Source organism: Lycorma delicatula, chromosome 7 (assembly GCF_047948215.1).
Source record: "Lycorma delicatula isolate Av1 chromosome 7, ASM4794821v1, whole genome shotgun sequence".
NCBI lineage: Eukaryota > Metazoa > Arthropoda > Insecta > Hemiptera > Fulgoridae > Lycorma > Lycorma delicatula.
Window position 1 is genome coordinate 47,347,405 of NC_134461.1, and position 52,332 is coordinate 47,399,736.

Genomic DNA, 52,332 nt, shown 5'->3' on the forward strand with positions numbered 1-52,332 from the left:
AACTTTTACTGTGTATTATGTCAAAGTTTGCAATTAACAAAATACTACCCAGCACAAAATGATTGTGCTACATATATCTGCTAAATACTTGATTATTTTCTAAAATATTGACTAACTGTGGGAAAACAATGAACAAAGTTCAATAACATTAATTTGCAGAACTTTTTTCTACAAATGTTTGAGAGATTTAATAAAACAATTCAATCCATCATCTACTGGTAACTCTAAGGATATTAAAATTCAATCTAGTTAAAGTAACTTTATCATCATGCTTTCCCTCTAAACACTTTGTATGGGAAATGCATAAAATTGTGATTATTATAAAGGGATTCAAATTTTAATATAGTTAAGTTTATCAAATTTATTATAAAAATAAATTATTGTAAATTTATTTAGAACAGCAAATTTTTTCTGTACCTTTTAAATAACAAAAACATGAATTCAACAGTAGCAGCAGATTTCAGTAAGACCTACTTAATGAAAAATACAGCAATTTTAATACTGATAGACATAAGCTACTGCCATCTTAACAATAAACACTTATGTAGTTTTTGTTGGATCATCCAAACTTGTCTACAAAAACATTGGGAGCAACTGTCTAGGGAAGAACAAGCTGGCTTTCGCCAAAATAGAGGCGGCTGCTGCGATCACATTTTCATTCTCAAACAAATGTTGGAAAACAGAATACACAGCAGGAAGCAAACAGTCATTGTACTCATAGATTTAATGGTGACATTTAACAGCATCTAGTCAGTCCCGACTTCATTTCCTCTTTGTTTGTAATATCAAAATGTTTCTTTCTATAAATGTAAACAAACTTGTTATTTTGTTACTGCCATGGTTACCAGTTGTTTGTAATTAATATGTTAATAAGCATTATTAAAATTAGTATTTCTTTATTTATCAAACAACACACATCACGACACAGTAACACTTATACAAACAAAGGTTAATAAAGAATTTCCTCAAAATATGGCTACTTGTATATTCAGTGGATACCCATGAATTAGTGATATGGTGAAAAATAATGTAAAGAAATTCTGTTATGTGAATCTACGTCCATTGGCCAGCACTCAAGTCTGAACTTATGCCTGCCAAAACCATCCACCTACTCACAGAAACGTACAATGGCTCTAGCAGCCACATACGCATCTGTAATAAACTGTCTGTTGAATTTCCAATACAAACCAGTATAAGGCAAAGCTGTGTCATCCCAACCTTACTATTCAATACTGTTTGTTATTGATGCAATTATAGGGCTTCATTGGCTGGCGCAGTATCCAATATGGCAAAACAGCTATGTAATAGTCTTAATGTTTGCTGATGATAGCGCTATATTTGGCGGATACTGATGATAAGGCAACAAACAACCTGTACAATATTGAGAGTGCAACACAGCCATATGGTCTCTAAATTAATGCTGATAAAACCAAGGTTTTAACGACTGATGGCTCCCATCTGCTGTTTCCCAAGCCAGAATGCAAATTGGGCAGGTTGACAATTTCCAATACCTTGGGTCATTAATCCAAGAAAAGAAAATTTCATCATCCGCAAAAGGATTGGCAACTGCTGCCTTTGAACCATTGGACTGGTGCATATGGAGTAAACAAAATGTAGCATTTAAAACAGAGATCTGATATCCCACACTCTTCAGCAAGCTCTCTGATGGTCAGACATCGATTTGCCCAAACCAGGGTGTTGATTTTGTCTATGTGTGAGTCGTCAGTTGACATGGAAGGATGTCCAGGACACTCAATGTCTTCAATCGACTGACGACTATCTTTAAAACGTCCATGCCACTTAAAACATGTTGCACGCTTCATAGCAACGTTGCTGTAAGCCATCTTGAGCATATTAAAAGTTTCACTCGCAGATTTTCAGAGTTTAACACAAAATTTCACAGCAACTCTTTGCTCGTTCAAGTCACTCATTTCGAAATCAGCGGAACGAAAAAACACACTTCACAAACAACCACATAGCTAAGCAACCAATAATGATATTTGCAATCAAAAAACTGCATTGTAATCAGCTGATCTGTACGAACATGGCGATGCCAAGCAGATTTGATTGGACTCGAGCAATTCAAACAGTTTATGTATTTCTTGAACAGACCTCATATTCAAATTTCCATCAATCTATCCTCAGTAGTTTTTGCTGGGTGTTGAATATGAGTCAGTCACAACATGTTTTATATATATATATATATATATATAATTTTATACAAATAAAATACATATTTGTATATGTATGTGTGTGTGTGTGTGCAGACACAGCCACATTGTTTCATAAAATGTAATTAAGATTTTGGCAATTTTAAATCAACACTTGAAATATAATGTATTAACAAATTTACTGTTAAATGAAAATTAAATTTCATACCAACTGGATATTAAGCTTCTGTAATGAAATGATACAAAATAAACCAAGTAGGTAGATGATATTAAAATTATTGTTATAGCTATAAAATAAAAGTAAATATATATTCATACATTGAGCTGTATAATTATTTACAAAAAATAAAATTGCCGTATGCAATAAAATAATAAAAAATAGGAAATAGGTCTGTAAAAGAAGTTAGTAATATTCCATGGATGATTAGACAAAGATATCACTGAGTTGTTAAATCAAATTTTTTAATATATACTAAATGCATTTTTAACATAACTGTTTCCTCTTAAATTATACAGCTCAAGAATTGTAATCAAAATAAAGAAGGGCTTACAATTCCTGGTTTCCCTAAAGAAGAGGTACAGAGAGATTTGATATGCATTAAATAATCCCTAAAGAAGAAATTTGATATATTTAAAGTCATCTGATAATCAAATTGTGCAGGCAAATTTTAATACTTGAATTCAGCATTAATATCTTACAATATAGAATTTTCACATAAACAGGAAAACATGCTACTACTAAATATTCAGAAATAATTTTTCATTATAGCAGAAATTCCCTCATTCAAGAAAATAGAAATTATACACTAAATTACATTCCTACTATGAATATATATTAGTTAAAAAAAAAAAAAACAGAATTTGCCAATTACCCACAATACAGTTTATTCTGGTCTGCTTAACAGAATGCAGATATTCATCATTTAGATGATCTCCCACATCAGAATTTTTAAACCTATTTTAATATTAACAATAGTGTTTTTAAGGCATTATCTGCAGAGGATCCAAGACAATGACAACGACTGTTTAAACAGGCAGTGGAACATTTATATTACTAGAAAGTTTTTTACAATATGAGTTGCACAAAAATACCTGTACAGTGTAATCAGAATTAGAGTTAAAATATAAGTACACTTTTTTCTGTTTGTGATAAAACCGCATGACCTTTCAAGGTAAACAGCACTCATATGTATTAAAAATGTGAAAACTTTTGTTAAAAAAGAGAATTTTATTTTATCTTAACAACAACAATATTATAAACTAAACAGAGAAAAATTCCAACATTATAAATACTGTATAAATAGTACGAAATGATGACAAGGTATTTTTTTCTAATTATTGACCTAAATTATCAATGCTTTTTAAATTTCATGACCAGAATTTTATTGTTGGTACTATAAATAAAATTCTGTGAATAGAACAATTGAAATCATAACATTTAAAAATAAACAGAGCAAAAACCATTACATATATGAAACTGAAAACAGGAATCTCTTGCCCTCTTTTCTACTACGGATCTCAATCAATCTGCAATTAAAATTATGATTTTACAGATTCACCGATATGTATAATTGTAGACTACTTTTTCACAATAGCAGTGTGAGTACAGAGAGAATCTCAGGTACTAATCTTAATTATATAACAAGTAGGGACAGTTCATCAAATTAAAAAATTAAAAGCGAAGAAACTAAAATAAAGAAAATGAGAGCAAAAATAATATTTATTGTTTAAAATTATATTAACTAATTGAAATAATTCTCCTAAAATATGCCATATTTCTATGGAAATTACCTGAGAATGATAGTTAACCAAGTAACTAAAAATGGCAGTTACCTGATTAACTACAATTTTCAGATGATTACATTCAACTAGTTTTAGTTCATCACTGAGTTTGAGCACATCTCTGTATCAACTATAATAAAATTGTACAATATGTAAAAAATGATCAACATCCAGTTAACTTTTTTTTTATAAACCAATATTTATAACATAATCTTTTGTAAGGATATAACATATCTTAAAAGATTCCTTTTTGTATAATAGCTATGAATGGTAATTTTAAAGAATTAATTAGCTGTAACAAGGAAAAGAGTCTGGTACTTAGTGAAAAAAAATTCTGGAAAAAAGTAATTTAGAAACTTACAAAACACCATAACTACCATTTGTGGTATTATAATTAGTTAAAGAATCAGGTTTAACGATAAATTATTATAATCTATTTCTTCACTTCTGAAGGTACCAATTTAACTGAAACTTAAATATAAAAATTAATTTTAATCTCAATGAATTGAAAATTCATTAAATCTTTATTTTACTGATACTATTTAGAGATTCAGCAAAATGGAGACATTTACTTTGCTTCTGCAACTCAACTGAAAAATTAATAATGAAAAAAAATTCTTAATTCGATAAATAATAATATAAAAATAAAATTACTTGAAGCAATATAATAAATCTAATAATTAGACTAGGCAATAATTAAGTACAGAACACATCACATTTTACTATGAAGATAAAACCTAACTTCTTTAAAAGAAAACTTCTTTAGAAGAAGAGTGACTTAGCCTAACTTCTTGTAATAAACTATATATAAAGTGTTCAAATCAAGAACTAGCAGAAAAAAAAATTACTAAAAATGTTTTGCTATCGACAAAACATCTCGTTTTATAAGGATATTACATTACTTTCAGCTCAAAACATGGATTGACTACAAATTTCCAATGGATATCTTTTATTTTATTTTATTAATAAAAAATATGAACAAGAGAATCTGAATTCGTAATTATTTACAAATTCATAAATGCTAGTACCATAATTATTACGGGATGGAAGAAATTTATCTCATTTTTTAAGTGGCCACAATCCCAAGGGTTTTTTTTAATGGTCTAGTAGAAATAAGAGATCAGAAGTGTGATCTACCAATGGATGTGTTAATTCTCTTTTTGATCTTAAATAATAAAACTTTAACTGTCATCATTTTAATAACTACTTTACACTTTGAATTGCACTGGTTCTTCATATTTTTTTCTTTTTTTTTTTTAAATTAAAAAAGTTACACCAGTAAATATAAATTCAATGTATAAATAATTTTCCTTCTTCATCAATGGAAAATATAATTCATTATAATTAATTAGGACAACAATAATTAAATCTATCGTTAATACAATAATTTAAAAAAATCTAAAAAAACAAAAATAAATGTTAAACTAAATCATTATCCATCATTAAAATAAACTAAACTACATTGACAAAAATAATTCATAATGTAAAAATTAAATTAATATGAAACGCTTCTCTAATAAAAAAAATATAAGGTAACAACTTTCGAAGCTCAATAAATAAAATTTATCATCTTTTATCTAAAAAAAAAATCCCCTTGTTTTATTACTTTAATAATTTGAAAAAATCAACTATTTTTTTATACCTAAAAAAAATAATAAAATAAAATTAAATCAGTCTTTGAAATTTAATGAACACAACAAATTTTTTATTACAATTTTATGATAGTTTTTCCTATATAAACTTATAATAAATTGAATAGTAAAGACGTTGTGTGTGTGTATATACATATATATTTATATATATATATATACATTTACGATACCAGTGAAGTATACAAAACAATTTTGTACTCTGTAAAAATACACAATACCTTTCATCTATGAATTTTTTAAAGAGCTAATTAATGTTATTAATTAATATGGAGGGTTAAGATTTCTAATAACATGGATGGATATTGTGATTGTATTTAAATTCTAATACTTAACAGTGATACAAAATGTCCACCTGTATCTACTATCACAGATAATTTTAATTGAATAATTTTAATTATGCTTCTGGTTGGACTTGGGCAGGAGGAATTTGTTCAGATGTTCTGCCTACATCACCTTCTTCACCTTCATCATCACCACCACCATCTTCTTCTTCTTCTTCTTCTTCTTCATCCTGGTCAACAGGTTCATATACTGCTAGTCTCTGTTTTAATCTTGCTTTTTGTTCTTCTAATGCTTGTACTTTTAATTGTAAAGCTTCAACATTGCTTCGAAGATTTTCTAATTCAGCCATCTCAGGCCTATCAGCACATAAATTTTTAATTACAAATCTATATTATTAACTGTTAAGGATAAAACTAAAAAGTTATACTAAAACAAGACTTTCTGGAGAATAGTTTGGAAACATAACCATTAATTTAAAATAATGGTTATGCTCACAAAAAGAAGTATATGTACATAAATTATGGATTAGGTTTAAATTTGAGAAGTACAACATCTGACTTAACAAGATAGGAACTAAGCTATTAATTAGACAATACATGCAAACCTGGCTTGGAAACACACAAACTCCGAACGACCCTCCCCACACATCATACCATCTGATAAGACCAGAGTATTAGATATAATCACAGAGTTCCTACCCTGAGAATAGATAAACGTTATAGAAGATTGGGAAGATAAAAATGGGAATGATCAACCCAAAGAGAGAATGACTTGGAAGATCAGATAACCATTTGCCCAGAACAAACTAATATAAAAGTCAATCATGAAATATAAAGTTTGTCTTTAAAGAATAATATATTACGAATCAATAGAAGGAAGATTTTATTTATACCGAAAATAAAAGTGCATTTTACACCATATTAAGCCCAGTTCTTTTCTGTGTTATTCTAGAATTTCAATTTCTTTGAAAAAAGGCTGTAGGAATTGTGTTAAATTATGTGTGGAAAATTTTGATGTTTTGTAACTTTACTAATAGATTACATAAACAAATTAGTGTTCAAGAATATTTAAAAAGAGAGTCAATCATTTAAGAATTAACAAATTTTCCCCAATGGCTGGTTTCAGAATAGCATAAAAAAATCTGATGTGAACACCACATGACTTCCTTGTATGCCTATTAAATTACATATACATTTTTTTGCCGTACTTCATTTACTTTCATTTGAAAGTGAGATATAATCCTCCAATTCTTTAATAAAGTGGAGAGTTACACAATTGCATTGTGGTGGAACCACATTGTATCACATTTTTTCACAGTGTCATTATCAGCATTTTATATTAGTTTATATATTAATTTTGTTTCATGTCGCTCAAGTAGTTATGTGGTGTAAGTGAGAACTGGTGATGTGGTGTAAAACAGAAATGTTCGGACCATGGACACATTGGTTCAATTCCGATTTCATATACGTATATTTTTTTAATTTAAATAATTTGAATTATTAATAATTAATTAAATTTTTTTCTTATTGTTTTATTGAATTATTATTTATTGTAAAACTTTTATTACAAACAGAGGTTAATAAATAATTATTAATATCAATATATGTAAATTAAAAAAAAAAAGTTAAAAAAATATATGTATATGAAGTCTGATTTGAACCGAAGTGCCTTCCCCTTGTAAGATCAAAATATTTCATTAATTAAAATTTCATTTGTCTATAACTCCGGAACCAATGAAAATAAATACCACCTATCATATATCGTTGAAAAGCTCTCAATGAGGGCTTATTACTGCAGTTAAGAAAAAATCAAAAATCCAAATTTGTTTGGATGTTGGGCTACACTGACTTCAGCCAGAGTTAAACACAGAATGTACTCCAGTAACAAACCTGTTTAAGAATTAACAACCTGAACTTGACTGTAAAATTATTCACACTTCCTATAGCCATATTACCTGTATAAACTTCATAATAGTGGAGGAATGGAATTTTCCAGAGTCCAGAAATAGTCAGTACAAAACTGTACACAGTTCACTACTTGCATCTGAGTAGTTTCTTATTACCCACTTTCACTTATTGTAAAGAGGCCTTCCTAGTCTAATTGAACATCATTATAACATTCAATATTACAAACATACAATACTTATGACTTCAAAATTTAATTTCTGTACTTGTATTTTAAAATCATTCATGTTTTCAGTTACTCAGAGAACAAATTTATTAATCAAAAGAAATAAACTTGCTTGTTATAACCAAATACTAACTTCACTATTAGCTGGTTAAAACAAACTTTACATTAACAATATAGGAAACCAATCAATTTTTTTATTTTTGCTTGTTACAACCGGATTCTTGTTACAAATGACCTTGTTTTAAGCGACTTCTGCAGTACTTATTCAGTGTAGCAATTCTTGCTTTTCTTTTCTACCTAATGATAACAGAAATTCACAATTTATTCAGCTACTCATAGACAACTTCTTAACCTCATTATCACTTTTAAAATGAGTTGCCAGAAAGTTAATTTATTTTATAAAAAAAAAGAAAAAATGTAAACCACTGGGGACCAAATCACATCTCTATGGTAGGTGTTTAAAATACTTCCCAAGCCAAATTTTTTATGCACTATGGAGTAGTCAAAGCCATCATCATGATGCATTGTTTTGTTGCTGAAGGGCATATTAACAGTGAAGTTAATGTTGTGTTTCACAAATCTAAGAATTTATGGTTCCAACTGGCATTTGACAATGAGAAAGAAATCTTTCAGGTTCCAGAAAATGTTAACCTCATTATGCTTAGGTTGCTTGACCTTTCTACAATCTTTAAAGTATTCCTGAATGATGCCAACTACTGACAGGCTACTTTCAGCAATGTATACAGATCTGTGTTTTATCAATGCAACAATGATATCCACTGGCTTCTTGTTTATTTTGATTGAAAAATATCAAGGCTGCTCCCATTAGCTTTTTCTTGTCTTCTTCAGAAAATCGTCGAAGAAACCATCCAATAAATGTTTCTTAAATCCAAGGTGTTAACAGAGTTTCATTTATAAGAGACTATCTTCTAAATCTGAAGAAATTTGTTTCCATTAAGAGAGCTATCTTTTTACTACCTTTACAAATTTATTTGTTGATTTTTTGCTTCAACAATAAGAGAAGCTTATTCAAAATAATTTTTATTGTGAAAATATGATTATAGAACATGATCATTTTTTCATGCTTGTTATTCACAACCTCAACATTACACACTTTTGTTATTTACTGTCAAATTTCCACTGGCTAAACTTTTCTTCATTTAAAAATTTTGAATTTAATATTTATGAGATTTTCTATTTTATCTAACATTTTAAAAGTTTAGGGAAACAGTAATAATATTTAGTCATGAAAACTGAGTCAGACTGCATTAATAAAACATAAAACTGACAGTGGTTTGTATTATTTTTGGGAGGTCATATACGTGAGCATAGTGTACAATTGTTATTTTCCTATAATGCAATTTTAAAAATAGTATTTTTTAAAGTAACTTTCACACCTGTCATTGTGATTAGTATACCATATAAAACATAAACCTTATTGCATTTAATAATAAATTCAGTGCTCAAAGTAAATAAAATCATATATGCTTACATATAATAATTCTTATTACATTCTACAAATCTCAATTGACTATTTTACATTGAACTTGAAGAAACTTAGGTGAGCCATTCAGATAAAATGGCATAGTATACTATCATCCGGTGTTGTTTTCTTGCATGCAACATTCTCCCTCACAGTGCTCGAAGAACTCAAGAACTTCTGAATCAATTCCAATGGGACATCTTTAATCATTCCTCTTACAGCCTGGACTTGGCATCAAGTGATTTTCATTTCTTCACTCATATGAAGAAATATGCCATGGAAGGTTGGCTAGGTACCCAGGTGGCTGAATTATATGAAGATATTTGTAAATTGGTGAAACGCTATGAAAAATGCTCAATTTTTTTGTATGTTTACAGTTAAGTAGGCCTAAATATATACTGGATGGAAAATATTGTACATCTTATGCTCTTTAACATAGTTTTTGTTTGAACTGAATATCTTTAAAATCCAAGAAGCTACAGCGTTTAACACAAACCTCTGTAAAATAAAAAATAGGCTAATGCACCAATACATAACGGTCGCACAAAAAAATCTAAAAAAATTAATGAATACCTGTCTCTCAGTAGATTACAAACTTAGGTAAAGAGTAAATAAATTTTGTCAGCAACCATCAACTATGTTGATTTGATATGGATTGACCCGGGGCCTACTTTTTTTTTTCAATTTTTTCAAGGCAAATTTCATATAAATCACTAAATTTACCCCTTAATTTGGGTCCAAGAATTGTAGTTTGGCATAATTCTAACAAAGGTGCAGAAACCTGGGCAAAATCTTTAACTAGTTGACAATTACTAAGAAGTGTTATCTACATAAACTTTCTTCTTTATATTTTTACCAGCAGAATATGTCCTAAATGTTTCTTACATTCTTTGTGAATAACTTTTTATAAGAGGTGAACCAAATTAATTCCTGAAACGCACTTGAAAAACATGCGTTTGAAACCTGTGTAATAATTAATGGCTATTATCATCTTCTAACTACTCCCATTGTACATCTGTACATTGGTATACCCAATTCTGGCAGCCTCAAACTTTTTTACTGGAACAATCTTGAGTTCCTTTATTAAATTATGCAACTGTGCTGGAAATCAGTAATGTCAGAAATTCTTTTCATTCATCTTTATTTTTATGAATAACTATCAACAACAAGGGTCTAAGTTAGTTAAATAAGCAGGATGACTTATTTTGGTAATTGATTTTTAGATCAGAAACTATGAGTGCACTATAGTTTGATACACTGTCAGGCTACAATTCAGGTCTTTTCCTCTGAAAAAAATATAATCTTTTCAGCACTATTAATCTTTTGTTAACAACTGACTGCACACTTTAATCATTAGTAATACCATTTTTTGTCCCAAACCTTGAACTCTTTTCACATCTACAGCCACCATTTTTGTTTTCGGCTGCCCATTTTTTTTCACATTTGTGAATCTCTTATGACACTCAATTTTTTCAGAGCGTCTCTGGCATATGCCACTTTCATAGTTCAACACTTTAGCAGCAGTTTTACTGGTTTTCTCCCAAAATTTGATAATATACTCTACTCTTAATTTTGATCACTCATTCTAACAATGTTTACATAGAACTACATTGTTCACAGTACAGCTTGAGATTTTTACAAGCATTATTTAAAACATGAATAATCACAATTACTAATATGATTCCAACCAAATTACCATGTAAGTGAAACTATGTGGCTGTTTCAGGAATTAAATTGCCACACTTTTTAAAGCACTTATAGAATTAAGAGAAAAATGAATTCTAAATAAGAAATATCAAATAAAGTATGATATAACCAAAGGATACTCCATCGCATCTTGAGGTTTATCTGCTTCTTCATAAAGCATAACAAGAACTTTAGTCAGGGCATCCATTACCCCAGCTCTTTCTAAATATTTCCTAAATTCTTCTCTTTTTGAATCAATAGGCTGAAAAAGAAAATCAACTCTATAAAAAACTTTAAAAAAGAGTTATGAATATCTTAATGAGAAACAAAATATATTCTCAAGTAGAAATGAACTTGAAAGTGAACCTTAATAATAAAATAATAGAATATTTTTACCATTAATAATTTTTACAATTAAAAATTCTGAAAGCAGGAATAGGCTACTTCTCTTGAATGTTAATAATTTTCCTTTCAAATGACAAGCAACGGGATTTAATGTAAGATGAAATATACTTAAAAAAAAAAGAAGATTTTCAACATTCAATTCAAATGTATTTCAAAATATTAACTATCTCAATTAGGATAAGTCTGTTTTAAGAAATGTTTTTTATTTTTATTTTAAAAAATTAATGACATGTAAAATCGCTTGTCAAAAGGTAGGAATAATGTGTATGCATCAAAGTTTATCCTTTTACAATCACAGACCCACAGCACTTCCTCTTCAATCCCTTGCATACTGAATTTCCACATATGTTTCTGTATATATAATGTACTACTTTTTTAACTCCAACGAACAGTAATCAAAAATTGATTATGAGTTGAATCAACTTATTTGGTGAAAAAAACTATTTTAAAATGATTGCAATTTACAAATACTACCAAAAAAAAGTTATCATACAAAACATAGGTACAAAAAAATGAGTAAAAAAAACTACCCTACATGAAAACATTTTTTAAACAAAATTACTAAAAAAATTGACATTCCTTTTTTTCTCATATTACTTGAGAGAAAACTTGGGGTAGCAAGAGTTTAAAAATGGTACAGTAATGGTACAATATAGTTACAAAATGGTACAAAACTATCAGTAACAGTATTTTTGAAAGTTTTATGATGTGAGCTTTTAAAAACTATTAATCAATATGATTTGGTGTGTTTTTCAAAAAGTTGATTGCTTTAAACAATTATTTTGTACGGGTATGTCAATTTTTAAGGATCTGTTATCTCCTTTACAGATGCAGGTGTACTTTACATTTGAGGCTTTGAGGTATAATAGAATTGATGAGATGATAAAATTCTTTCGATTTCAATGTTCATTCCAGCAATATACAACCAATAAGATGGAATACAGGTTAAAAATTGTTTGCTCTTTTAGTATTTTTGATTTTATCAACCGAAATGTCAAGAATTGTATATATTAATTAAAAACGGTATCTGTCAATGTGAGTTTCAGAATAAATAGATTATTAAGAATCAATAATCTTAATGAAGAATCACCAAAGAATGCTCTATCTTCAAAATAAAAACGACAATTTAATATGAAAAGTTTTTGTAAAGAGAATGTACAGTTCCATTTTATATCTCATTCCTGTATCTCCTTTCACCAAAGTCAGAGTACATGACACAGTTTTTTAAATCATAATTATTGTTTTTCTTACTTTTGAGTTATTATTTTGACAAATGTATTTGTTTTACTTCTATATATTACTTGAATTATTTTTTTACAAAATAAATTTTGTTCCATAATGAAAAAACCATCAAAAAGGAAAACATTTTCCTAATTGCTAAAAAATGTTTTTACAAACTTAAACATCATGATCTTTTTTATTCAATCTAATCTCTCACCACAAATTTCAAATGAGACTTCTCCTGGGTCAAAAAATACAGAGAGAACATAAATTATTCACTGCCTTTTAGGGGGTTAATAAAAAATGAACAAAGCAATGTAGCATGGATGATCTTTTTTCAAATATTAATGTAGGTACAAGAGTTACTGATAACCTTGAATAAACATGCTGGCACATGTAACAAAAGAGGGATCATTAGTTAAGCAACAGCTACCATACAGAAGTAAGCAGTGCATTCTATGGTTTCCTAAAACAGATCTGTTATTATTGTTTGTAGATGTCTCTGTTTAGAGTATGGCCATAATCTTCCTAATAAAGACTACATAAATGAGCATAGATCTGCTTTAATTATAAAAGTAATGACTAGCCTACTACAGTTCAGTACAACACGATGTAATAAAAAGTTAAATGATTCCCTGCCATACCTCACCTTGAACATTAATTGGCAACATAATCTACACATGTATTGAAGTACAGGGAGAGTCACATTCTTCTCCAAACAGTGCACATACAGATGGGATTTTTTTTTTATATAATATGCAACAGACTAATCAGCCTCAATAACATTTGCAAATAAACAGAAAAATTAATCTTGAAGAACGCTTTCAATGTTAACTTGCTGTAATTGTTTATATACATGGATAGTAAATCAGTAATCAACAAACTGCACCAAAATTTAATATTCTCTATTATTAATCTCTACGAAACTGTACTATTTAGCTAATCAAAGGTTTAAAAGTATATATATTTCTGCTTCACACTGGATACATACCTCAAGGTCGAAGGTGCGTGCAGTCGGTATCAGGTAAACATGTAATCGGTTATTACTTTTACCAAATATTTATAACCAGGAATAGATTGAAACAGGATTGCAGGAAAATTAACTGATAGAACGTGTGAAATTTCATTACATTTGACTAAAAGTAATTTTACACAAAATAAATACCGCATTATTAGTTTACGATTCCAAAATGTTATCAGTAACCTATTAAAACTATTGACATAAGACAATAACCTTAAAATTATCAAAAAAGAATAATAACATACCCTGTAACTTCCCTGAGTATTGCTACTCATATTTATCAGTAATGTAAAAATAAAAATAAATAAAATGTATAAATCATGAAAACGTATCTAACGATCGCACTTTAATGCAATCTTTAAAATGTCGGAAATTTTGTATCTAGTATGTATGTTGTGTACGTTGTCGCCGTTTTCATGCAATTTCTTGTCGGATCAAACCTAACTGTCAATTATGAGTGATAATAATTATTGGTCACATACACCAGTATTTAATTCGAAATACATAATTAATTAATAAAAAAATATCAAAACTAATATTACGAACAGTTTTGAGAAAATTAAAGTATATCATTTTTTAGATTACGATTACAATAATACTGAAGTAAATCAAATATAATTTTAGGTTTAATAAAAAAATTTCAAACAGGTTCAATGGAATTAGATATACAATGAGAAAAAACTTTTATTATCATTATTATCTTCCAATTGAAGAGATCTTACTACCACTGCTATTTCCCGCCAAGGCATCAATGTGAAGTATAATATTGTGTACTCTGTTCTAGGTTATGCCCGTAACGCATGACTTGTTGTTATATATGCTTATTTTAGAAATATATTTTTTTATGTTAAACGCATTGTTTTCTTCTGGGTTGTAGTGACTTTTATCATTTTTTTATTTTACTCAGAATGAAGATAGGTTGTACCGTTCTTATTGTGTACCGCATACAAACGCCGGGTACAAGCCCCCGATCTCGCCCTCAGAATTCAAGTCTCAGCCTGGTAAAAAATCCTAAAGACGAAAATGAAGTGTTCCTCATTCATCACACAGCACAAAACAATGGGACCAAGTATAAGGTGGGTTTCTTTCCACTTTTTTGTGCAAATACTATACTTCTCTCAATGTTAGTCGTGGTTAACAACTGCCAGCTGATTAAAATGACAGATTAAAATTTTCAAAATATTTGTATTGCAATTACGAATTGCCCTCGTATTCATTGTGATTTTAAAAATAATAATGAATTAAAAAAGATGTATGAAAAAATTTAATATACAAATTTTATTCACCAAATTGAATTTTTTTGTCTTATAATTGTTAGGAATGAATTTTACGTTTTTTTCTTCAGTTTGTTAATGAAACTAGTTTTTTTTTCGGTGAACTGTGCTCCTAATTGAGCAAATAATTTTGAAGTCGAGTTAGTAATTAAAAAATTGATTTAACCTTAACCACATTCAGATATTGCAACAGTTATCGGTTATCATTCTAACCACAACTCCAGCCATAATAATTATTAAGAACAATTTTTGCTGTTATAGAATATGAGTTTACATATTTATTTATTATACTTTTAACTATTTTTTGAGATTGGGATGACAATTTTTGTATCATGTGAAAAATGTCATGCCTGACCGGGACTCGAACCCGGGGCCTACAGATCAAAGGCCGAGACGCTATCACTCGCGTCACGGAGGCCAGCCTGTCGCAGACTTAGTTATTAAAACTTGGGTAATTTCCATGGAAATTTATTCTTCTTGATTATAATTATGATTTTTATTGAAATTCAAAATTCTTAGAAATTGTGGCTTTTTTTAGTATTTATATATATAACATACACTTCTGAAGAGATTAAAAAAAGTTCACTATGGATCCTTTAGGCTTATTTCATGAAAAATGACCTGAGTGGAGGAGCTATTTAAAAGGATTTAAATCTACCAAGTTATCTGAAAAGTCAATACAATTTCAAAAACATTGAATTCGTTTTTAAAATACATTCACTTTCTAAATAGATGGAATTCTGAATGTTAAACAAATTACCTGAAACTTATTTAACATTTCCATTAATAACAAGGCAAGTGAACACTATTGAGAAAGAAATTATCAATAATTCCAAAATTGTATTTTAGGAAGTTTAGTTTTTGAAAAGTCCAAAGTCCAAAAATCCAGTTTAGCCTAAATATTACATCACTAATCGTTTATTTGTTCCTTTATATTTAACTATGGGCTGAAAATCTGCTTTTCTTTTTAAAAATATTACTGAATTTAATAAAATTGTATTATTAAATATTTTTATTTTCTGAAAGTAATAATTTATTTTACTTTTAAGTAATTGCTATTTTGATTTGTTCTTCAAGAAAATTTTTAAATGGATAGGAGATTTTATGAAAAATTAGATGTTTACATTTTTTTAAATTTTGAATGTAATAATATTTCAATTCAGATCATAGCACAGCTGATTACCCTAATGAACTCCCAGAGCTGATCATACTCTTCTACTACCCTTCTCCTTTCCATACCCTTCATCCCTTCTTTCTTGGATAACTTAATGTGAATTATGTCACTGCAGTAATAGCTCCTTCTGTGGTTGTAAATAGTCGAATTCAATTAGTTGTAAGGCAGCCATTTCTTTATCAGAACTAATCAGAAGAGTTTCCTGTCAGCAAGTTGCCCATAAACCAAATTAATTACTTTATAGTACTTTGAATTTGGATGTAATGAGGAAAATATGTAACATTCGAAAATATATTCGTATAAGTAGATATGCACTTTTTATATGATTTGGGTAATTAATTTTACATTTTTGAAAAGAAGGTTAATTTAATATTCATTAGTCATTTGTGAAGTGTACTTGCACAAAATCTTTTTAAAATATCTTTACAGCTTCTCCAGTGGTCCATGAGATCTATAGACATATAAATTTTATTTTAAAAGAATCTAAGTACATGTCACTTATCTGGATACTACACTGTTTGTTGTATATTATACTTTTATCAACATATTTATTGATAATGTTATCAATAAATTTATTAACTAGGTTATATATTAGGTTAATATTAAAAGTTAGTCAGGTTAAGGTTAGATTAGGTAATGTAATTAATGTTTCCATATACTGAACTTCGTATGATATCAACATAACTTAACAATTACTTCGCTCACTAACCTCATCTAATTAAATATAAATATACAAATTAAATAAATATAGGTTAGGTAGTGTAACTAACGATTCCGTATACTGAACTTTATACAATATCAACATAACTTGACATTTTTTCATGAAAAATAAGTAATGTCCAGATAAGTGACAAGTACCAAATCTCTTAAATGAAATAACATAAATTGTTATTGTAAACTCAAAACGTGTTATCTAAAACAACGCTACAATACAGAATATCCTTATAATATGTGTAATTTTAGGACAGTGATGATGAAAAATAAGGTTGAAAACATCTTTAGGTGTGTTTCATAAATTAAGAAAGTGTGAATTATTTTTATCTAATTTTGTATTTATCACAAAATCCATTTTTCCAAGTCTCTTGCCTAGGTGGGAGATATCTGGTTGATTTTTGTGACTGTGTGCTTCTGACATCATATTATCAAAGATAGCCACAAAATATGATGGTAAAAATAGTATAGTGAGAAGCATAGTGTAATAAAAGCATAACATGAGAAGATTACTGGATGAATACCTCCATTAGTAGAGCTAATTTTATTGTTATTATAGTTGTATACATAAAGTTAATGTTTATCTGACCATTACTTATTAAATTGAAGAAAATGATTCTTTTAGAATTTAATTGGCTTTAAAATTTTTCCTTTAATATAGAGTATTTATGTTACAACATAGAGATTTGATAGTTATGAAGCTTTGTTTTTTATTTTAATTTTGAGTATTTTTCCATTGTTAGTACAACTCTTAAACTAAATCTGATTTAATTTTTGTTTCAGATTAATGATAATATTGTTGCTGTTTTTACTAAGTTTCTGTTATCAGGAAAAGCTACAATTCGATTAAAAGAACCAGCTATTGACCTGTGTATTGAGTGTGATACTATTCAATTGAAGTGTTTTTTAAATAAATTAAGATTAGTTCTTCAAGGAAAGAACAGCAGTTTGAAGCTAATGACTATTGCTGCTTCAACTAATGCTCCTCAGAAACCCAAAACAAAACTTGTGATTAAAAAAAAAGAAAACTATAATGTTTGTGTTCAGCTTCCAAGAACACTTGAGACAGTTGAGGTTGGAAATTTGTTATTATTATTATTAGTTTTTACTTTCATTTTTCTATATGTGTTTCTTAGACTACATCTCTGACTGATTAATTCATCTATTTCCCCTGGTACAGTTGATGTATCTTCATCATTCATTAATTTGTCTTAGGAAACTTGATGAAAGTTTAAAACAGGATAGTAACCTCACACATAAATTATGTCAAAATTGAATAAAATTCTTAATCGTGATAAAATATAAGGCAGGGCAGAGGAGCAGACAAACATTCTTTCTTGAATTTTACAGTACTCAATACAAATAATTTTTGTGTACTGAGAAAGTGAATGTAGGACAGCAAATGTGTCCATTCATGAGAATGTTTATAATTCCTGAATGGATTCGTTCATCTTCATTAGTTTTTTTTTTTTTTACCTTATTAACATTAAATGAATAATTATAAGTGACTTGGTTCAATTAATTATGAAGCTTTTACAATATTTCACGGCACCCATGTGAAGAGGCCACGATTCCTCAGGGTGCTGTGGCACACAGTTTTGTAATCACTGGCTTAGCTAATTGTTAAGGAATTTTCTATACTGCATGAATTAACCTAGCAGTATATATATTATTTGTGTTGGCAAACATAGTTTTTGCTCATGAAAAGTTTATTATGTTTCTAACATAATCTTTTATGATGATATAAAAAATTCTATAAGCATTTTTTTATCAGCATATTCATTGTGTGAAAGGTGAGTATGAATAAGGTATTGATATATTTTCATGTAATTGTTATTAGAATAATTAATAAGTTTTCTGAGTGTTTAGGATTATCTTTTGCCCAATTGTTTTTATATACAAATGAATAACAAAGACATGTATATTCCAAGAATTTGTTTTAGTACTTTGAAAATTTAAAAGCTAAGTTTTTACCCTATATTAATGGTATCTTACATGTGTGGAACATTATTGTTGCATCATGGAACATAATAGTACTGAAAAATCTTGGTTTGAGAAGTTGTTACTTGTATCTAAGTTAACATGCTTTGCTTGATCATATAGTGAAATTTAAGAAATAACATTTCTCCATTAATCTTTTCACATGGCACTCACTTTACTATTGTTTGTAATTTTTGTAATATCTACAACTTTTAATTAGTTTAAGAATTACACTTCACACAAAACTAAATTGTTTAACTTAATTGTTAAAAATATTACACTCACCAACTAGGATATACATAAAAACATTAAATAAAAAACAAAATTTAATTTTAATAATTGTAATATCTTTGGAAAAAACATTAAACATGATCCTCTCCAAATGTTTAATTTGTGTATTTGTAGTAGTGATTTAGGCTTGCTACTATTACTGCATTCTGAACTAGCATTTATCACTGTATATTTTGTAATAATTATACTCTTATTTGGCAGATCTTTTAAAATGATTCACCATCAAAATGAAGTTTAACACATACCATAGGATTTACTGTGATCGGTTATTTTATTTGAATTTTTTATCTTCTGATTAAAAAGTGGAGACTTACTCTTTAAGATTTTGGAGGTTAGCATCCCCATGGCCCTAGACTTTGCAGTTTTATTTCCTTCTACACATTGAGCTGCTGCCTATTTTACATTATACACATACACCACATCACAAGCACTACACAAATTACAGCACATAACCTTACACAACAATTTTTTACACTCTGGTGTTGCGACACCTTATGAAATGTAACTGTAACCCAAGTTGGAAACAATCATGCTGATGGGTGGATGGTTTGTACACAGTGAGTTTCAATTGATGTCCTCTAGGCATTTGGGTGAACTCAGTCATAAGAAGCCCTAACTTCACTAAGCATGCGCTCTGCTGGAGTGGTCTGTTATATTACCAGTATTCATGGAAACTATATGTCAATACCAAAAAAATATTCCTTCATTTGTTGTTTTCTCTGATTACCAATTGAAAAACCAACAAACCAGGAGTTATAAGAGACTTCGACCGACTTTGTCAGCCAAAGATTTAGCTTAGCTAGAGTAGAGGAAACAAAAAAGTACGGAAGGGCAAACATAGTTTTCGGCACATGAAAAGTTTTGTTATGTTTCTTACATAATCTTTTATGCTGATATAAAAAATTATATCAGTATTTATTTTATCAACATGTGAAAGATAAGAGTATGAATAAGGTATTGATACACAGGTGAAGTTTACCTGTGTAAGGTTTCTTGTAGTGAGATACAACAAGGAAAGTAAATAGTTTGGTAAGGTTTCTCCCTTCCTGATATATAAGTGCATTGTAACAGCTTGTAATTCTCCAAAATCTGTTAAAAAGGAGTGGCATCCTGCTTATTGAAGTAAACACATGAAGAACAGTGCCGAAAACTGCTAACCCTGAAGTATGTAAGGAAAGATGGAATAGTAGTGGAACCCCAAATTTCAGCAAGGTGATATTTTCCTGTGACTTGGCTGATGTGGAGTTACCTGAAATAACAGAAGAGTTGTCACTGCAGTCAGTCATGAAAATGCAGAGATTTATGAGAAAGGAGAATGGTGTTGATGTACCGACATAGTTTTAACTTTTTCAAGTCCGACTGTTCCTGAGAGAATAAAAGTAGGTTACCTGTCTAGTCATGTGCAACCATATATAACTAACCCTAGATGCTGCTTTGAGTGTCAGGGTTTTGGTCACAACAAAAGTGGTTGCAGATGGATAAGAACAAGTTTGTTTGTGTTGTGGCTGTATGGAACATGATATTACATGCGCTGATGTAGAAAAATGTGCAAATTATAAAGCTCCACACTCAGCAAGGTCTCAAGAATGCTTGATTTACAAGAAAAAAAACTATTTTGAAGATCTGTATTGAAAAGAAAGTTCCCTTTCTTTAGACCCTCTCATAATACAGAAAATCTCTCAGCGTGAGGAATCCTGTACAGTCTGGTCTATGTTTTTTCAGGCTCTCTTATAACAATATACAAAAAGAGAATGAATGCGGATCTTCCAAAAAACTGACCAAATTGGTAAAAGTTATATCACACTAAGTAAAGTCCCTCACGGCTGCTCTTACAGCATTGAGTACTGGCAAGAAGGTAACTTTGCTAGAAAAACCGATGGTGCTTTATCGAAATCCACTTCAGTCATTACACCATCACATAAAGTTCCTGCTGCACCAATTACACAGCAAACAACCAAGCTCCTTATGAAGGGATCTACTAAAACATCACCTCCTGGTATAGTTTCTCTGTCCTCCCAGGCTTCAAACTCCCCTCCATCAAAGTTTCTATGAGGATATGGTGGCGGTTGAAGTGCCCAAAGAGCAGTGAACTTTTGAAAGGTCGTAAAATCAAAAAAAGAAAAACCAGATAGTATTTGATTAGTAACACAGAGGTTTTTATATATTAAAAAAAAGTATTTCTTGTGACTATAAATATTATTTTGTGGAATGTTTGCGGTGTCTGTTCTTGTCATGAGGATATTGAAATCCTACTAAAGGAAGAAAAATCCTTTAATACTGTGTCTGCTGGAGACTCACTCGATGGAATGATGTATCCTTTAGCAGAAGATACGACCATCAAACTGAGGGCAGAGGATGTAAAGGTGTCCTGTTTTCCTGAAGGAAATCATATTAGCCGTACATATTCCAGTAGTGACAAACATCCCTGCAGTCTCAGTGAGGATATTGGCACCATTTAAAATGAATATCTTCCTACATAAACTTACATCTTCTGCCAAATTGTAATATCAGTGAGGATGGTCCGTCCAGTCTGTTTTCACAGATTTCTTTACCCTACCTAATAATTAGCAATCTCAATGCCCATCTTTATTCATGTGGCTCATCAACATGTTCTTTCTGAGGCACTGTAGTGGATCGACTGAAGCAGAACTTACATCTCCACTTACTGAACGATGGTTCATATATGTTTGTATCATCTTCAGGTACAATTTTCTGAGTCGATCTGCCCTTGTGTTCAGCAACCCTACTCCCACATCTTACCTGGTGCATTTCCAGACTCTTCTTTGGAAACAATCACAGACCGGTTTTTATCTCAGTCTGTAATAGTAACTTCCCTCAGTCAGGCATACAGATTGGTTGTTCGGAAAACAGATTGGATCAGATACAAGGATTCCTTTGGCCATGTCAGTTAACTATTTTAAAACTGTAAAGAGTTGGAAAAGAGAAGATGGCAATTTTCTTTGCATAGAAAATTTTTCATAGTTTCTAACTGACTAGACATGCTTTAGCTGTTTACTTTCAGTAAATTTATGATAAATGTAAAGATTGTCTTCAAACAGGACTGAGAATTGCTACATTCTATTTTGGTGATTAGAAGTGTACCAAGAATTCCTGCTTGATGGTTCTTTTTTAGAAGAGGCCTTATTTTGTGGCCACCATTACCTATACTGTTAGATTTTTTCTGGAGTCATAAATTACATTTATTTTTCAGGCAGTCACCCATGTTGCCAATTTTGAATGGCGCACTGTAACTTATGTAGAGTTTTGCAGTAGGCTTCTGCATTTATAGTCATTCCACGTGGCATGAAATCAATCAGCAGTGTGCCAAACTGATTCCAAAAGACTGTGGCCATCAGTTTCTATCTAAATGGCTGTGACTTGACCTTCATTGGTCTTGTTGGTGATTGAGAATGCCATTCACTTGACTGCTATTTTCTCTCTAGCGTGTAACACAAAATCCATATTTCTTTGCTAGTAACAATTGAATTTAGGAACTCGTCATCTTTTTCTGTGTAGTGTATCAAAAATTCCAAAGCAGATCCTATTCGGATTTTTTTGAGACATTCCATTAAAACGTGTAGCACCCATCATGCACAAACAATTCTGAAGCCTAAATGGTCATGAACAATGCAACTGATAAAGGCTCAGTTGAGTCGGAGATTGTTGAACTATGATCTTTTCTGATTTCATCATCAACATGCTTCAACAAGTGACTATCGAGGGCCTCCCAGAACGTTCATCATGCACATTAATTCTGTTGTTTCTAAATTTTTCAGACATTTCTTTCATTCATTACATTATCACCGTACACAGCAACCAACTGCATATGAATTTCAGCTGGCTAAACGTTTTAATGGTTTAAAAAACATATGACCCCCACATATCTCACAGTCGGTGGCAACATCGATTTCCTATTCATTTTATAATGTAATAATTCACACGTAATCAAAGATACTACAGCACGACAAGTTACAGACAATGCAGTATGTACATTACTAGCATAGCCATGAACGACATAAGTTCGCCAACCTTAAGGAGAGAAATTTCCCAGCAGTCTTTACTTTAGAGATACCCCTCATAATAATTTTGAAAGACAAAGAAATTGAATGAAATCACTAATATAGAGTGGGTTTGTGTGATACTCAATTGAAAATAATCTTAGAAGAATTTGGCACATACATGTGTTTGTTATATACAGAATTAGGTTGTGATGAAATATGGATTTACTCTTAAAGAACATTTTAATAATGAATATTTTTTATCCTTTTAATTGGATTTGAAAGGAAAATTTAAAAACAAAATACATTTTTTCAAGTAATGAACCTTATGTTCACTTTTTTATAGTGGTGAATCTGGTAAGTGATCTAATTTACAGCTGTTAACTGTATTATATATTTTTATTAAAGGTGGGTGGTCATTTTATTACATTCTTTCCCCATTTAATTTACATCTTTCATAATTTAATTAAATTTTATACAATTTTAATGAAATTCAATGACATTTTTTTAAATTGGTGTTTTACATAATTGTTACTTTCTTCACTTAGTCTATCGTGTGTATGTATGTCATTATGAACTACTTACTTTGTGTTCAATTTGAAAATATAATACATAGAATAACACATTAAGATCACTTAAACAATGCTTTAACAGACTATGTTTTACTATAATGTGTCTAATGAATTTATTGTTAATTTAAGTGATTGATCAATTAGATTTTGTTAAAATGTTTATTAAATTTTATTTTAAAGTTTTATTTTTAAGTAAAATTTTACTGGGCCTATTATCATATTATTTATGATGTTATAAATGTTTTTTTTTTTTGTTCTTAGGCATTCCAATTATGTTTACGTAACTCCATGATCTTAATTAGAAATATGCAATCTTTTTACTTTCTTATTAATTCGCTTAACAAATGGTTAATTACAGTTACCATATAATATTAATACCTAGATTAATATAGAAGTTTGATAATCATTAATATCTTAGTATAATTAATTAATCAATTCTTAGGTTATATAATCAGTAACATTTATTTTTTAATTTTATTTTTTTAGATAAGTAATGTGAATATGTCACGTGTGGATTTAAGAATATTTAAGCTTAGGCATTTGAAAATCTTAAATTTAGAAGGAAATATGATACAATGTATTCCAGAAGAAATGGGAAATTTACAGATTCAAGAATTGTGCCTTGGTTCCAATAGACTTGGTCTTAGTCCATATCAGTCTAGCTGGAAATGGCTGTCTAGTTATATTATTCAACGTAGTCTTCTGTTGCTGAAGTTGGATAATAATAAGGTAATGATTTATAGTTAATTTTTGGCCAGATATTCTTACTATTTTATATTTATGATTAATTAAATGTTAAAATCACTAAAATCAAACAATTTAACAATGTATAATGTTTAATAGTTTTACTTTTAAGACATAAATGTTACTTTTTAACCATAATATACACACAGTTTGGTAAATTCCAAAATTTTTTCATTCAACTTAAAAACTATTTGGCCTAGCTGCTTTCAAACTCGTCCCTTCCACTTTATATACACTGCTGTAGCAATTTTTGCATTCTTCTAACATTCCTGGAATTACCACTACCAAACTTTTTTTTACATGTACATTGTCCCAAAGAATTGGCTTTTTTTTAATATTTTCAATTTGGAGAATAAAGAAAAAATTTTTTATAGCTTTTTAAATGTTTCATTACTTCAATATAGCATTCCTTATTTATTGTTCTGTTTTGTAAAAACATTCATGGTAAACAATGTGCTCAGAGTTTAAAAAAATTGTCAAAATACCTGATCATACTTTACAAGCAAATTCATTTTTAATGATGCCCTTGGTACACTTCATGATAATTTGGCCTTTTGTTTTAAAGCTTGAAGTCTTGCTTTTTATTAAATACAATAAAAATCACTAGGGAAATCTATAATTAATAAACAAATTTTATTTTAATAATATATTGCATCGTGTTTTGGCTAAACTGTTTTCTAATTTGTATGCAGTTTATTATCTTATTCAATCCCTTCTGATATAAATGAACTGTGGTCAGTTTGAGATAATGTGTATGAAAAATTATCTACTGATGTGTGAAAAGGTTTAAACTTAGTAGTTATTATAACAGTTTTTTTAATATGTGTATATTTTTTATTGCTTGTGATAAAGAAAAGTAATAAGAGTTAAAAAGATAAAAAAAAACTTATGACTTTATTTGAGTCTTTTGTAATGCTAATTTGGTATTTGGGCATTGTTGGTACTGGTGAGCAAGTATAGTGGGAATATATATACTCACATATGGTGAGAAAAAAGAAACCGGCTTTATCTGCCTCTAGAAAGGCACATGCATGAACACACTAAGATGAGTATATGTTTGTGTTTTGCGTCACTTGTTGCTGCAAATAGTATCGCCCCTATTTAAAATACCTCTTCTAATGTATGTGAAAACTACACTTATAAAACTTACTTATTATATGTTGCTATAACTTTTATTTATTTATTTTTTTTTTAATAAATGCATATCAAGTAGTCGGCTATTGTTATTGTGTTTTACATTGCAGTACTTGGGAATATTTTCATAAGTGTTGCGGCCCATTATGTGTGTCATTTTAGTTTGCTTAGTTTTATCTTACACCTACATCTCCATTCTCCTCTTTTCTTTATTGTTACAGCTTGCACTTTCTACAGTTCATATATTATAACATATTTTTTGTGTTTATTAGCTATTATACTGCAAAAAAAAAAATTATAGACAATGTAACAATCAAATTAAAACTACCCAACTTTTTATTTATTTATAACATTAAAGTTTCACATATCAATTTATTTGCCTGTTTTTAGATACCATTATAATAAAAAAGTTAATTTTTGAATATATTTGTGCAAGACCCAGATTTTAGTAATTACAAATTGGTAAAAAAAGAAAAAAAATGTTATTAATGTTTATCAGATTTGTGGCATAAATTGTCAAATTGTTAACAAATCCAGTTTAATGTTTTAGGATCATGAAAAAAATGGTATTACATTAAAAAAAAAATATTTTTAAAGAGTTCTCACTTTGCTTTCCTGACTTTAATAAAATGTATGTCTAAAAGAGATGATTAATGAGAAATTCTAGCTGTATTTTACTGTAGAAGTAGATAGTATTCTCAAAATGTACTTTGGCTTAAAACATTGATAAACAGAGCTTGATAATAGAGAGCCGTTGGTGACAAAAATAGTGGTAAAACCTTAATGAGATGAGGGTTATTATATATATATTTATAAATTTTAAATAAATACATATAAAAATAGTTAATTTTTTAAAAGTACTTATTTAAAATGCCCTAAAAAGCAAAATAAATTTTCTCCAGCTGTCAAGTACTGTTGATCTTACATAACTAAAAATAATTCATGGTAGACTCATCATTACTAATTGTAAGAAGGGAATAAATATATTTTTTATCAAATCTAATGTTTATTCAAATATTTTACTTTCCTCACAGTTATACTATGGTATGATGTAACGTATCATAGGAAAGATCGTTATTTTTTTTTTGCACAATTGTCATTAATTATGCCATAAAAAAAATCTTTTTACTTTTTTGGTGTTGTGTTATGGAGTCATGAAATGTTGAAGCACATAAATTATATTTATCATGTATAGCATCTTTTGGGGTTAATAATGGGATTGGCTAAACTAAAAGTTGCCAGATTTGACATGGTTACTTCTATATATATATGGGATCTGGTGCTATTAAGATTTGAAAGTGGTGCTTCAAAGAGTTTAGAGATAGAGGGGGTCGGGGTTCATATCTTGGCTAGGGGCTGAACTTTAAGAACATTTTATTCATACCAATTTTTGATGGTATGAGTATAATATCTTTATCTTTTTTAAAAAGATGAAAGTTATTTTTATTTTTTCCTATATTCAGAAATTGTATTTCCTCCAGTTTGGCTGTTTTTGCCCAGCTTTGCTTTACATTTGCTAGTATGTTAATTGGCAGACTCTGTAGCCAATTCTTTGTGATAATGTTTGTTGCATTATGAAGGTCATTTGTAATAATGCACATTTTCTATATGTAGTCATATTAGACCAGCATTGGTAGCTGTATGTCTTGACAAAATTCTTAAATTAAAATAAATAATATTTGGAATACCTAGTCTAGAGATGAGGAATTTTATGGACTTGCTCTATTTATCAGCCTAACATTGTCACCATAAGAAAATTCAGTTGTTAACACCTGATAAACTGTGAGGGTAAATCAAATATAAACAGGATTTTTTAAAATTTATTTATTGAAAAAAATAAAGCAAATATAATTTATTTTTCTACAGTTTCCTGCTTTAGAAATACATTTTTCCCAGTGAGAAAATAGGGTTTTTATCGCAGCATCATAGAATGAAGCTGGTTGCATCAGGAGCCAATTGCACACGAATCCCTCCACGCCTCTTGTTATCTTCAAAGAGAGCTTCTTTAAGCGGCTCAAACAAATGAAAATCACAGGATGATAGATGGCTGTAGGGAGGATGATCAAGTGAGTCCACTGCTTTTTTTCTAGTTTTTGAGATCCTTAGAGCTGCAGTATGAGGCCTGGCATTGTTGTGGAGGAGGATGGCCTCTCAAATTGGTTGATCTTGTCTTTTGCGGTGATTTCCAGCCCTCACCCCGTTCAACAGCTCGCAGTAGGAAGTAGCATTAATTGTACATCACTCATGCAAAAAATCAATGAGCAAAATGCCTTGCCGGTTGAAAAAACTGGGGCTGCTTCCCCTTTCCTCTGCCTCACCATACCGGCTTGTTTTGACCAGGTGGTGTAGTGGTGGACCCATGTTTTGTTGCAGGTGATGATCTGACTCAAAAATGCATCACTTTCTTTCACAAACCTTGCTGTAAGCCTTTGACAGACCTCCAAACAACTTTTGATCTCTAGTCAAAAGGCAAGGGACCCTCTGGCACACACTTTATGGAACTGTAGGTAGTTTGTGTTGATCACTTGACAGGTCCCATAACTTATTCCGACCTGTTCTGCAATTTCGGATACTCTCACCCATCGATCATCTTCAAGAATGTCTCAAACCACATAAATGTTTTTGTCTGTAATGCTGGTCTGAGGACAGCGATTGTGTTCCTGATTTTCCACTCGTTCTCGTCTTTCCTTAAACTCTTTATTTCAGGCAAATACACAAGTTTTTGATAATGTTTAGTCTCCAAATTGTGCAGTCAATCTCCGGAAAATTTCATCGCTTGAATTCTTTCACGAGCAAGAAATTTTATAATTATGTGTTGCGTAGTGGAGCGGTGCACCTGTTTTCTGACATTGTGAGCGTTACTGACGAATTGGTTGGGAGTGTGGAATGGCCAGTTCCCCTAATTCTAATGACCAAACCCAAGCATATTAGAAGAGCAGGTCCAGTCCTACCAACCGTAGAAGCTCAGGAACAAAAATCCCATTTATATTTGATTTACCCTTGTGTATTGAAAATAGAAACGAAGATAACTGTTGAAATAAACTATAAATTTTATTATGATATTTTACCAATAATTTTTGTAATTAAGAGAAACATCTGTTTTATTCATTTCAGTTGAAGCATATTCCGAACACGATTGTAAAATTGAGAGAATTAGTAACATTAAAATTAGACAATAACTCTTTGGAAGAGTTACCAGTTGGTATTGGAAAACTGAAAAAACTAAAGTAAGATAATTTATTTTTATTATCATTAGTTATGATAAATTTTGTGTCTTGTTAAAGCAGAAAACTAGCCCCAATCACAAGTAATCTCTCTGTATAGTTTTCCTCTACCCTCTTCCTTTTTTAGCCTTTATTCCTTTCTCCTTAAATATCTCCTTTATTCCATGTGTAAATACCATGGCAGTTGTATCAATCACCCTCTTACAGCAACTACTATACCATGCTGGGCACCTTTTTGTAGCCAGCTTTTTTATTAAGGCTTAAATTGGCTTGCATAAACCCCAACAGTTGAGGTATCTACAAAAAATTATCTAAGAAGTTAATCTATGAGCTGAATTCAATGAAAATATTTTAATACAAGGTTTGATAAAAAATAAACTGAATTTTTAAATTTCCCAGGCTGTGTAAGTCCAATTGTTACAATTTCTTTTTGTTGTGTTGGTACTCTGTCCCTAACATATATTTACATTGGTAGTCATATTAGATGCTTAGTTTATTGTTGGCTGTTGAAAAGGTTACATATATTTTGATGATATGTTCAGCGATTTTTAGTATGTGAAACAATGGAACAAAGAATTTCCATTAAATTTTGTTTTTAGAACGGAATAAAGTGCAGCACCTCATTGGAAATGTTGAATGTTGCTTTTGAGGATTTTTCCATAATAAAACAAGTGTTTACAAGTAGTAAAAACATTTCCAAAAGGGCCTTGAAAACACTGAATATGATGAGCTGTCTGGATGTCCAAGCACATCAACAAAAACTGAAGACAACATCGAGAAAGTGAGGAAAGTGATTATGGACAGTCATCGAATCACTATCAGTGAGTCATTAAGGATTACTACCTTGCTACACCATTTGCATTAAGCAATATGAAGAAAATGCCTGAATTTGTGACAAAACAATTCATGGCAATTGCACCATGCAGATTGAGCAGGTACATACCTGCTCACACTTCGCTGCTTGTTTGTCAATTTTTGACCAAAAACATCTTTATGATGCCTCAGCCTCCATATTTGTTGGACTTGGCCCCTTGTGACTTTTTCCTGCTTCCCAAGTTGAAAATAACCATGAAAGATTACGTTTTGACAACATTGAAGAATAATAGAATCGCTGAAGGGGCTAAAGACCATATCAGGAATTTCATTCCAGAGGGGCTTCAAAGATTGAAAAAAGTGCTGATATAAATGTGTAATTTCTGTAAAGAAGTACTTTGAAGATGACAAAATAAGCATTGATGAATAAATAAAGATTTTTTAAGAAAAAATAAAGTTCCACATGTTTTGTTCAGACCTCATATATATTATAAAATATAAAAAACCTATATTATCTCTTTTTACACATATTACACATTGGTACCTCTCCATTTATTTGTATATTATTATATTTTAATTTGTATTTTATTTGTATGTTTTAAATGTTTTATTTTTTATGTACTATTAACTAATAGTGAACTCTAGGGTTTGGAAGGACTCAGTTGAAATATAATTTAGTTGTATAGTTTATCTGAACAAATGAACAGCATCTAGAGAGAGAAATAAGTTTCAAACATATTTTTATTCAGTCATTAACTATGCACAGTACTACTGTCAAACTGTATGCATCAATATGGTGATGCTGTGTATGACGATTAAATTAATGAAGCTAATTCAAGTTTTAGAACTTTCTTTTTTATTAATTTTACATAAATTTAAGGAATCTTTTTTTAATGATCAGATTTTTTAAGTATTTTGATTTCATGATTATGATGAAGTGGATGTAGAGAAACTTAAATGAAATGTATAACTTATTCTGAACCAGAGATCTATAAATCGCATAAAAAAAGCTTTGCTAAAAAAGTACTTCTTTCCAATTATGGGCTTATGCTGTATAAAGAACAAAACCAAAGCTTACATTAGTATTTTTAAAAGCATATTATCTAATTTGTTTATAAATTTAAAATAATATTTCTTTATTTTGAATAATAACATAAACCTCAAATAACAATTAAACTTTTGATTACTGTCTCTGTAGATGGGGAGAGATATGAAACAATGTGACCATTTTATGATGCCTGATAATGTGTTTGTTATAATAAATTTTTCAGCTGTTTTGAAATTAATATTTTTTAGAATGGACATAACCTTTGTCTTTTGTGTCTACTCAGCTCACATTGCTACGCATTATATGTTTTTATTATGTGTAAAATAATTTTTTATTCATCTGTTCACTATATTCTGTTAGTTTTACCTATTAGAATAAAATAGTTACATAATTATTTCAATTAGGCAGTTGGTGAAATACTTCATATTTCATTGAAAAAGAAGATGCATTGATTGAATTTATAAGTGGAAGAAAAAAGTAAAGCAAATAGTTGTAAAACCCTGATTAGACCAATCCAATCACAACAGAGTATAGCATCCAGTCTGATACACAAACTCAATTGTACATTTTTAATAATGATTACTCATGTAAACATGCCTAATTTTATATCTTATATATCTCTTTTTCAACTACCCACCCTTCTCTCATTTCATTAATTTTGTGGAAAAAATATTAATTTCATGTAATAAAAGGTATACAATCATACAATTATTTCAGGATAGAATTTCAAAATTCTTTTTCTTCCAGTGAATTTTTGAATATCAAGTGTAAATGCTCCAGAGAGCATAAAAAAATAATGCTAGAACTTACGAATTTGAAATTTATCGCTTTGAAATGCTTATGAAAGAAATTTTGACACTAGCCTACATTATTCTGATATGAGTATTGTGTACCTTCACTTTACACAAAAGATTGTTTATATAAAGGTTTTTGTTGTATCTTCTGTTGAATTCTTTTTTGCTAAATTTTTTCTGACATTCAATAAGTTAAAGAGTAAATAAGAGTATTTTGAAAATAGTTTGAATACTTATATTCAAAATACTTTGGTATTAAAACAGTTAAAACACCTAATAATGTAGTAATGTATTTAACTATTGCCATAGCAGTGATCTAATAAAAAAAAAAAAAATGATGTGGACACCACATGACTTCCTTGTATGCCTATTAAATTACTTATGCACATTTTAAAAGTACATAAAATGATATTTCACTAAAATTTCTGATTTTTTTTTTACAATCAGGGTTAAAAATTATTAATAAATCAATATATTTAAATTAAACGAAAAAAGGAAGAAAATGTTGCAAACAAAGAAAGAATAAAAAGATTAAAAGATGATAAATATAAAGAAGAAGAAGAAAACGTTAAGACCAAGGAAAGAATAAAAAGATTAAGAGGATGCTGAATATAAAGAGAGAGAAAATTTGGAAACTAGAGAACATGTACAAATTAAGATCAGAATTACATCAAACCAAAGAGCGATTAAATGATTGGCAACAAAAAACAAATAAATAATATTGATCGACAATCAATCTGACAATATCAGAGGAGTAATGAACTAAAAGATAACAGTTTTATGCAATTTATCAAGATTGGGCATGTATGCCTCAGTGTATATGTTCTTGTGAAGGTCTATTTTACTGTCACTCTGTAGTTAACTTTAATATAGATAAAATTAAACAGAAATTCCAGAATAATTAAATAAAATTAAACTAGAAAATCCAAAATTAATACGATTCTAAATATAATTTTCAATTAATATTAAACAATCAGATGTTTCACCAAATATATTACATAAACACATGTAATAATTCCTATTAAATTTCATATACAAATGTTTAGAAGTACATAAAATTTTATTTCATTAATAACTTGATTTTTTTTTTCATTTTTTTTATTGTTATTGAATAATTATTTATTGTAAAACATTTTTTACAATCACGCATTAATTATTCATTAATTAATATATATAAATGAATGTGTGTTTGTTTGTCCCGTATGTGTTCTTATGCTATTCATCCGATTGCGATGAAACTTTGGTGAATTGTTGTGAGCCCACCCGCAAAGGTTTCTGAATTAGTAACCCGCTAGGTGGTACTGGGGTCGAGATATTTTGAAAAATTGTACTTATGGTCTGATTTGGCTCATATTAAGAATTTATATTAGTTATGTGAAAAGAAATATTTTTGCAAAAAATGGACCTGACAGGTGGCGCTGGGGTCGAGATATTTAAAAAAAATTGTATTTATAGACCTATTGACCTATATTCAGAAAATATATATTAGTTATGTGAAAAAAAAAATTCTGCAAAAAATGGTCCCGCTAGGTGGCACTGGGGGTCGAGATTTTTCAAAGAATTGTATTTATGGTTGGCTCATATTTAGAATATATTTTAGTTACGTGAAAAGGTATACTTTTGCAAAAATTATATCCGCTAGGTGGTGCTGGTGTCAAGATATTTACAAAACAAATAAACCTGCAGACTTTCTTTTCTTTATATATAAAAGGCAATGTTCGAATGTGTGTCCACTGTCGACTAAAAAACTATTGGACTTAATGCGCGGGAAAATGGGAGAAAGGGGGAAGCCGGTTAAAGGGGACATGGAAATGAGGAAAGAGGCGAAAGGGAAAATGAAGATGGGAAATAGGGTAAAAATGTTTTTTTGAATTTTGTGAAGTTCAGTTTTTTAATGTTTTATCAAACTTTCAATTGTGTTCATTTAATTTATTTATATATATACTCAAATCTAACAATAGCGAAGCATTACCACATCTGCAAGTCTATATATATAAATGAATATTTGTTTGTTCCCATATGTCCCATATGCATTCCTATACCATTCATCCAATTGCGATGAAACTTTGAAGAGTTGTTGTGTTCATGCCCACAAAGGTTTCTGAATTAGTTTGGACTCATTAGGTGGAACTGGTGTCGAGATATTTTGAAAAATTGCATTTATGGTCTGATTTGGCTTATATACAGAATGTATATTACTTACATGAAAAGAAATATTTTTGCGAAAATGGAAACAGGGAAAAAGAGAAAAAGGGAAAGGTTAAATTTTGTGAAGTTCTGTAATGTTCAGTTTTTTTAATGTTTTATCAAACTTTCATTTGTGTTCATATACTTAAATCTAGCAATGGCAAAGCATTGCCGGGTCAGCTAGTAAATCAATATATTTAAATTAAATGAAAAAGAGATGAAGTCTGATTTGACCGAAGTGCCTTCCTTTGTAAGATCCAGATATCTCATTAATTAAAATTTTATTTGGTTATAACTTTGGAACCAATGAAAATAAGTACCACTAATGATATACCGTTGAAAATATCTCAATTAGGGCTTATTACTGCAGTTAAGAAAATGACCAAAATCCAAATTTTTTTTGATTTTGGGCTTTTTTGGTTCAGTTGATGATTGCATTCAAAAGGAAAGATGCACAACCAGGTGTTACAACAGTCTTAAATCCAAAATTTCAATGTGCTACAACTAATAATTTTTTATTTATGCTTGATACGTTTGCATGTACAGATGTCATCTCGAAACTAATCAAAATGGATATTTCCGCTGAAGGCTTAATTGAACTCTGTGGCTGTCTTACTAGAATCATAAGTTTTTTCTTGGTTAGGCATGTCATTGATTTTTGGGTCCAAAAGTTGTTTACCATATTTGTGTAGTAATTATATTTACTGCTAGTATATTTCCTTCATAATCTTCCAGGAGGTAAGATCCAGTCATGCCAAACGTAATAAAGTACATGATACAGTTAATTTCTGGACTGTGCAAAAAGGCCACTGATGAAACTCTGAGGCTTTTTAACTGTGATGTAGGGTAATTCTGCTTATTAACTGAACTTTCACAATGAAAATGCACTTCATCAGTGTCATGTCAGAGCAACAGGATCCACTGTAAGTTGTGCAAAGATCTATGAAATTTTTCGCAAATGATGGTGTCAGATCCTCCAGAATTTGACTAACTGCATGGACAGTTTAGGGATAAGATGTTGCATACTGGACCAGCAAATTTGCAGAACTTTCTATATGATGCTGTAAAAAATGAGTCACAGTAGTTGTTCAAGGACAAATGTGACATGACTAGATGGCAATTAATCTGTGATCCCATTGAAGACTATTGGCATTTTACAATTTATAAGATTGCTTCAGAAGTGGCTTGTCAGTCATGGAAGTGCTCATTCCATTATCACAAAACATTGTTAGTTCCACAAAGTTTATGCAAGGTGGCTTCCAAGACTTCATCAAAACAAAAAAAAAGATCCGACAAGAAATTTGCCAAATGCTCCTCAGTTGATTTCAACAAGAAGGAAATAATTTTTTGTGTTGAATAATAACAGGTGACAAGAATTTTGTACATCACTATAGTCCTGAATCGAATTCGGGAAGTATGGAGAGAAGAGCCTTGCTGTATAACGGTAAAAACATGTCCATCCACTGGAAATGTTCTTGTAACATATTTTGGGTGTGGAAAGGTTTATTGGTCATTGATTTTCTCCACGAACATTGCACTGTGAATGCTGCATACTATTGCTTGCTTTGGACAAAGTGAAAGTCACCAACAGAAACAAAAGGTGCCATCAACCAGAGATATGATTCTCCTTCACATCAGTTCTTACACTGTTATTAGCATATGGGATAAACTGGATGAAATTTACTGGGAAATCTTAGAATATTTCCCTTACAGCCCACATTTATCCTTAGTAATTTCATTTTGTGTACAAAATCATTGGGGGCCAAATTCAGTAGATGTTGTAATAATTCAAACTTTAATTTCATAATTTTGGCCATCCAGACTACACAAGTGTGCAACCATGTATTGTCTTGATGGAAGAGGATCCCAAAAAAACCGTGGCTTTCACCTTCAAAAACCCACAGTTTTGACTGTTCCTTTGTCTCTGGAATGTAGTAGTGTATCTATGTTTCACCCACAGTTATGTATCAACAGAGAAACTCATCAGGATTGCGACAGAAAAGCATCAAAACAGCCTCAGAGTCGACCACATGATTGCGTTTATTCTCCACTAAGATCAAACGCAGCACTCATCTTGCCAAAATTTTTTTCACCCAATTTTTCATGCAAAATTGAAAACACTGTGGCCTCAACTATTTCGCGCTCTTTAAATCATCGATCACCCAAAACCATATTGTGAATTTTGTCAATCATTTCAGGGGTAGTCTATTACTGGATTTCCTGAACGATGTTCATCTTTTGTGGATATACGGCCACATTTAAACTCATTTGCCCAATTGTAAACTGTTGCAAACACAAGAGCAGATGTGCCATGAACTTCATCCAACTCAGCTTTGATTTCTTTCGGTGTTAAGCTTTCTAAATATAAGTGTTTAATTACCACTCAAAACTCACTATTTTCCATTTTTTTAAATAAACAATAGCTTGTTGCTTCAATTGACTATGACAATGAAACCATGTGATGGATACAGCTGAAACTTTAACTGCAATGACAAATGGCGCTTACTAAAAGCAAACCATTTTCAATACTATGAGCACCATCTCTTGGATTTTCTAAGGGCTTATTGAACGACCCTCGTAGCAGCAATAATTTTAAAATTACATAATTATTTACATAAAATTATGTTTGTTTTATTTATTTTTGTTATTGGTTTTTTTTCAGGTATTTATACATTTCAAATAATAAACTCAAGTCTCTTCCTGCAACATTGCGTTCACTTCGATTATCCTATTTAGATTTCAGTAATAATGAATTCCTGAACCTTAATACAGCATTTAAAGAATACAAAAAAGAAGATTTTCATTTATCTGTTCCATTCTTAAGAGAACTGTCTGCTTTAGCATCTATTTTTTACAGGTATTAATGTTGTTTTTTTTTAATTAAAAAAGTAACTTTGAGTTAAAAGTTTATATATGTATATATAAATAAATATATATTTATGTGTACATAATTTTCTTGGTATTTGAACATATATTTCTGCTAGAAAACCTTTGAACTATAATTGAATAGTTTAATTCTAAAAACTAATAAAATTTATTAGTATTCAGAATCAGTTTTATGCTTTCTCACATCTAGTCTATAATTTTTAGTTCTTGGTACTTAGAATAGAACTCAAATAATTTAATTTTTACAGGATCACATTTGGGACAGATCAGCAAATGTCCAATTCAGCTGCAAGTTACTTTTAATGTATCTGTTTATATTTTTATTTACAATATTTAAACTATAACTATCATAACCATAAAATTACAGTAATACGAGGGATATTCAATAATTAAAGAGATAAATCTATGTAGAAAAAACTGTTTTTTTTACAAAATGAGACTTTTACTACTACTCAACATAATCTCCGCCAATATTAATACACTTGCCCCAACAGTGAACTAATTTTTTTATATCTGATGCAAAGAATTCTTTTTCTTGTTGTTTGAGCTACTTTTCCTCAAATTTTTTGACCTTGTTGTTAAACATTTTTCCATGTAATGCCTCCTTCAGTGGACCAAACAAATGAAAATCCAAAGAAGCCAAATCTGGATTGTAGGGAGGATGTGGTAATATCTCCCAACCCATTTTTCCAATGGTTTCTTGGGTTAGCTTGGCGGTGTGAGGGTGAGCATTGTTGTGTAGCAATTTCACGCCTTTTCTTTGAGATCCGTGATGTTTTTCTCTCATTGCTGGCTTTACTTTCTTCATCAGCATGTCTGTGTAGTAGACACTGTTTATTATACACTGATTTTCCAAACAGTCACAAAAGATGACACCTTGGGCATCCCAAAAGGCAGTCAATATGACTTTTCCCACTGATGCTTGCATTCTGAATTTCTTTCGGACAGGTGTGCTAGTGTGCTTCCATCCCATGCATTCACTTTTGGACTCTGGTTCAAAATGGTGAACCCAAGTTTCATCACATGTTAAAATCTTGTTAGATTAGGGTCACCTTCCCTTTCTTAGTGTTCTTTCAAGTCTGTACACACTTTGAGTATTGTTTCCTTGTTTTATTCTGTTAGCTCTTTCGTGATCCACCTTGCACTTGTTTTACTGTACTTGAGCTTGTTACTTCTAATGTTATGAACTGTGCCAACACTTACTGCAACATTTTTACTATATGTTCAACTGTAATACATCGGTCTTCACAAATGTTATCAATGCAATTTCAAGCGAAGGAGTCACTTCAACTGGCTGGCTAGGACGTTGCTTGTCAGTCACTGAGGTTCGACCATTTTTGAACTGTTCTACCCACTTATAAAAATTTCCCTGGTTCATACAACTTTCACATACTGTAAAATCATTCAAGAAAAGATTTTAGCTGGCTTTTCATCTTCAGAGAACAAAAAATGGATCTCTAAATGTTGTTCAACTAATGTGGAAACTTACCATCACGACAATGAGAGAACACACCATCATTAAATACAATATTGATGTTATAAAGAAAACAATTTTTATCCATCAGCTCAGCTTATCCCAATGATGCCAACCTAAGTCATGAAAGTACAAAACTCCTCCTTCAAGCTTTCATTTCTACATCAATTTGTCTCTTTAATAATTAAATGTCTCCCGTAATAATCTAAATAGTCAAAAAAAGAATGTGAGAATAATTTAGGTGCATAGTACTAGCCTATTGGGCTGGTCTAGTGGTTAACTTGTTATCGCAAATCAGCTGATTTTGAAGTCAAGAGTTCTAAGGTTGAAATCCTAGTAAAGTTGGATTTGAATACTAAGTCATGGATACCAGTGTTCTTTGGTGGTTGGGTTTCAATTAACCAAACATCTCAGGAACGGTCGACCTGAGACTGTAGAAGACTATACTTCATTTACATTCATACAATCATCCTCATTCATCCTCTGAAGTAATACCTTATAGTGGTTCCAGAGGCTAAACAGAAAAAGAGAGATGCATAGTACTAAAGAATGGAATTATTTTTATGCTTACGTTTGTTTTTATTTTTCTGAAAATTGTTTATAGGATTTTTATATGGCTGGCCCAGACTAATAATAATTTTTTCTCAAACCTGTTTGGTATTTGAACAATCCTGGGCAGGCTAGGTGGAGAAATTAGAAATATTTTTAAATTATTGAATATTTTATTTTTTTATTACTTTTTTAAGTTTGCTTTCCATCTTTAAATATAAAAGTAATTCTTTCCTTATTTATTTTTTTCTACTTCTCTGTTTTTACTTTCCTGTCTAGATTGCATTATAGCTCTTGAAGGGAAAGTATTGTTGTAATTGGTCCAATTACAATATGCAGTTTTCACCGGATATTGATGTTTGACACCTAAGGAACCCAAAAAATTGGATGGAAATTTTATGGATGTTAATGTTCATATGTATATGTGTGTGTGTGTGTGTGTGTTCGTTGTTGACCACTAAATCAATTTATATCTCCAGAACTACTGGACCGATTTTGACCAAGTTTGGTCAAAACTTCTACATACAAGGCATTGATGCCATTAAATTTTCAACTTAAAAGGTCAATAGGTAAGGCTGTAAAGCAAGTTCACCCTCAATATATCAAGATTTTGCCTAATTAAGGCTTAATTAGGCACATTTCTTAGACACATTTGTTAACAATTAAAAAATAACAATGTTTCCAAAAAAAGTTTTGCAAAATCACATCCCCACCATAAAAAATGCTGTTATAGTCATCTGCTATGTTGACTACACAGATAAGTGGTATAATTAAATAAAGAATAATATAAGTGTAAAAAAAGCAACTCGATCGCCTGGTCGACTCGGTACCTGGTGTGTTAAGCCTCACACTTACACCAGTCTGCTGTACAAGAAAAATTTGTTTTATGCAGGTTGTGAAATTACATTAGTTTAATTAGTGCTGATTGTTGCCCCTAGTACTGTCACACCCACGCAAATTAAATACGGTATGCATGCGCGCTTTAGTTAGAATCATTGAATTAAAAACAAAAAAATATTTAAATAAAATGACAAATATTTTAAATTAAGTAGTATATATTTGTATGTATGTGTATAAGCTTTACATCAGAATTAGCCCACAGTTGTAGGACAACTGTGTTGTCAGCTTTTTTCTATGAAAGATAAAAAGGTATTTTAGAATTTCTTACTAATATTGGAAAATATAAGTGACATTTTGTTGATTGTTTATATAGTGACAATGTGTGTGCATTTTCACATGTGTTTATACCTACATAAATAAAAATTCAGTCATGGATCGATCAGATTGTAAAAAATGACAAATTCGTTTACATTAAATTTTTAAATCCTAATTAATTACAGGAGTATTATATCTTAAAAGTAATAAAAAAAGCTCAGTTAAGAGGCTTATTTTACATATTAAAAATCCATACCCTTTCAGCTAATAATACCTTGCTCTGTTTACATTTAATATCAGTGTATTAATTATTTTTCTCTGTCTTATACTTTTAATGTTAGCAAGCTAACTTAAACATCCTGCTGGTTTGTTTATATAATTAATTAGATTGTTTATATTTCTGTAGATTTCTGCATATGGATATATAATAAATTATACATAAAAATGTAATGTCAATGAATAAATGTAATTCCAAAAAATGTTATCAAATTGTTAACAAATAATTATCAAATAATGAAATTTGATGTACATATTAATGTATATCAAATTATTTGATATAATAATTCATTTATTGTAATAAATCACATTAAAATTATTCATTGAAATGTTATATCTATTAGTCTTTTTAAAATGAAACATGAGAAAATGTTTTTTTTAGAAGACATGTAGCAATACATAGTATGTGATAAATAAATGTAATGATATTTTGCATAACATGTTTTGGAGAAAAAATACTTTCATTCTGAATTTTGCTGTTCATTATTATGAGATTTTTATGAACACTAAAATATTCTTCAATTTTTTCATGAATACTGTAGGAGAAGCATATGGTTAACCAAACTTTTTCTAAACATATTCAATTCCTTCTGGTAATATTCCATATGGAGTTTGGTTTTCTGTTAACTTAGAAGTTTGTGTAAGGGATGAGAGTTATATAAGTAGACTTTCTGTCATATAAGTAGCTTGTAATTTATATTTATAGTGCCAAATAATAACTCATTCTTTTGTTCTTATAGTAATTATCATTTTTAGTTTATGAAAATACATTACTCGAAATCTTTTGTTATTATAGGATACATTATGGTAATTCAGATATTCCTGTTACCCTTCAAGAATATTTAGCTGAAACGTCGGAATGTTTTTGCAGAAATCCAACATTCACAAATATGCCTGAAGATTATGTACAGTTTACACCTAGGCTGTGTATTGTAAATGTTGTCAATAAAACACCTGATCGTCCTGCTATATTTAAATTACATTACTGTACATATAAGTGTTACGCTAAATCAAGGACTAGTGTTCATACATTCCCATTTTTCTAGATTGTAATTTACAGAAGAAGAAAGATTTAATTGTAATTTAGATTTTTTATTTGTGGACTACATAGTATTTTTCTGTTGTATAAAAAAGTTAGTATTTTAAAGTTGTATTTTAATAATCTTATTTAAATTATAAATGAGCTTTAAAATATGCTTGAATGTGAATGTAGAGTAAGAGTTACTTATAATACAATTTGTCATCTAGTCTTAAGATAGTGTTTTGTAATCCAACATATCACTGCCAGTATTCTTGATAATCAGAACTATTTTTTGTTGATGCCTACATATTTTGTATGAAGTACTTAGGCAACAGTAATGTTTGCTAATAATAAAATTAAAATTAGACAAACAACAATAATTATGTGAAATAATATTATTAATTTTATGGTCTCGAGTTATCATAGTACATGAGTACATATACTGTAGAAAGAAAAAAAAATGCTGAATGGTGATTAAAAATATAATAAAAATAGAAATGGTTAGCATGGAAATTTAAAACTAGAGGTACATTTTGACTTATTAATCGTAATCAACAGGTAAAAAAGAATAGTAAAGATAAATATAGAAACACTATTTAATATAAATAGACATTGACAATAACAAATAACATTGACAATAGAAAATATGTATAAAATTGTTATAATTATACTTTCAAAATGCCATTAAAAAAGTATTTCTACTGGTATTGTAAAATAATAAAAGAAACTGAAAGTCCAAATAGGCATTCAAGTAGTTTAAACAATTTTAAAACTAACTTTTCACTTTCGGTTTAAAATATGGTTTTTGTCAGCAGTTGTTTTTATTTTACTAAAGGTAGAAATAATCTTTTAGTAGAATTACATAATTATTAATTTAAAAAAAATTATTTTATTTAGAAGCAGCTTGCCATACCAATATCATTTCTTCTTTCTTGGAATTCACCCATTTTTCTTCTGGTACTCTTTCTTCCTTTAGTCATAAGAACCAAATTATTTCTGTAGACTTCTTTCTATCCAGAGTCCTTCTCTTACCCTTTAGTTCTGAAATTCCTTTTTCATCAATATTGTAATGCCACAATTTTGTATTTACAGAGAAATTCTTTTTGTTGTAAATTTTAGTTATGAAGTTTAATTTTTTCTAATTTGGATTTCTGGGTTTTCACAGCTGCTTGGTCTGTCTTGTTTTTTCTAATTGTTTCACAAAAATATTTAAATTGGATTGTGACATTTATTTTTCCATACTTAGTCTCTATTGATTTTTTAGGTGAATCTTTGAGGTTAGTCATAATTTTTTTTTTTTGAGAAGGGAATTAGCAGGCGTGTTTTTCTGGTGTTTCTTTTAGGTCATTAATTTGGGAAACAATATTCTGATTTTACAAGAAGTGTTAGATCATCTGCAGAAGTAAGGCTGTTGATTTGTAGATTTTGGTTCAAATTCTAATGTTTTTTTGTTATTTTTTTCCAGGTTTTCATGATTTTTCTTTATTATTTATTACTACTATTCTTTTCGTTTTTTTTATTGGCAATATTTTTTACATATTTTATTATATTTGTTTAGAAATATTTACTTATATTGATTCAACAGGATCATTTACTGATTGTTAAAGAGTACAACTAGTTTTAGATTTTGATTTTTTTAATGGTTTTGTAGTTACAGAACAAGTCACCTTGTTCTGTGATATTTAATAAAAAAAATATGCATAAATATATTATAATATGTGGTGTAGTGTCAAAATTTCTCACTTTTTTTAATGAAATTATTATTTACAGTTTTATATCACTACTCCAATCATTGTTGAATTTGTACTGGTGGTCAGAAATATGTGAGAAATGTCTTATTTGAACTATTTTAAAATTTCAGTTAAAATTGCAACCTAAAATGTCAAAATTATTTATAATTTTATAATAATTTATATTGTATGATAATGGTGTAATGAAAATAATCAATTATTTATATAACTAATGTAAATGTATTAAAATAAATTTTTTTATGCAATTCAATTTCAACACAAAGTTGTAATGTTTTGCTGGACTGTATATAGCTGAACATTTTGAAAAATAGTTTTTTAATAGCAAAGGAAATAAAGTTATGAAATAATTAGAAATAAGATCAGCAGTTAGAACACATAAAATTACTTTAAACATATTTAAACATATTTTAAACATATTTGTGCATTTTTTCTAATTTTAAACATATCTATATTTAAACATATTTCTATTTTTAAACATATACTTTAAACATATTTGCGCATTTTTTCTATCTGGCACCTATAATTCTTGAACGCTACGAACATGATATGCACAAAAGTGTAATCACTTTATCACACTCTGACCAGTTCCATATGAAATCTAAGAGTGCACTGATAGTCTTCTCAGGCTTTTTGAAGGCGAATGCTGCATCACATTCTTAACCTCAGCCAGTTTAGCATCAGCCAATTGGCCAGTCTCCCCGTTCTCTTCTTGTCTGCAACTGATCCGCATCCTCTAAAACAGGCAGTTAATCTCATTATGATCAAATTGTTAGCCACTGCCACATCCAGATATTTCCCATGAAATTGGTTTACAACAAATGCATAAGAACGACTGGAAAAATAATGTTCAACAAAGAAAACTCATTCCTCTTGAGAAAATTACATGTTTACCAGCAATAAACCAAGTCTTACTGCAAGCATCATGTGCTCAATACTCAATACAGTGGCATCTAGGTTTGTTGTTAATACCCTGGTCTATCTTGCGGTAGCCAATAGAATGTTTTCAACCATACTACTATTTATACATGCTAATTTTGATGTGCATGACTTGGATCTCTCTGTATTTTAGAAACCTGATAGTTCAGATTTCATAGTATTGCACATGTGCAATGTAATCGGTAAATTAATTTAAACCACTAAACTAATCCAAGGTTTAGATTAATTAAATTCCACTTTACTAGAAGTTCCTTTTAATGTACCTCATTGGGATTTTATGCACATATATTTTATTATTGCATAGAGTAGCAACATATAATAAATGACTATGAATGAATAACATCACAGGAAAAAAATTGAAGGATTTTGTCTGGAAAGCTAAACAAACTTCATGTCTCATCGCTGGTTACAATCAGTTTTAGAAATATATCACACCTATCTTGTATTTCAAAAATTTCACCTATTGGAATCAACATCTGAGTAGATTTATCTCTGTTCACATTAATTTTTGGTTAATATTCACAAATCTTTTATCAGAGATATCTTCAGTTTTAAGAACTGTTGTAGAAACAAAAAAATTACAAACTTAAAATGGTAACTCAATAACTTTTTCTTTATTTCATCATCGTTGTGTTTCTTCAAGTCTTTTGTGATTTGTAGATCACCTAGAACATCTTTCTGTACGTTTTTTGTTCTACAGTCCTGAAATATAACATTTTTGTACACTCTTTCATTTGTTGCATACATTGTTAGCAGCTGGATATGAATTTCATACTAAAAATTCCAGAAATGTGTCGCTCTGAATTTCACATCTTGCATATTAATGACCATAGGGAGGTGTGGTAAATGGTATATTACAGCAAACAATTTTAACAATCTTGATTCCAAGAAGTTTGTATACAAACTGCTTCAAGGTAAAGTGATAGTTTCTTTCAAGGTAGCTCTCATATATTATTATTATCGTTTATGAACACATAGGATCACTGTAGTCATTCCGTTATCCTACTCTCTTTGATGGAACTATTTAGGCCTTGCAGCCTCCCAGTACTTTTTCATGTGTTCCAAACTTTATGCTTTGTAGTATTGAAAATGTTCGTGTTTGTGAGCTTTTTCTTGTGATTTTAAAGTGATGTTTTCGTTATTGATTTTCTTGTTTAATTTTATCTTTACTGTGGTGTCTACAGGTGTAAGACCAATTTCCTTCAGATCCTCTCTTATTTCTCTGATCCATCTGCATCCTGTCTTGGTGTTTTTTAAGTCGAGATTGTACTGCACTAGCTGTTTCAGAAGTCTTGAATTGTTCATCCTCATGATATGTTCAAAGAATCCTAGTCTCCTCTTACACATGATGTCAGTGATGGGTTCTAACTCTTTGTACATAACTTTGTTAGACACAATCCAATAATGTCAGTCTTTCTAGTACTTTTTATTGATGTAGGTTCTTCCAATTTTCTTTTGATTTTCTGGAGTCTGTCTGACTTTGATTGTTCGTTCAGGTGAAAGAGTGTTTCTGCTGCATAAGTGGCTTCTGCATTTATTGATAGGCATTTTTTTATTGTAAGTATACCAGGCTAATTTTTGGGCTTTAGCTAATTTGTTTCTTATTTGGATCAAGGTTTTTTCGTTTAGGTTGTTTGTTACTATTACTCAGAGGAATTTAATTTGGGTTACTATTTTGATTTTATTACTGTTTATGTTTATTTCTTTTAATAGTGTTGGTTTTTAGGGCATAATTTCTGTCTTTTCGAATGAAATTTTAGGCCAATTTAATTTGCAATGTTTTGCAGTTCTAATATCTGTGATTTAGCCTCGTCGATGTGATTTGCTAGCAGTGTCAAGTCATTGGTGAAACCAAGACAGTTTTTTTGGCTCAGTTTAATATTGTTATGATCCAGTTTACCATTTTCATTCTTTATTAGTATAGTATGAGGTTCGAATTTTTGAAGCTGATTTTCTAAGGTTTTGTAGTAGTCTCTCGACTGTGTTTTATTGTATGCTTCTTCTGTTGGCTTCGGTGTGTCTTTATGATGTTGTCTTTTTATTCTCCTTAGGGTTCAAGTGGTTTCTTTTCTTTGTTTTATTAGATTTTGGAAGATTGTTTCTGATTTTTGGGATTGGTGAAATAGCCATGCTTGATGTCTTTACTCTATTGTTTCATTACATTCGCTGATCCACCATTAATGTTTTTTACAGGATTTTATTGGGCCAATTCTTCTGTGATTTGTTTAAGGTTGTTGACTAGCTCTTTGAATTTATCCATAATTGTTATTTTTTCAGTTACTTTTTGGTAATTTTCATTTTTGATTAGTTGGGTAGGGTTCATTTTTCTTTTAATTTTAGAGGCTTGGTTTTGTTGCTTTCTTTGTAAATTTAATTTTTGTTTTGAGTACATAGTGATCTGAGTGTGTGTCTGTTCGTCAGAGGACTTTTGCATTGTAGATCTTATGGTGGTGTTTGTCAATGAAGACATGACCTAATTACCATTCTCCTTTAGTGTAGTCGGGTTTTTCCGAGTTTTGAGTGTTTGAGGTTTTCTCTTGAAATATGTGGATTTTGAGATTAGGTTGTGGTTTCTGCAGGGATAAATCTCTGTCCATTTTTGTTTGTTTTCTTTTGGATGGGCCATTTTTCGATGATGTTGCAGTATCTTCTTTCTCTGCTTATTTGAGCATTGAAGTCTCCTACTAATTGTTTAACATGGTTTTTGGGGATGTTATTTACAGTCAGGTCAAGTAGACCCCAAAACTTTTCTTTCATTACGGTCTTTTGGAGAGTTATTTTTATTATTAGTAGATGCATGGGCATTTATTGTAGTGTAGATTTTATTAGATGCTTTTAGGGTGACTGTTGAGATTCTTTGAGGATTGCGACTTGAATTCTTGTATGGAGTTTATTATTTTGAGGCTGACTAAAAAACCTTTTCCAAACTGTGGGACATTTTTCATTACTGTCTTTCCAGGTATACCTTTGTTGAGCCTATATATTTAAGAGTTCATGGTGCCCTGGTTGGTGTTTCATATTTTCCACAGACCCAGGAGAATTTTGTGTTGGTTCATTAGGCCATATATTAATTTTAGTTTACCAGTCTGCGTAAGCGAGTTTAGATTGTGTATGGAAATATAGGTGACTTGCTTTGGTTTGATTTTGGACTTTGTATTTTTCTTGTTTGTGTTTGTAGTGTTGAGACATTTCAATGCTTCCGAACATGTTATGTTCTAAATGGCAGCTCACTGTATCAGAATGCTGGTGTTGCTTGGTTTAACTGGTGGAGTATTTCTTAAAAGACCTTTCATGGTTGACTGTCAAGGGGTAACCCATGGTGGGACTAGGTCCCGAGTTACAGCTGTAAAAGCGATCTAGTGAGGTGTGATTTGATTATATATATATATATATATGAGTTATATATGTTAATTAAATGCAACTTAAATAATTAAGTATTATTAAAAATTAAAAGAAAATAAAATTAATCTGATCAGATATATTAAAAAAAAAGTAAATAAATTGACAACAACAAAAAAAAAATTCAATCGCTAATTATTTTATTATTGTAATCAACAGTTATTTTCTATTACCACAATTGTTATAATTATACTACCTAACCTATTTAATTATATTATTATAATAATATATACTATAGTCTCTCATGAATAACCTCCCTACAATATTTTGTGTAGTTGTCAACATAGAACCAGTTAATGAAAATTAAATAGATGCCCTAACTACTTGACGATTTTCAATTATTTCCTTAAATTCCTCAGTACCCATTTCTTATTTCTAGTCCAAGATCTCAATTGTCATTGGACAGCGATTGCGACACTTCAGTGATACAACAGGAAGTAGTCCTAAGTGAGGAACTACGATGACAACTGCGATGAAGTATAGAGGTATTGGATGAACTGGTTCGTGATGTTGGATGTAGACTAGGTGAGATGGAAAAAATATGACTGGCATTATATAAACACCACAACCATTCAATAAAATTTTCACTGCCTAGTATTTGTTTTATTTCCCAATCACGTCCTCCTCTTGCATCGCTAGAAACAAATACCTCTTGCATGTTTTCCAACAGAAACTAGTTAAAATATGTTGTAAAACATAATAAAGACCAACTACTAGTTAATACAATCTATGATACTATCTTCAATGTCTTCTTCTGAAAGCCTGTTGAAAGGTATTACTGTGGTCTAGTATTCCTGCTAACACATAATCACAGACATGAAAGAGTACTAACCACACACATCTACTACATCCAAAACCTTTGACAGTTTGCCCACCAAGCGAAACTTGATGATACATGGAATGAAATGGAAGATAGCAGGAAAGTTTTCCCTATCATATGTTATGGTAAAGAACTATATTCTTTACTGCATTCTCACATAAGTTGTAGGCCACTTAGCAATTTCAGCACTTATTGATGCCAGTTTTAAAAGTTTTTCCCTTTCATCGATTGTTCTCCCCCATTTTTTACCTTAAGCTTACCAGTCAACATATCAAACTGCACTATTTAGCTTTAATGTAAGAATTCTTTTCCCTTTACAGCTCATGATTTCAGTAAAAAAAAATCTTTAAATTAAGTGAATTTAGTAATCAATTAATTGTGAATTTTTTATAGTAACATTTTCAACTTTAAGCTTTAAAATTAAGCTACCTGAACAAAAAAAAAACTTTATACTGTTTTAGGATTAGTTAACATTAACTTTTATTCTCTTTTTTTCTAATTAACGATCAATTAAAACTTCTGCATTGAGTAAGAAGTACAGTTTATTGTTTTAATTATCTTTTTGTGATAAAAATATATTTATATGATATTTTTAAAAGTGTATTATATTTTGTGTATTTAAAAAGTACATTTTCATTTTATAGTATAACATTTTAAAAACCTTTAACTGAATTTTTTTGTAAGGTTTATCTGCTAACATATTCGTATTCCTTAATTAAAGAGTTACTGGCCGTAGTAAGCAAATAGTATTGGTTGAAGTAGTGGTTTGATCATTTATAAAAGTTGTAAGGTTGGTCTAGAAACTTTCCTAATGCAAAATCATGTAATGCAATCGCTCACATCTTGCACACAACTTTTTGTTTCTGTTGCTCTTATATTGGCAGTTGACTACAAATTGTTGAAATGCTGCTCTTACATGCATTAATAATTTCTTTACTCACCTTATGACTACCTAGTTTATAAGTATATTTATATTTATAATAAATATGGTGATTATTGTTTACTATTACAATGAAAAAGTATTGTATGTTTCTGCAATTTATGATTTTATATGTGTATATGTAGAGATTTTTAATAATGCTAAATGTGAAATTTAAACAGTTCTTGTGTAATGCTTGTGAAAATAATGTATGTTTTATTTTTGTATTTTCAATAATGTAATAATTATTTTTTTTATGTAAAGAGGAATTTTTTTGAGTCTGTAGACTTTTCTTGCATTTTTCTTATTTTAAGTAGAAAACTGTATAAATGTACTTTTTATGATATATAACTTTTTAAAATAAGTTTTTTTTTTCACTGGTTCATTTCAATTTAATACTTTTATTATTTATTTATGTTATTTGTATTGTGTGAATACTGCTAATTAAAACATTATTTTTACAATTAAAGAGTTAGAAGGTTTTGTACAGTTATGTTTATTTTTTAATTTTGTTCTGGTTTATAAATATTGTAAATTATAATACTGTGTGGTTAACATAAACAGCACCTATAATTGCATATAGGTTTATGAGGTAGCTCCCTGAGTGTTAAAGAGAGGAATATACTCTAATGCAACTGCTTTTTAGGGGCTTTCTACTGTCAGACATTCTTTAGTGTAGAAATAGGAATAATAATATCCTAATACTTTGCTAATAATAGTTCATCAAATTTAATTTCAAATCCCTTGTCAGACATGCTGATGAATTTACGTAGCTCTTTGTACAATTTGAATATTTTAACTGATTGTAGATAATTTTCTATATGTACAATTAAAGCTCAGACTTTGTTGAACTCTTCCAGGAATTGTTGATTTATTTTAAAAAAATTAGTAGATTTGTTTTTTAAACTGGTATATATGGCTTACGACTTTCTATTGACAGAAAAAAGAATTTTTCTTGCTTTCTAAACAATCTACATCTGATGTAATAATCCTTACTTTAACTAGTTATCTTAAATTTAATGTGTAGGGTTATAGAGAATAATTTTGAAAAATTGTTTATATATTTCTTCTTGGAAATAGTGCAAAACTACAGGATAACAGCAAAGTGGCAACAGAAACATCTCTTTAACGGAGGTCACTCCAGGCCTATTGACTATTATTGTTTGATAATCCAGTGATTATCATCTGTGAAGCAGCACGTAATTAATTGTTGGATTACCAAAATTGAAGAATAATATTCTTCTACACAAAGTCCATACATCTATTGTGACATCCTGTCAACCAGTTAAAAAAATCTGTATAAGGAGCTTACCGTAGGGCAGCCATGAAGTTTTTTTAAACCTAAGAATGTCAGTAACATTAGAAATGCATTAAAGTGGAGACTTGCATATTAATGCATACATCAGTATTACTTGCATTCAAATTTTTAATAAAAGAACCTTAAAGGCAAGGTCAGACATTTTAAATTCGATGTTGAATAAATATTTCCTAATAACACTAGAGAAGAAGTCTGAGGAAACGTAATGCTTATCATTTAGTAAGCAGTCACAACAAGATCATGGCTTGAAGACAGTTATTTAGAAAATAATAAATCATATCACCGATTTGTAAGTAAATTCCTGATAGTAATGAGAACACACTCAAAACGATCAGCATGATAGATTTAAAGATACAAGAATATAATTGTTGCTGTTACGTCCATCATTAAGAAAGCCTTCTTAGTAGTAATAACAAACATGTGGTAGATAGATTTAGGGTGAGTGATAAAACGTTTATTAAAAAAGTATAAATATCAACCTTGTTAAACTAGTTGACTTTCGTCCACGCTGATATCAATAGCATCTGACAGGGCTCCATAGAAGAGAGAACAAAGAATGCTGTTGCCCAAGTAGAAACATCATTAACTAAACTCAAGTCAGCAAAACAAAACTTACACTGAACTTTATTTTTAAATTATGTATGTTTCTCTATTTGAGGTTGACTGGACTTGTAAGCAGATCATTGACACTTTAAGGAGCAAACAAGAGCTACAATTAGACTCTTAACTTAAATCTAAGAATACAATAGTGGATTTTCTGTTTAGTCTTTCATCTCTTAGGTACAGGGTTAGCCAAGTTATTCTTTATTATTGGAAAGAGTTCCTTAACACAGGTACAAATCTATCTTTATTTATAAAAAGAGCATTAAAACTTGAAAGGCTTTAAATTAAAAAATGTGATAGCCAAACTTTTGGGAAGCAAAGCACCTGTGATGCAGTTGTGTCCTTGCTTTTTGAATCAACTACAGTTCAAACAACATTCTGGTATGATGTGACTATTAACAGTGGTACCTGAAGATGAATACATAACCTTGAGTTAGGCCCTCTCGAGTGCAGCATTCTGAGTTTAAATAGCTTTCTCAGAGATACATAATAACTATTAGCTAACAATTTCCATCCAACTTCTGTAATTGTGTGCATATGAAATATGGAACTGAAATAGAGAGCTTTATAGTGAATATTGAAGGGGTTCTTATTAACATCTTCAAAATATAACTTAATTTCTATTTAAATTTGAATTGTTTTCATCAAATTCATCAGTTATTTCTTCATTTTCAACAATTGGGATGTAATGAAAAATTTGATTAAATTCTTTTAATTAGCATTTAATTATAAAAATATTAACTGCATTATAGCTCATTCCTATTTCTTTAATTGGCATATCATTCTTTGTAACCTGTCTAGAATGCATGAACCAAAGTAATTACAAGATCCTGAGAGATAAAACTTTACTTAAACAGATACATTACATAAATTTTTCTGTCTTCTAAGACACCGTTACAAGTATAACATTCGTCCATTTATAATGGTATTTTGTAATTTATGAACTTTACAAAATTACACATAGTATTTTAATCTTACTTATCAATTAATTTGTTCTGTGGTATATGCATAGTTTAAGCTAGCATTTTTTATTATATGCCAAATTTAACTTATATTCAAACAATATGTTTCCCCTCTATTCATTGATTGCCTTGGTGACTCATGTGATAAAAAAGTAATACACTGTATTTACACAGTGTATCTGCTGCTTCTGATAGGTTTGATTGTGCATTGCACAGCATATGTAATAACATGCTTGTTATTATTCTAAAACACATCTAACTAGTGATTCCTTTCCCCCTCTCATTCACTGTGTTCATCCAAAAATTGTGTGCAGGTGAACCATATATCTAGCAGCAGCATTGTACTTAAATTCAATAATCTAAACTTTACATTTTAGTTTATACAGTATTTAGTTAATGTTTAATCAAACATAAGACTGAAAATGTTTGCTTTATTGTGTGAAGTTAGTTTTGTCATTTGAGTCTGCTCAAAGTGTTTTAGTTCCT

The 52,332-nt window shown here is 29.8% G+C and overlaps 3 protein-coding genes across 3 annotated transcripts; 2 read left to right on the top strand and 1 right to left on the bottom strand.

Moving 5' to 3' along the window:
• Nucleotides 1-3,379: 3,379 nt before the first annotated feature.
• On the bottom strand, nt 3,380-14,259 carry LOC142327767 (c-Myc-binding protein). Its single transcript, XM_075371084.1, has 3 exons — nt 14,079-14,259; nt 11,327-11,448; nt 3,380-6,273 (listed from the first exon to the last, which is right to left on the bottom strand). Exons 1-3 carry the CDS (start codon nt 14,106-14,108, stop codon nt 6,000-6,002), a joined length of 426 nt encoding a protein of 141 aa, XP_075227199.1. The 5' UTR covers nt 14,109-14,259; the 3' UTR covers nt 3,380-5,999.
• Nucleotides 14,260-14,741: 482 nt separating this feature from the next.
• Nucleotides 14,742-28,942, top strand: LOC142328280 (leucine-rich repeat protein 1-like). Its single transcript, XM_075371983.1, has 4 exons — nt 14,742-14,909; nt 17,776-18,066; nt 24,320-24,562; nt 28,826-28,942. Exons 1-4 carry the CDS (start codon nt 14,742-14,744, stop codon nt 28,940-28,942), a joined length of 819 nt encoding a protein of 272 aa, XP_075228098.1.
• An 863-nt stretch (nt 28,943-29,805) lies between these two features.
• LOC142328281 (leucine-rich repeat protein 1-like) lies at nt 29,806-41,163 on the top strand. Its single transcript, XM_075371984.1, has 3 exons — nt 29,806-29,870; nt 36,440-36,634; nt 40,914-41,163. Exons 1-3 carry the CDS (start codon nt 29,806-29,808, stop codon nt 41,161-41,163), a joined length of 510 nt encoding a protein of 169 aa, XP_075228099.1.
• The last annotated feature ends 11,169 nt before the right edge of the window (nt 41,164-52,332 follow it).

Bases quoted from the DNA above. Each gene is read 5' to 3' on its own strand.
- LOC142328281 (XM_075371984.1), top strand. From the start codon at position 29,806: ATGAAGAAAATGCCTGAATTTGTGACAAAACAATTCATGGCAATTGCA. The intron at 29,871-36,439 runs GTACATACCTGC...GTTTTTTTTCAG, and splicing joins GCACCATGCAGATTGAGCAG to GTATTTATACATTTCAAATA. The intron at 36,635-40,913 runs GTATTAATGTTG...TTGTTATTATAG, and splicing joins TTAGCATCTATTTTTTACAG to GATACATTATGGTAATTCAG.
- LOC142328280 (XM_075371983.1), top strand. From the start codon at position 14,742: ATGAAGATAGGTTGTACCGTTCTTATTGTGTACCGCATACAAACGCCG. The intron at 18,067-24,319 runs GTTGGAAATTTG...TTATTTTTTTAG, and splicing joins GAACACTTGAGACAGTTGAG to ATAAGTAATGTGAATATGTC. The intron at 24,563-28,825 runs GTAATGATTTAT...TATTCATTTCAG, and splicing joins TGAAGTTGGATAATAATAAG to TTGAAGCATATTCCGAACAC.
- LOC142327767 (XM_075371084.1), bottom strand. From the start codon at position 14,108: ATGAGTAGCAATACTCAGGGAAGTTACAGG. The intron at 11,449-14,078 runs GTATGTTATTAT...TTTCTTTTTCAG, and splicing joins ATACTCAGGGAAGTTACAGG to CCTATTGATTCAAAAAGAGA. The intron at 6,274-11,326 runs GTATCCTTTGGT...TTAATAATATAG, and splicing joins AAACCTCAAGATGCGATGGA to ATTTGTAATTAAAAATTTAT.